Raw genomic sequence first — 72,089 nt, 5'->3', positions numbered from 1 at the left:
GTTCCATCTTCAAACCCTTCTACAACGTGTGATCTTAGCGATTAACTTTGATTTCCATATCGAGATAAAATATATGGGATGGCAATCTAAACAAAACTTTACATTATTTAAGTAAATATATTTATGGGTAAATTACTTTTTGAGTCCCTGTGTTTTAGTGGTTTTAATTAGTTGAGTCCAAAAGCAAAAAGTTTAACGACCTGAGTCCCTATAAACATTTTCATTAACCATTTGAGTCCTTTTGAGTCCAAATTTTAACCTTTTGAGTCCAATTTTTTGGACTCAAATCGTTATAAAATGAACAAAATTGGACTCAAAACGTTATAAAATAAATGGCTAGGGACTCAGGGCGTTAAACTTTTTGATTTTGGACTCAAGTGGTTAAAACCACTAAAACACAGGGACTCAAAAAGTAATTTACTCTATATTTATTTTCATTAAAAAAAAACATAACATTTGACTTTACATACAACTCTATTAAAAAAATAAAAAGGAATTAAATAAATTAAACATTGCATTATTGACATATTTTGACTTTGCTTTCTATAATTAATAAAGAATTAAATATATTAAACATTGCATTATTGACATATTTGACTTTGTTTTTTCTAAACATTAATAGAGGCATATGACACATTAAAACCTAGTGGCATTTTAGGGTGAGATAAAGTTTAGGATTATTAGGTTCTCGGTTCAATTCTAATAATGAAGTTTTTTTTTTCATATTTATTGGGTTTACTCCTAAATTGATCTATAAGCATTATTGTCTAGTAAATTTTGGAGGATTCAGTCAAATTTTGTACTAACAAAGGCATCCAATATTGTTACTTTTTTGTAGTTTGACAGATCAAAACAATATAAAAAACTTAGTGTAACGCTTCGAATTGAGAAGTTATAACTTTCATTACTACGAAACTTATAAAAACATTTTCTTAACAACTAAAAAGAAAGATGTTACATTTATTACGAGGAATGAGCATGTCATTTTAGAAAAATAGTTAAAAAAATTAAACATAAAAATAATAAGAGTAAAATGTCAAATGGTCCCTGAGTTTAGGCTTCTTTTATCACTTCAGTTCAAAAAATGAAACCATTTGTATCTAGGTCACTGAGGTTTCATTTTTTTTGTCATTTTTATACAATTGTCAAATTTGGTTAGAATTTTCTTTTAACTTCTCCCCTTTTTGTCGTTTTCTTCGTTTAATTATAATATATTATGGCATAAAATGATGATAATACCCTTCTTTTAAATGAGGAAAACGACAATAAGAGAGGATGTTAACAGAAAATTCTAACCCAGATTGTCAATTTGATTAAAATATCAACAAAAATGAAACTAAAGGGGCTAGATATAAAAAGTTTTGTTTTTGGACTAGAGTGACAAAAATGGTCTAAACTCAGGTACCATTTTAGCATCTTTTTCAAATAATCTTTGTATACTAATAAATGAAAATCTATTTTGGACACGTGTGCTTTATCACCTTATTTTTCTACTTATCTTTAATATATAATAATTTTAAACAAAATATTAGATAAGAATAAATATTTGGATAATGATAAACGTTCATTTTTATTATAATCATATTAAATAATAATAATAATAATAATAATAATAATAATAATAATAATAATTTGAAACAAAAAAATAGATAAGAATATTTAGATAAGGATTCAACCCCATGTAGTACATGTGTTTTTAACATAATAAATAAAAAACAAAGTAAAATGTTATAATAAGTAAATACTACATCAAAGTTTATTTTTAAAAGATAGATCTTAACGACTCTATATGTTAACATATGACATTATATTTTATTGAATACGTGCATTATACGAGTTTTTTTAAAGATGTATATTTTTTTATTATTTATTATATAAAATTAAATTTATGCAAAAAAAAACAAAGTAAAATATTATAATAAGTAAATAGTACATCAATATTCATTTTTAAAAGATAAAACTTGATGACCATTTGTGTTAACATATAACATTATATTTATTCAATACGTGTAATATACGAGATTTTTTAAAGATATATATTTTTATTATTTATTATATAAAATTATATTCATGCAGCCCGTGTAATACACGGATTTCTAACCTAATTATTACATTAAAACAAATAATTATTAATAACAACGTCAAGAAGCAACCTCCACTAGGATGGTTGAGTTGTTGGTTGTGACAAAGACCTATCAACATCCGTTCTAGTAGAATAACCCAAAAAAAAAGTCATAAATGATTAAAATAACAATAAAATAAAATGTTGAGAGCTGATTTATCTAAAACTGTATAAAAAAAATACAAAAAACAACCAAAAACACATATTAGTTTTTCGTTCCATCGTCAACATATTTTACAATTATCTTTTATATAATTATACTAATCATAAGAAATAATTTACAAAATAATAGTGAGACTCCTATGGGCAGTGGTGGACCCATGTTTTTTTTTTTGGGTGACGGGGAATTTAACTGAACTTTTAAGTGGGGCGATCATGATTTTTGTCTGAAACTACACTAACTTTTTTCGGGGCAGCCATTCCCCAATTGGATAGTGTAGGTCAGCCAATGACTACGGGCATGTCATGTTAATGTACCACGGGTCCACGATGGACAAATAAGAATTGTACTAGCTGAAAGATCTAAACAACATAGTTTGAAACATAATCCATACCACATAACTAAAAATCAAACAAAATTAAACAAAAACAATGATATATGAGGAAAATTTTTGTTTGAAAGGGATGAAATGATGCAATAGCCGAAGTCATACAAGATATTGATGAAGAGCGGAAGCTAGAATAATAAACAAAGATAATTTCACAAGAAAATTGATTGTTGACCGTATGCTTTGAACAATACATAAGATATTAATGAATTGTAACTTAAAAATATGACTTCGAGTTTCCTTATTTAATATGTTTTTTAGTTTCTTGCATAAATGCAAAGTAAGGATACATAACACACCCCGGCCCTATGCACGTCGGTAGAGATGCAAGAAAACCTGAGCCCAACCCAAACCCGTCGAGTATAGGATTAGATGATACCTTGTCTGATTCCCCGAAATATATGCCACCGAATCACATACCAGCTGCAATTTTTTAGTTTTGTTTTCTATTAACTCTTGTTTAGTAATGTTTCATTCTATCGCTTTATTATATATAATATAAAGTTTTATTTTGCAACATATATTTCAATGATACCATTTATATATCTAGGCTATGAAATACATAATTATCTTTTGAAATTTTATATTCTCAGGAAGTTTACATTTCAAAAATTTTATGAGGACGATGGTATCTATGTAGTTTTTAATATTTCAATTTAGCAACATTTATATAAAAATTAGAACCGGAAGAAAAAATATATCTTTGAAAATCCCGACGAGCATTTTTTTAAACTAATGGGTACACCCAAAAAAAATACCAGACGGATAATAGGCCAAGTATGAGACATGGTTTTACAATGGTTTTACAATTAGGTATGCGACTAGGATTTCCCATACCCAGCCCGTTGTCATGCGGAAGCCTCATACATCGGGTTTGCCATAAGTGGCTTCCTAGTTCTGTAAATATTGGGTTACTTTTGATATAAACAACATGAAAAAAAAATATATACAAAAATATATATACTCTAGGTTACATTGACCAAATAAGGGACAACTAATCCAACAAACTCTTTACATAATGTATAATTATAAATACAAAACTATCTAACATGATGTTCTGTTAATTCATATGATTAAGTTTCATGATTTGAAACAATCCACTTTGATTACTCATCCATATAAAAATGAAATACTTTTTTGAGTTAATTACTGTTTTCGTCCCTGTGGTTTGTCAAAAATCACTATTTCAGTCCATTAGTTTAGAAATTGCGATTTCAGTCCCTGTGGTTTCACTTTCGTAACCATTTCAATCCATTATTCTGTTAAGTACAGGGACTGAAATGGTTACGAGGTGGACTGAAATGGTTACGAAAGTGAAACCATAGGAACTGAAATCGCAATTTTTAAACTAATGGACTGAAATAGTGATTTTTGACAAACCACAGGGACGAAAACAGTAATTAACTCTACTTTTTTTATATGCAAGTAGAAGGGCTTATTATGGGTAGGTATTATATTTCAATCACTTGAAGCTGTTTAATCATGATTTAAGGACTGATGTCCTATGATCTTATGCTGCTTGAATTCGATTCAACGATATGGATGAACGTGATCCGATAGATGTGCAAAGAAACTCAGGGAGACAATCATCACGTCGAGTGTTAATATCGATATTATCAGGTCAACCGACACCTAGAGGCTCTCCTAGAAGATTAAATTCTAGGATAGTACTTTGGTTGCTATTGATCACTCTTTGGGCCTATGCTGGATTTTGTATCCAGTCAATGTGGGCCCATGGTGAAATTGAAAATAGTTTTGAGTTGAGTGTGAGTGAGATCAATATCAGTAATGTGTTGACAGATGATGATGTTAAGAAGATGGATATTAACATGGAAACGAATGGTGGTCGTGGTGTGTCGAATAGCGTTGTATCTATAAAGAAAAGGAGCAAAAGATCTAGACGCGGTTCTGGTTCTAGTTCTAGTTCTCGTTCCAAGCGTGGTAGTAAGAAAAAGATTTTGGAAACTGAAAACAGTACCGGAGTTGAAGTTCAAGAACAAGTTCCACAAACAAATGCTACTTATGGGATGCTAGTTGGCCCGTTTGGTTCGATCGAAGACCGAGTAGTGGGATTGAGTCCTGCGAAGCGATCAGGAACGTGCGATAGAAAAAGTCAGTTTGCTCGGCTTGTTTGGTCAAAAACATTTGTCTTGGTATTCCATGAGCTTTCGATGACTGGAGCGCCACTTTCGATGATGGAGCTGGCGTCGGAGATTTTGAGTTGTGGAGGCGCGGTTTCTGTAGTTGCGCTTAGCCGAAAGGGTGGATTGCTTCCGGAACTTTATAGAAAGAAGATCAAAGTTGTTGAGGATAAATATAAGCTTAGTTTTAAGGCTGCAATGAAGGCAGATCTTGTTATAGCAGGATCAGCTGTCTGTGCATCATGGATTGGTGAGATTTTTATTATTGTTATTATTATTTTTTTTTTAGGAAAATGCCAAAATCGTCCCTGAGGTTTGGTCACTTTTGCCACTTCAGTTCAAAAATGAAACTTTTTTGTAACTGGACCCCAGAGGTTTCATAGTTCTTGTCATTTCCATCCAAATCACTAACTCAGCTAAAATTTATCGTTAACTCCTATGGAAGATTTTGGAAATTCTCAAACCTCAGGGACGATTTGGAAGGTAACGCTACATTTTAACTGAGTTAGTGATTTGGATGGAAATGACAACAAAAATGAAATCACAATGGTCCGGTAACAAAATTTTTTCATTTTTGGACTGAAGTGGGAAAAGTGATCAAACCTCAGGGACGATTTTGGCATATAACTCTATTTTTTATATCATGAAGTTGTACAAACAGTTAAAAGAATTTATATGCATTGATAGTTAATAGCATTTTTACTCAAATGAATGTCCTATATATTTTGATCTAGCAATGTCTTCTAAAAAAGTCTTTAAATCTTTACATAAGAGGATTTAATTTGAGTAATATGCCATTTTTGTCCCTGAGGTTTGACCACTTTTGCGACTTTCGTCCAAAGGTTTGCTTTTCCGTATCTGGATCCAAAAGGTTTCAAATCTTGCGATTTTCATCCAACTGGTTAACTCCATCCAATTTGTAACATTAAGTCAGGGGTATTTTCGTCCTTTTACCTATTTGTTAATGTATGTAAGAAAAGTCATAACTAGAAAGTCAACAGAGGTGTATCTTTATTACTTAAAAGTGTTTTTTTATTTTAATAAAAATGTCTAACAAGACGGAAATACCCCTCATTTAACGGAGAAAAATGGATGGAGTTAACGAGTCAGATGAAAATTGCAAGATTTCAAACCTTTTGGATCCAGATGCGGAAAAACAAACAACTGGACAAAAGTCGCAAAAGTGGTCAAACCTCAAGGACGAAAATGACATTTTACTCTTAATTTTCAAAATGGAAAAATTTAAATATTTTCCTTTTGTATGCATTTTTGTGACATGGTAACATTAATGACAATTAGTTAAAATGATTACAGAACAGTATCTTGATCATTCAGCGTCAGGATCACGTCGACTTGTATGGTGGATAATGGAAAACCGGCGAGAGTATTTTGATCGATCTAAGCGTGTGCTTAACCGTGTAAAAACATTGGTATTTCTGTCCAAATCACAATCTAAACAATGGATGACTTGGTGTGAAGAAGAAAATATTAAACTCAAATCTGCACCCTCTCTAGTTCCACTCGCGGTCAATGACGAACTCGCTTTCGTAGCTGGCATTTCGTGTTCGCTAAACACCCCTGCGTTCACCGTCGAAAAAATGCTGGAAAAAAGACTTTTGTTAAGAAAATTAGTGAGAGAAGAAATGGGAGTAAAAGATAGTGATATGCTTGTTATGGCATTAAGCAGTATAAATCCCGGAAAGGGTCATTTATCGTTGGTCGAATCGGTACACCTGGCGACGACTAATAAAAAACCTGGTGGAATGATTGATGATGAACAAGTTTTCGAAAAAATGTTGAATGTGAGTGAAGAAAAGACGAGGAATGATATTAAGCTTCTGATCGGTTCGGTTGGATCCAAGAGTAATAAGGTTGTTTATGTCAGATCACTTCTCGGTTTCTTATCGAATCATTCGGGTTTACAAAATTCAGTTATGTGGACTCCTGCAACGACACGGGTCACCTCGCTTTATGCTGCAGCAGATGTTTATGTTATAAATTCCCAGGTATTATACTTCTTAAAAATACCACAAGTAGTTAACTACAGATTTCGTTTACTTATAAGTTGTGCTTTGTGTTTTATCTGAAACGCGTTAAATAAATTTAAAAAAAATAGCTAAAAGCGGTCAATTAGGTTGAAAGTTGTCTTAAAGCTATTTCTAACACACGAGTTCTTACAGTCACTTAAAAGTAAAATTTATATTGTATAATTTTAAAAAAATGGGAAAATGTGTTGTGGGTCAATCTGGCCCGACCCGTACTAAAAATGACCTGTTTTCATATGAACGATTTTGTCACCTCTAGTTTGTAGTTAGGCCGGAGGGTGTGGGGGCGCCACCCCCACCAGCTCACCCTCTATGGCGCCCCGGGGCGCTATACGACCACACCCACCGAATTAAGGAGGGGCGCTATAGAGTGTCCGCCATGGTGATAACGAGCAACCAGCGCGTGGATCGTGGAGAGTTATTGCATTTGACCACACCCACCGAATTAAGGAGGGGCGCTATAGGGCTCTATCCACACCCTGCAAATTAAAGGAGGGCGTGATAAAGCCCCCAGGCTGACATGGCTCCTACGTGGTGCTTAGGTAGACTGATAAAGCCCCTAGGGGGCTCCAACCACACCCTCCAGCTAGGAGATTCATTTTTATTGTTATGACATGACTCTTGTCAGCTTTTAGTAACGCGATTTGCAGATAAGTTGTTTAAATAACAATTCCGAAACGCCCCAAATGAAAAGTAAATTTTGACTGACTAAATGATCACAGGGGATTGGAGAAACGTTCGGAAGAGTGACAACCGAAGCGATGGCAAATGGTATTCCGGTACGAATGTTTTCTTACTTTTTGTTCATTTTTAGGTTATTTAAATCCAATATCCCTAATATACCGAGGTGTTTTGTTAATTAGGTGCTAGGAACAGATGCAGGAGGTACAAAAGAGATTGTTGAACACAATGTGAGTGGTCTTCTACATCCAACTGGGCATTCAGGAACCACTGTTCTATCCAAACACCTTCAATATTTGCTTAAAAACCCATCAGAACGACGACGTTTGGGACTTAAAGGAAGAGAAAAAGTGAAGAAAATGTACTTGAAAAAGCACATGTATAAGATGTTTTGGCAGGTTCTTTATGACACCATGAAATTAAAGTAAACTAAATTTGTTTATAAAAAAATATAGTTTGGGTTGGCCACGCCCCAAACCTCCGCCCCACCATACCGTCTTCAATGTGGGTCAGCCCAGCGAAGCCGACCCAAGCCACGTGTCAACCCATGCCCCAAACCCCACGGTCTAAACTGTGAAAAAATACAAGATATACTGCATACATACATACATATCCTAGCCTATTTTGAGCACAGGACATTGAGCAACACATGACACAACATCAAGTCGACAAAATATTGGTGACCGATCTCACCGTCTCGCCACTTCATCTTGGCTGGAGCTCTGCCGTAGTGCACCCCGTCGTTGCACCGATTATCATAGTGCCAAGGATAAGTCATATCGAAATGATCTATCACATGATCAATCAAACCCAACTGCCGCAACTTGTCTACAAACACACCGTTAAACGCTTCCATTTTGTTGGGATTAAACACCAATCTCCGCGCATACCCACCCGTCGCCACGGTGGTCCTGTAAATAACATTCGGGACGGCAACCTTTCTCCGCCTCACTCCATCAAGAACCTCCGCCCAAAATGCTGCAGCATCCTCGGCCCCCTTTATGAATCTTCTCAAATTCGGCCAGTAAACCCCGTCGTGCAACCCCGAGTTCATGATCAACGTGTCCGGAACAGTCTCCCCAGAAAAGTAGTTGTTCAAGTACTCTCGGTAACCATGGTTGTATAGCGAATTCAACCCCTGATAGTTTCCGGTATGGTTATAATGCCCGTTGAAAACACTTGTGATCCTGAACGACTGCCGAGGATTACTCGGGTTAGTAATGTTCATATCAAACAGCCGCGGAATAATCCCCGTTTCAAAATTCAAAACAATGTTAAGCAAGTTCCGAATGGTGTCACAGTGATTCGAATCGCCCCAGAAAAACAACCAACGATTACTCAAACAATTCCAAGCCGATTCGGAATCAAACAACTTGAACGAACAATGGGTCGAGTAAACCCACCCATTACTCTCCACGGATCCCAGAGGCCCATGACACCACGGGTGTTTACACGGGTAATCCGGTTTCAAACACCGGTAGCGTCCGTCATTGCTGATCCGGCAATGCTCATTCTTCCCGTGGCGGGTCCATCGACCCGCCCACACATCCCGATTGTAATCCGACTTCTTACATTGCTCGATTTCCGGCAACCGAGCAGACCCGTTCGAGTTGCTGAACCTTATCCGAACAACCCGAAGAAGTTTATCAAAGGCGAATCGCTCCGGGGAGAATTTTAACCCCTGGTAGTGTCGAAACAGTAGTATTATCGTTAGATTATAGTCTCCAGCAAAATCGGGATGAACTTGTAGGGAAAATGAGTAAGTCCCATTGCTCAAATCTTTAATCGGAGGACGAGATTTCCAAGTTTCACCGGATAAATCGATTTCAAAGTAATCACCGCCCAAACAACGCGGGTTACCCGATCCATCCACTGCTTGGATAACATATTCATGGATATCTCCCGTAGACAACTCGATAGTATCTATATCCCCCCGGTCCAAACCCCGGATAATAATATCCTCGGTGGAGGAATCCTTACAGGGCTCCCCGCCCGGAGTTAACCACTGTGCTAGTAGGTTCGCTGAGTAATCCGGGTCCAGCTCAGCTGAAACCCACTTCAGACTCACCGGATCTGGAGCTTTCAAGGGTTTTTGGATAGTTAAATTCAAGTTAAACTGAGGAGGAAGAACGGAAACTGAATCTGGATGGGTGAGGGTGAAGTTGTTTACAGCTGCTTTGCCATCAAACGTGGTAACAAAATCATTGTGGAAATCAGTAACACTGAAGCCATCAATACCCCAGAAAATCAGTAAACCAAGAGCAAAAGCAAATATTAGGATCCTGAAAGACCAGTGAATCGTCGACCGCAGGACCCACGGTGGTGGAGCAACTGGTTTTTCCGGCAACATGGTTCAAAACAGAGGTTTTGATCGGAGAAATTGTTGCAGGCAGTGTCAAAGAGATTGGGCAGTGCGAATGAATGTGAATGGGAGGGGTATGGTGGAAAGACAGAGAGAAAAGACAAGTGTATGGCCGGATGCTTTTTGTTTGGACCGCCATATACCATTCATATTTAATACATATAATATAATACATATAATAATGTATGTCGGTGCTCAAATAATACATGTAACATGTTTGGTTATATAACTTATATTTATACTTTAAAGAAACAAATGATCCCGACGTGAGGGCCAACGTAACAAGACTGAAATCGTGTGATGTTACTTTAACGCGTATTGGGTTTCAGTAGACCCTTGGTTCGCCGGAATTAGGATTGTGACGATTGACAACTTCACCACGAGTACCCCGGTTTCTGAAATCGTTACCATAAGAGCTTTAAGGAGGCTTTATAAATCCGAAATTGTTTCCTTATGATTTTAAGGTTCTTAGAATGTAGATTTTGAGGCTTTTGATCTTAGGTTGTGTTTTGATGAAAAAAAAATTATAGATTACTGATTGGAATCATGTTAGAACACGTTGTGTAACTTTCGGGATTTTTTTAGACATATTATGGAATAAATATTATTTTTTTATCATGATATATTATTTAGAATTTTTAAAAAATATGAAAAAATCATCAACATAAAAATTCTTGAATATGTTTCTTGATTTTCTGGAAAATATATATAACTTGGAATTTTTATGATAAGATCTATGTCTTTTAACATATTTACTAGTAATAAAAAGATTTATTGAATTAAAATAAATTATGGTCTCCTTTTAAATTTAATGAATAAAAAAAAGAAATAATAAAATTTTGATTTTAAAAGTCGTTCGATGAATAGTATTGGTTTATCTAAAAACATGTTTTGTGAAAAATATATTATAACTCAATAAAAGGTTTCTTTCATAATTAACCATTTCACTAACGGTGTTGAAAAGAGCTAGGAAGCCTACTTATTAGACCATGTGTAGTGGAAGGGGAAAATAATGCCCCCAAGTGTGGGCATTTTACGCCACGTGGCGGTCCAGTCAGCAAAGGGGCATTATTGGGCGTTTTAGAAAAATGGGTGTAGTGGGGATGGGGCATTATTGGGCATTATTGGGGCATTAAATAAAAAAAAGAAAAAAAAAAGAAAAAATCTTATTGGATAGGACAAGGGGGATGAAATCTGATTGGACAAAGGCAAAGGGTGTTGGGCGTGGTTTATAAAACGCTAAAGGGGCATTTTTTGATTTTTTGCTTAAAAAAACGCCCCATGTAATGGTACATGGGCGTTTTCAAGCGTTTTTTTTGAATTTTTTTTAAAAAAAACGCCCCATTACACAGGGTCTTATAACTCAATAAAAGGTTTCTTTCATAATTAACCATTTCATTAACGGTGTTGAAAAGAGCTAGGAAGCCTACTTGCAAATCCTCAGGCATATTTTCCATTGCATTAAGCCATAAATGTCCCACCTAAAATGATGATAGTCAAATAATGCACTTTATAAAACACAATTAAATTTCATTATTTAAAATTTCATTTTATTTAGTCCGTTCCAAATTCTTGTTTTAGGATAACCCGCATTGTTACAAGTTTCCCAATCTTGTCCGTACGTTCATTTTTACAAGGAATCGCAAACGCAAACTGTGAGTGAATCTTACAACTCCCTTTTTTTCCTTTTTATTTTTTATTTATACGTTTTTTGGGTGTATCATGTGTCGCGTATCTTTATTGCATTTTTCAAATTCAAATTCAAATATCTGCAATTACCATTATGTGAAGTATATGTGTTATGTGTTGTTTGGTTGTTTATCACTTGGTGCATGATAAAGGCTTGGAAATTTGATGTTAAAATCTCTTAATTTTAGAATAAAATTACGGTTAGGAAATGGGTCGAATGATTCGTTCCTTTTGTCCTATAAGCTTGAGGCGGGATTAGGCGGATCTGCGATTTTTAGTGTGAGACCCTAGGTAGATTGACCGCATTTGAACCTAAATTGCATGATAAGGGCTTGGAGTCGGGCTTGGGTTTAAGAGGACATATATACTTGCAATCGCAGTTAACACAAGTTTCGATTTTAATAAGTAATTTAAAAAGAGCAAGTGTAGGGATATTTGATATATTGCAAAATACATATAATTATCATGTAGAGTTTGTACATCTTTCGTTAGTCTTAGTTTCGGTTTTTGGTAGAATGTGCATACTTTTGATATAATCATGTTTGGCAGGTCTTGGCTGATAGAAACAGCTAAAAAGAGCGAAAAACGAGATAAAATGCGAAGAAACCAAGTACCGGGACGTAATTGGAAGGTTGTAGGATGAAACGGCAACAAAAACTGCATCTGATGCTTTCTGGCGGGCCACGATTTGTAAAAAGAGACTATCTCGCGGGGTGCGAGAGAGGTTAAATTGTTTCCGGAATTTATACTCGGTCGCGGGGCGCGATCGGTGAACCAATTCTTCTCGCCGGGCGCGAGAGACCCTCAGATACAGTGAGTTTCGTGAAGTGCACGGTTTAGGTCATGGAAAAACTATATATTCATCTTTGAACATCTCATGGACGGCTAGAGACGAATTTGGAGTTCAAGGTTGCATTCGGGAGCTGCTAGTGACGGTTTTGAAGTTCTAGACGCTTGGGAATCATTCGGTAGGAGTTAAAGCATCGGAAGTGAAGATTTACGAGTTTTTTCTTCCCGTTTTGCTCTCGTTTTCCTTGTTTTCATATTCTTGCCTATGAATTTTGTTTTAAACATGATTTTTATGACTTTATTCGATATGATTCTTGGCTAAACGCCTAAAACTACCTATGAACTCTTGTTAAAGATTGGATTTTTATTGGATATTGATGTTGATTTGGGTTTTCTAGTAAAGTAAAAGACTTTTGTTCCTTAATTTGGTGTATATGCATATTTATGCTTGATTTATGATTGTTTACTTGTTTTACATAAGTTTTGTTGAATGTCTTTCAAATAACAAACTTGTGTTGATTATTTGGGTCTTAGCGGGTTCGGGTGATCTTGTGGTGAATTGGCCAATAAACCATAAAAACGGTATTCAAGAATTAATTATGGGGTGATCTTGTGATGAATTGGCCAATAAACCATAAAAACGGTATTCAAGAATTAATTATGCATAATTATTCTACTAACTTTAGTGCTGAGAAGTGCTAGGTTGTTAATAGGTCTAGATTGGTAAATTGCTAGGATTAGTTTTGAGAAAGTCGGTTTTAGTTGCTTTGCCATTACTTTGTCTATTAAACCAAGTTGAGTCCATTAGTCGCTTTAGACTTTCCACTGAAAAGTAGTTAGTCAATTTAGGGCACTTTCCTAGAACTTTTGGCGACCGTAAAGGGAGTCTAGCTAGTCGGTGTTCGTAACAATCTGTAGAGGTCCATAGGTGTCTTCCTTAGAAGGGTCAGGGGTCCTGTTCGGTTTCTCTTAGGATTTAGCATCCAAAGATCCCGGTTCCAAATCACATTAGTATCCGATATAAAGCCTTTCAATAACAAGAGGGATTCTCAACCTAGGTAGTCTTCATCACTACTGAGTTAAAACTTTGTCCAAAGTTGCTTCTAGTTAATCTAGTTAATTAGTTTAATTTAATTGCACTTTTAGAAACCCCCCCCCCCCAATCAAATAAATAATTAGTCATGCCCGTGTCAGTCCTAGTCTAGATAGAGTCATTAGTGTAATTTAATCGAGTCTCGTGGGTTTGATATTCGGACTTACTTAGCTTTACCACAGTCGATCGGTTCACTTGTCGGTTAGTAGTTTAGTCGAGTCTTAGAAAGTCTAGAGTATAACTTTGAATCTAGATTTAGGTTAATTTTAGTTATTTTAGTTAAAGTAGTTTTAGCACATCATCAGGTGGAGTTCCTAGTGATCCGCACATGTAATTAAGTTGTATTTGATTTGGTTCATGGCACATGCATGGAATAATAATAATAATGAATATGTGGTCTGACTTTATATATATTGTTCTGGGAATGTTAATATTATTTGAAGTGGCCGTAATGCATGAATTTAAGTGGGCTGATGCATGTTACATTAAAAAAAAAAAAAGGTTCTGAATACTATTGAAAAGTTTGAATTTATAAACTGAAACAAGGGGGACGCATATATTAGGAATAGTGGCACATGTTTCACTATGAATAAATGGCTGCACATGTTGGCTATGATGGTCAGTACATCTAAAGATATTTTACAAGGATTAGAATTTACTTATTCTTCAAACATAATACATATATGTTATCACTTTTAACTGTCCAAATATAACTAGCACTATGGGCCGGTTACCTATTTTATAATATTATGTATTTACACAAGTGAGAATTCTAAATCTTTGATTGGGCCGATTTAATGATGGACTGACAAACTAAAATCATGCACATGGTCTTAATTTTTTGTGAGCATTTAAATGAATTCTAGTGGCATTGAATGTGTCTTCACATAAGAAATTATGTGTTACGAAGTGTACGGTATGCTAGACTTGATGTGTGTAAGCAATAAACATCGGTTATTTGGACACTAGGGTAAAGCAGAATCCTACTCGTATACTCAATTATATGACAATATATCTTAGGTAGCGTGTAACGGACCCAACAAATCATTACGCTTGAAACACGTTGTCATTTACCGAACAAACTAAGGTGAGTTCACTACTCTTTCACAAGCATGCGTCCCGGGGAGGGACAAACAAACTAATATTCCAGGGAGGAATACTTTTATTACTTTGGTTTAATTTCGATGTTAGTTAATAAACTCAATTCTATCACGAAAGTCCCTACTTACTACCGAACTAGTTGCCGGGGAGGCAACGGGGTATTAGTTGATAGCGCTATTAGGCTTGACAACCTCACACCGTACCGGGGAAGACGGGCGTGAACTAATGACCTTAAACACATGGCCAATATTGATAGGCATTGATGAGGGCAAACAAACATATATCATTTCGGTATCGAGTTTATTATTGACATGTCTTTAAACTAAACACTTACATGATTTTCGTAAACAAAACTGTGAACTCGCCAGCTTGATGCTGATACACTTTTTTGCATGCTTGCAGGTCGTTAGATGATTTCATGATGCGGGGCTTGCAATCAGAGGAGCTGAGGATATCATGGGTCGTGCCGTTTAATAACACGTTAATGTTATGCTATACTTAACAGACAGATTGTTTTCAAATTACTTAGAACGACTTTCAAATGCTTCCGCTGAACGTATATTGTTTTAAACAGATGTTTTGAATTATTTTTCCACGTTGAATTAAATTTCGAGTTTATTTATATTACTGTTAGTTCAATGTGATTAGTGGCTAGATCCTGGTACGTCACACGCCTTACGGTGGTTTCCGCATGTGGTCTTTTGGGGGTGTGACATTGAATATTTGAAAATAGAGTGAATTTCAAGTTTTGTCCTTTATCTTTAGGCCACTTTGTAAGTTTTGTCCTTTATGTTTAAATTTGACGAGTTTTGTCCTTTATGTTTAAAAATCAAGCACGTTTTGTCCTTTATGCTTGATTTTTAAGGACAAAACGTGCTTGATTTTTTAAACATAAAGGACAAAACGTGTTTGATTTTTAAACATAAAGGGTAAAACGTGCTTGATTTTTAAACATAAAGGACAAAACTCGTCAAATTTAAACATAAAGGACAAAACTTGCAAAGTGGCCTAAAGATAAAGGACAAAACTTGAAATTCACTCTTGAAAATAAAATTGAAAATTATGGACTATGGTTGAACATGATTGTTTGTTTTGTTTAAGTTTTTAGTGTTGTTTTATGAAGTTATCGAGCGATTTATATATGACATGAACCATGAGTAAAAATGTAATGAACTTATGAATTGTTTATTATCTCTAGATAATGTTTTGGATAGATTTCAAAAAAATGAAACTTTGTAGGGTAAAACTTTAAATACGTTTGTAATGACGTTTGATGTGTTTTTGATGATTATAATCTAAACTAGAACGTATTGACCGACAATAATCCATGCTAACATTTCAGTCGCTAATAATCCCAACTTATATTTTTCTACCAAGGGCAATCCCTGTAACATAATTTTTACATATTTACGCTTGATTTCACCAATAATGATGATAGTGAACAAAATGGGGAAACATACAAGCGAAATTAAGTAAACGTCAAGTGTAAATCTATAGCCCATGGCTTTATAGCCTAGTGGCATTTTAGGGATGGGATAAAGCTTTGAGACCAATTGGTCTTGGGTTCGACTCCTACAACGGGGGTTTTCCCAAATTTATTTGGTTTCCTCCTGAATTGGTGTATAGGCATTATGCCTAGTGGAAATGGATATGATCGGGTGGTTCCGTTGGTGGCACGACGATACTCCAGTAGTCCGTCAATGATCCAAATTTGCCGTTCAAAAAAAAGTGTAAATCTATAATGATTATGCTACTGATAACAAAAGTAAGGTTGACATTATTGACCAATATGTTAGTATGGATTATTACCGGCCAACGACATAGTTTGGATTATTAAAATCCAATTTTCCTAAAAGATAAGGTAAACATGTTCATTGTCTTTGTTATCACCTTTACAAACAAACCATTTGTTGATCAACTCTTTAAAATATACATCAATTTCTAAACATTGTCTTTAGCATTTCTAAGCTATTACAAGATACAAATACTAGATGCAAACATATTTTTTACAGGTTTTTTTAATAGTGATTATTTAGTCACAATTCTTAACAATGTGACATCATTGTGTTAGTTAAAAAAAAAATTAAATTGCCATTTTAGTCCATGAGGTTTGGTCCAAATTGCCATTTTAGTCCAAATAGTGTTTTTTTTTCTCCTCTGGGTCCCTGACGTTTCCATTTTCTTGCCATTTTGATCACATTGCCTAACTCAGTCTAAAAATCTGGTTATACCCAAGGGTATTTTTGGCATAACTATTGTGTAGTAATAACCAATGGTAGTTTACAACATAATTTATAAACCTCGTAATAATTTAATACCAAAAATACCCCTGATTATAACCTGGTTTTTAGACTAAGTTAGACAATGTGATAAAATGGCAAGAAAAAAGAAAAGTCAGGGACCCAGAGGAGAAAAAAAAAAACTATTTGGACTAAAATTGACAATTTGGACAAAAACTCAGGGACTAAAATGCCAATTTACTCTAAAAAAAATGTTAGATGCATTAGTATGACAGCAGTCTTTACATTTATGAACTGGTGTTATGTTTTTAGAAAATTAGTTTGCTGTCCTACAAAGACACATTAAAAGAAAACTATTATACAAATACAACAGTTAGTTAAAGTTAACTAACTCTCATCATCTAAGTCAAAAGACTGTCTTCTCCTTAACGACTCAAGCACAGCCGACGACCTCCCCTTGTGCTTAACCGCACCACCTGTTGATGACTTGAGCTTAGGCACGTTCATGGCACTAAGTGACGGGGTCCCTGCACCCTGGTTCACATCTCTCAACACTGACTTAGCCGTGGCTTCAGCCTTCACACCAGCCACCGCTGAACTCACCTTTGAAGACGTTTGCATGTTCACATTAACGCCCTTATCGACAGCCTCAGCCGCTGTAGATCTTGCCTTTTGTAACTCGTACTTTTGCATGTCGTAAATAAGCTCTTTTTGCAACTGTTTGTCGGCCACAAGCATCTCTTCAATCTCGTTTTTGTAATCTTTAAGGAGGATTCTTAAACATTCCATTAAGGATCCTGTGAGTCGGCTGTTTTTACTCTCGAGAAGACGTTTTAGTTCTATGAAAATTGGGATTGTGTTTTGGATTAAGCTTTTTTTGACGACTTGAGTTATAACTCGGCCTTTAATGGCGTTTTCTGTAACGTCTTCTTCCATTTCTGATGATTCTGTTGATGAGCCTTTGTTTGTTGGGATTTTAATTTCTTTACACGAAAGAACCCGAAATGCGTCCTGTTTTTTTGGAACAAAATTGAAATCATTATATGAAATAATTTCAGAATCATTGTACCAGATTTGCAACTTGTTCAACAAATAAAAACAAAAAATATTTAACATTTAAATAAGGTTAGCGTAAAACTATGCAGTTAATGCGGTAAAATATCGGATATCAGTCAAAGACCAATATTTAAAATATAGGTTATCTTGGTGAGATATCGGTAATTTTAATATAATGCAGAATTTATATATATAGCAATTTAACACCAATAATTCAGTGATATATCGGTAAATATCGGTGATATATCGGTCAATATCGCCGATAATATCGGTACCGATATTTTGACCGATATTTTACTAAGGGACCGATATATCACCGATATATCCCCGATATTAACTGCATAGGCGTAAAATGTCATTTTCGTCCCTGAGGTTTGGCCAGTTTTGCGACTTTCGACCAAAGGTTTGTTTTTCTGCATCTGGATTCAAAAGGTTTAAAATCTGGTCATTTTCATCTGGCTTAAAGACAAAAATACCCCTCACTTAAATAACAAAAATGGATTGAGTGAACACGCGCCGGATGAAAATGGCAAGATTTCAAACCTTTTGGATCCAGATGCGGAAAAACAAACCTTTGGACGAAAGTCGCAAAACTAGCCAAACCTCAGGGGGACGAAGTTGACATTTTACTCAAAAGATTATGTAAAAGTTTACCTGTAGAACAGACTGGCTGGTAACATCCTCAATTTTGAGCATGCCATCCGACGCAGAGGCTAAAATCTCGGCACATACTTTTGCAAATGTAGCCAAAAGATGCTCCGGAGCCATTTGTTTCAATAAAGAAACATATATATGCATTCTTTGACTTCTTGACTTTTCATCATTACCTCTAAAACACCAACAAAATCATAATAAGTATAAATATTTAAAAACGTTATTTGAAGATGACCCGAAAAGTTGTTACCGAATAGAAAAAAGTCGGCTTTCTTTTTGGGAACTCAAAGGATTGCTTTGTCCGGTATGGGCATTACAGTCATTTAGCACAAAGATCGCTTCAACAAAGCTATTATAAGCTAAAAGTGGCGCCTTAACTGTAAGAAGATACATATAAATCAAATGTGAATATAACTATATAAGCATTTGCAAGGGTAATAACGTAATATAGTCGACTATTTGTTAAAGCACTTTCACCTTTTAATATATTTCCAAAAAGAAAATCAGCAAGTTGTCGTATTTTCTCTGATTCGTCAACAAGCGATAACAGAAATCTAAGGAAAACCACACCTCTCCACTTTACATAGTCCCGCTAAACATAGAAATACGTCCAAAGTGTTAATTGAATAATCACCGCGTTAATGACTTCAAACGATAAAACAGTTAACGGTTAACACAAAAACGTTGATTTAAGTTTACCTGTAGTAATCTGCAGAGAAGTGTGAAAGTTTGCCTTCTAACTAGTTCACAGGGATCTCGAAGACATTTGGTGATGTTTGGTATATAACTATGAAATTAAAAAAAAAAAAAAAAACATGTATAAATGTTTTATTATAAAAGTTTTATAATAGAGTAAACTTCCGTTTTGCTCCCTGTGGTTTGATCACTTTAACGGTTTTGCCCCAAACCTTTCAAAATAGCCATTTTACTCCCTGATGTTTTGGTTTTGTTGCCAGTTTGCTCCCTGCGGGGAGCAAAATGGAAACACAAACAATTTGGATGGAGTTAGAGGCGGGGAGCAAACTGGCAAACAAACCGAAATATCAGGGAGCAAAATGGCTATTTTTAAAGGTTTGGAGCAAAACCGTTAAAGTGACCAAACCACAGGGAGCAAAACGGAAGTTTACTCTTTATAATATACATATGTAGAAGATAATGTATAAGAGTCTTACCAATCAACCAAAGCGGTATATCGTACACAAAGATCAGTCATCATTACAACGATATTGTTACGAAGTGATGCTATGTCGCTCTTTTCCATCTCCTACAATAAGAATGTTTATATTACATAAAAAATTTGAAAATGATGTATATGAAATAAATACTTAGCCATAAGTCTAAAATTCTTCCATTATTTTGACGAAAGAGAGTAATGTATAACGAAGGTGCTATAACTAACCTGCACAAACAGCGGAATATATTGTTTTGCGAGTTTACCATCGGCTAGACAAATTTTGCCCATTGCTACCCACGCTTGAATGTATAACGAAGGGGCCGTCTGCTTAAACGAAACTAATACCTCGGTTGACTTTTTATGTTTCGGGTCAGAAACTCCGGACGTGATGACATTATGCAAAATGGGAACGATTGTTTTCAAATCAGCAGCAGGGCAGACAAGAACAAGCGATCCAACGGTGTAAACAGCGGTAGTAGCTTGAGCTAATAATTTCGACATTGTTGTTGACGATCTGTTACCCTTTCGGGTCCCACTTGGAGGCGTAAATAAGCTATTGTTTTTGTTGTTTTCTAAGTTTTTTGTCATGTATGTTTGAAGAGCTTTGGAAGCTTTGGAAAGTAGCTGGTGGACCCACTTGATCACAAGTGCATCGGCTTCCTGCGCGTCCTTAGCCTTTCGTTTGCACAACGTTCTCAGTGCTTTCACATGAGCATCAACCTGTCCATCATGTAATATTATTATTCACATCGTAAATGCATTACAGATAAGCATTGTATTTAAAGCTGCAAACGAACCGATCATTCAAGGAACAGTTCGTGAACGGTTCGGCGGGAAGTTCGAGTGTGTTCATTCGTTTGATAAATGAACGAACACGAACAAGAAATTCCGTTCGTTTAGTTAAATGAACGAACATGAACAGAGGTCGCGTTCGTTCATTTATATCCATGAACGTTCATTATCGTGTTCGTTTATGTTCGTTTGTTTTCAATAGCTCATTAGTGTTTTTAAGTTTTATATTTTATTTGAATACTTCAAAATTCCGACAAATAAAATATTTAATAAGCATCAGCGTATTATATATTCTGTTCATGAACGCTTGTTTGTGTGTGTTTGTTTTCATTACCTAAAATTAACAAATGAACACAAACGAACATGTTCATTTCCCAACATGTTTGACCCGTGTTAAAAACCGACCCGTTAACCCAATCACGGAGCAACCCATTTTACCACCTCTAGACTTCACTTAACAAAAAATTAATCTTTCATTGACGTAAAAAGTACCTCCATAGAATGCATGCTAAAATCCTCAATTCGTTTAAGCAGATTATGAGCTAAATCTGCTGCAGCTTCAGCAGGCAGTTCAACGGATACATTAGAAATCGTCTGCAACAAAAACACGCGATCTCCAGCCCAATCAACAGAATTCGATTCTATATCTTCTTCTTCGATCGGCGTGTTCGATGACTCATGTTTATCAAGAAGCTGCCAATGGTGATACAAAAACTCCCAATCAACCGCTTTCAAGAGAAATCCCGAAACTTCCGATAACAGAAACCACGCACCCGGTGGTGCTAGCCACTTCTCTATCGGTTTTGAATCGGTTAACCACGTAGACTCGGACTTCTTGATTATATTTTGAAGAGAAACCGCAATTCTGGGCTTGAGTTTCTTCTTTTTTCCGAGATTAGTGCAGATCTTTTTGACCCATGGGCTCACTTCCCCGTTGCAGATTTCTTTTAGTAGACTTAAGACTCCATCGGAGAGTGACAGGTCATCGACATTAGATCCAGCTCGTGAAACACGATCCAACACTAGTTCTAGAAACAAATTTTCGCATTCTTCTTGGATGCTTGTTTCGTTGTCGGTTATTAAACGTGGAACCGAATGTAACCACTCCTTAGTCACATTCTCATCATCAAACTTCCTGAAAGTCTATCAAAAAAAAAAAAAATACGAACAAACAAAAAAAAATCATGTTCTTGTTCACGTAACTTTTAAAAAAATACGAACAAACAGTTAGCTAACGGATTCTGATTATTCCATATCATATAGTAACTTTCAAAACGCAATACCAAACACCCTTAAAAGCTAAGCAATTAATATCGGTGACCGATATATCGTTATCGGTCCCCATGTAAAATATCGGTCAGAATATCGGTACCGATATTATCGCCGATATTGACCGATATTGGACCGACATGTCACCGATTTTCTTGATATCAGTAGCTTTCTTCTTAGTTCTACCATTCGTCTTCCTTCTTATTGCTGCTATTAGTGTTTTAAGTCTTAATCAGTTCCTAGTGTTTCGCAAGTTGCAAAATGTTAATTTGTTAATGGTAGGAGAGTATACCGAATTGTTAGTGTTAAATTGCTGTTTAAAAAAATCCGCATAAAAAAAAATCGCATGTTAAAAAAAATCGCATGTTGACGACAGACCCGAGTAGAATAGTTGAAACACTCACTGTAGATGGAAGGAGTAGAGGCAGGCCGAAAATGACTTGGGATGAGCGGATTAGGCAAGATTTGCTAGATTTGCATCTCTCTGAGGACATGGTCGAGGACAGAACTTCGTGGAGACGTAGGATTAAGGTTAAGGACTTTTAGGATTGTGGCCTGGTTTTTGGTTTAGGTTCTTGTCTTATGAGTTTAATTTTTCAGTTTGTATAAGGTGTGATATAGCTTTTATAAGTTCTCACATAGTCCCGGTGTCGTATTTTTACTAACACGTACTTATTCATTTATGTGTTCATTTTTATTCCCCCCCCCCCTTTTTAGTAGTTGTGTGCTTATATAATGTCCCAGAAGCTTATGTCTTGATTATGGTTTATAGAGCCGGGGGTCTCACTGGAAGCAGCCTCTCTATTCCTGGGATAGAGGTAAGGCTTGCCTACATCCTACCCTCCCCAGACCCTATCAATAGCTCTGCTATAGGTGGGATTATACTGGGTATGGTTGTTGTTGCTGAAAAAAACAAAATCGCATGTTGATACTGCATCTCGTACGCAGCATACGTTAAAGCAATTTGTACAATAACCAGCCTAAATATATATAAACTTTGCATGATATTAAAATCACCGATATCCCACCGCAATAACCGATATCTCAAATACCGGTCCTTGACCAATATCCGATTTTTTACCGCATTAGCTGCTTAGCTTAAAAAGAAAATTTTTTCTTAGGATGTCATAAAGTAGCCATGAAAAACTAAAAAATATAAAGATTAAAACTAACCTCAGATAGTGCAGAAATTGCAGCCTTCCGTATGCTAACAAGTTGATCAGAACACGCAACGCCCATAATCTTTAACAACATATCATCAAACCCGCCACCGTCACCTTGAAGAGCGGTCAGTTTAGATATCAAAACAAGTGCTGATTTCCTAACAGCCGCTTTCTCGTCGACACACCGTTTTCTCAACAGATCATTAATCCCACCGTCTTCACCAAATCCCATTATTTTCATTAACTCCGTTTTATTCTCGTTATTCGCCGATAAAAACCCGACAAGCTGTGCCAGATTAGTAATAGCACGCGCTCGAATTCCTGCAGTTGAATCTGAACATCTTTCTAATAACACTTGTAAACACTTAACCCCCCAAGAACTTTCATGCCCTAACGGATTATTCAACGACATTATCAAATTATAAATAAGATCAACCGCTAGTAATCTAAACTGAGGTTTCCCTCGAGTCATTTTCACTACATAATCCGAAAACGCGATTTGATCTTCATACTCTAAACATCTAACTACTTCAAGTATCGACTCAACCGCCAACGCTCTAAGCTCAGCCCGTTCGGGCGCTTTACCGATCAAATACTTGGGAAAATTAACCATAGCTTTCCGAATCTCGTCCGAACCCTTCGCCATTACCGCCATCTTATTGACAACATACGACAACCCAAACGTCCTCGCCTGCGATTTCGACAAAAGAATCGAAGACGAAAGCGACTTCAACACCTCACCCGCGTTAACCCCTTTATCCCCATGCTCAGACTTCAACAACTCACTCAAAATCTCTGCACACAAGTTGCATAACTTGCTATAATTCGACAAACCCGAACCCGCACAAGATTCAAGCGCGGTGGCCGGAATCGCGGCCATCGTTTGAACCAAACCCTTCAAACAATCAGGAAACCTATCAAGATGAATCAAACCCAAAACAAGATGCAACCTTTCCAGCACAGGAAACAAAACCCTAATATCAAATTCTCTTGGTTGTTCTCTTTCATCTTCATCATCACCCAAAATGACATTTTTACCCCTGTTCTTTACCCTCCCCCCACCCTTTTTCTTCCTACCCACATTATTACTACTACCAGACACTTGAGAATTCTTGAAAGAAGAACGAATAGTTCTCAACAAGGAGTGAAAAGCTACAGGATTAAAGAGGGAAATAACAGGAAAGTTCTTGGTAAGAAGTAAAGAAAGATAAACCTTTGAAGCAAGTAGAGAATGGTGGGGGCCACCGGAGTCCATGGCGGCGGTGAGTGGGGGGAGGAGAGCGGTGGATAAAGATAGGTTTTTAGAAGAGAGTTCGTCGGAAAGATTCTCCATTTCAAGTGGGTCATCTTTGTTGATGGTGTAGTCTAAGAGGGTTTGAAGGGCTTGTAGAGTTGATTGTGTGATGGGTGTTTGTGATTGTGGGTTGTGGTGGTGGTTGTGGTGGTGTTCGAGCTCTGTGACTATCTGGTTTATGGCTTCTTCCATGTGGGTTTCTTGATCTGGGTTGATTTGAATGTAAAGATTCAAGCGGAAGATGAAGATGATGATGGTGAGATTTGGGTAATTTTGCAGGAGCGGGAATTGAATTTTTAAAACCCTATCGTTTGGTGGGAATGGAGAAGCCCCAAATTTTATGATAGCTTTGGTGATGCAACTTGAATTTTGTAAGGGTCATGCTATTCTCACACGCAGAAAATTATTTTCATATCTTAAAGCGTCGCGCTATGGCCATAGCGGGGCGCTTAGCTCGACAAAAGGTGATTTGACTGACATAAGTTGCAGAGACATAAAGGTGATACGAGGTTGCAGGTGTCTCGTGAACCCTAAGCGTTGCGCTATTGCCAAAGCGCGGCGCTTCGACCCCAAATTTTCACTTTAAAAACCTGCTCAGACACAACATTCAGTATTCGATGATTTTGTTGTTTGTCGATTTTCTTTGCTCTATTAGTTACATGTCTTGAAAAAACGATGTCGTGGTTAAGCAACTATCTTTTCGGTCAATATTCTAACGAGTCAGTTGTTCCTGATTCTTACGAGGGGACCGCTATTTCTGACTCGTATGAGAAACCGGTCTCGTCCAACTTGAGGGAGGCAGAGGTTGTATCTGGCATTCGTTATCGTGATAACACGGTGAAGCTGGATTTGAATACCCCTGTGGAGGACCCTTACGCACAACAAGGTTATTCGAATTTCGGTTATGGTGGCGAGTACAGCTTTGTACAGCAGGAGTGTTATCCAAACGACAGTTACGGTTGTCAACAGAGCTTACAAGGTTATTCGAATTTCGGTTACGGTGGCGAGCACAGCTTTGTACAGCAGGAGTGTTATCCAAACCACAGTTACGGTTGTCAACCGAGCTTTGAACATCAAGTATATTCGGACCTCGGTGACGATGGTGAGCCGGAGGATGTGTCTGTTGACGAGGAAGGCTGTTACCCGGTTACATTTTCGTTTGATACAACGCAGACTTTTTCGTCACGTAAAGAGTTGGTGCGTTGGGTACAAGACATGGCAAAAGACAATGGTTACCTCATTGTGATTAAGAGGTCGAATAAAAGATGAGAGAATTACAAGATTTGGTTTCAATGTACTTTTGGTGGGGAGCATAAGAGTATAGCTACACAGAGGAAAACGGGTAGCAAGAAAATAGGCTGCCCGTTCGAGATGATCGGGTTTTCGGAATCATCCGGAAGTGTTTGGAAGATCGAGGTGACGAAGGCGAAGCATAACCACACTCCTATTGAAAACTTAGAGGGTCACGCGTATGCGAGAAGGCTTTCTTCGGAGGATAAAAAACTGGTTAAGGAGCTGGCAGAGCAAGATATTCCCAACCAAAGTATCTGGCGAACGCTGACAAAAAACAATCCGGCTAGAAAGCTTATTCCGAAAGATATACACAACGCTGTTCAGAAGATCAACGCCGAAAAAAATGTCGGTAAGTCTCCGATGCAAAAACTTGAAAACATTCTTCTCGAAAAAAATTACACTTATTACATGCGCACGAATGAGATATCGAACGAAGTTGAAGATGTCTTCTTTGTTCACAAAAAATCATTCACTATGTGGTGTGCCTTCCCGCATGTGCTAATGATTGACGCCACCTACAAAACGAACATGTACAACCTGCCATTTGTTCAGGTCGTAGGCATGACATCGACAAACAAATCGTTTACGGCTGCTTGTGTGGTAATTTCCGTTGAGAAGTCAGAGAACTACCTATGGGTGTTGCAGAGGATCAAGTCTATGCTGGTAGGATGTATGAACCGCGCGTGATTTTAACAGACAGGGATTTTGCGCTAATGAACGCGTGTGAACAAGTTTTTCCAAAAGCGCATAAGTATCTTTGTTGGTTCCATATTCAACAAAATATTAATAAGAACAGCAAGAGGAAATTCTCTGACAAGGAGTGGAAAGAATTCGTACGTACATTTTGGATATTGTGCGAGTCTACGACCGAGGAAATATACAGGTATAACTTGGAAAACCTTGAAGCACAGCTGAAAGAAGATGGCCGTGAACGTGGGTATTTCTTACATAATTATGTTCAAATTTTATATAATAACAAAAACTGACTATTTACGTTTTTTTAATTTTAGAGGTTTTTGATTATTTGATGAAATCCTGGTTGGATCTGTACCGTGAAAAGTTTGTATCTTGCTGGATTAACAAAACTATCAACTTTCACCAAACTACGACCAACAGGGTTGAGGGCATGCATGCAACACTAAAAAGTCACTTTCCAAGTCATCGCAACACACTGGATAAACTTGTATTGTATGTTGATCATGTTGTTGATAGACAATACGCCTAGATTAGAAGTAGCTTTGAAACAAGCCTCTGAAAAGTGATGAAGCACCACAAGGATCAGCCCATGCTTGCATATATTCTCAGAAAGGTTTCAATATATGCGATTGAGCTTTTGAGTATGGAACTAAAACGTAAGGAAGACGGGTTGAGAGCCTACGGTGCAAGCTGTGGTTGCCAAATTTTTACCAGCTGTGGTTTGCCATGTGCCTGTCGCGGGGTACCAGCAGGGAGAAGGTCAACCTCAGTGACCTTTTCTTTCTATACTGCCTACTTTGCGGCCAGACCTGCGATCTAGCAGGCTGCCTGGCAGATTACTTTGCCACAGCATACCACCGGCAGCTCCGCGGGAAGCTGCACGGTGGCTCATACATCACCGCCATTGCACGCTCGCTAGGAATCGTGCCCGAGAGTGATCCGGAGCTGTCCGCGCCGATCTCGTCGACTATGTAACACCCCCAAAATTCCACCTGCGGAAACCCCGCGAGGCGTGTCACGCATCAGAGTTCGAGCCACCAATCACATTGAACCAATGATAAATATTTAAATAAGTCATGACATTAATTACTAAAATAAGATGTCAACATGATGTCAATTCTCAAAAGTTGTGTAGCGGAAGCATGTAATCGTTTAGCAATCGTTTCATAATAATAACCAAAATCAATGTATTGTTTATAAGTGAATCCAAGAGTCTCGATCCATGACCACTCCAGCACTCCCAGATAGCAAGTCCATGTTCCAAGGCTAATGACCTACAAGCATGCAAACGAGTGTGTCAGACTACGCTGGTGAGTTCAAGGTTTTGTTAACGTGTTGTGTTACCAGGTATAGGTTAATGCGATTCAATGTTGCGTTACGATGTTGCTCATGCTAGTTACCCTAGGGAGTACGCCCTTACGTAACCGAGGAGTGTGCCTCTTAGCAACCCACTATGTTGTTCACGCTAGTTACCCTAGGGAAAACGCCCTTACGTAACCGAGGAGTGTGCCTCTTAACAACCATAGTGAAACCCAGATAATTAGTTCACCCCCGTCCTTACGGCCCGGTGTGAGGTTTCCCACCTAATAGCGCTATCAACTAATTACCCCATTGCCCTCCAGACAATAACCAAAACCGATTAAGTTGTTTACCCAATGTTTCCCTTCCAAATGTTTACCAGTTGTCCCAAACCACCGGGACGCATGCTTGAGAAAATGCAATGAACTCACCTGGGGTTGCTCGGTATGATACACGAAAAGGTTCGGTTAAGCTACAATGTGACCAACCACGTCCTAGCACGTTTATCATTCAAGTCAGGTTTGTATTCAAGTATTGCACGTATGTTCTACACGTATCGTAACAGGTTGTACAAGTATCCGACATTGTATTCCACGTATAGGTATCAGCGTAAACAATCACGGAATCAAGCAGAGTCCAAGTGTTCAGCCCAATCAGTTGGGCTCGTAATAGTGTGCAGGCCCAACAGTGTGTACGTGTGTATGGTCTCGAGTCGAGACCAGAGATCTCGAGTCGAGACTAGATGGTCTCGGGTTGTACTGGTTTCTCAGTCTCGAGTCGCAACAAGGAGTTCTCGAGTTGTCATGGTCCGGTCGAGACTACATGGTCTCGAGTCGCAACGGGACTCGCAAATGTTGGTCTCGAGTTGTGCTGTATGTGTGCGAGTGTGTTGGTCTCGAGTCGAGACGGTGAGTTCTCGACTCGCAACCCGTGTCGAGACTAAGCATACGTAACAGCTTTTCCTGATTTCATGCAGATCGGTTACAATTATCCAAGTTTCCAAACTTATCATAGCAATCAATCAACAACTAACAGTTTCACAATATGCTAATTCTCGATCAAACAGGGCAACTTATTCTTAAATCCGTATAAACCCTAACATCATACATAAGAACAAGCTTGAACAACAATTTACCACAACACATATAATCGGATTTAAGCTCTATAACCTAACCATATTATCCGAGTTCAACAATATCCCAGCCGATTAATTCGAGCATCATATGATTAACAACTCTAAATCAATCTATAATGCAATACATGTGAGCCGATTTCATGTCAAGTAACCACATATCATTCAACAAGATCAATCATGCTAATCAAAAGTCCTATATCATCATACATGACTATTATAAACACACATCAATCAACACGAAATCATAAAACAAGACACTAACCAAAAGATAGAGGGTGATCCGATTACAAGAAAGCTTCGGTGAGGAGGGATGCTTGGCTGCCTTCGGTTCGCGAAAGAGAGAGAGAGGAGAGCTAGGGTTTTGTGTGATTTTGTAACAATGTGAGATAGGTGCAAGCACCCCAAGTGTTAATCGGCTAAGGGTATGGGCCGAACCCCAGACTTGGGCTGCCCTATGATTCGAGTACAAACAATACGGCCCAATGGCCTTGTGCGATCGGTTCGTGTTGTGCGGTTCAGTTCTTGTAACATAATCACATAATCATAATATATTATACGTAGCACATAACCACCTAGCATTCATGTAATCATTCACATATCGTTCACACACGTTACAACAAAGTACAAAGATCGGTTTGGAAATACGAGTTGTCACAGTATCCCCAACTAAAAAGAAATTTCGTCCCGAAATTTAGTACGCACTCACTGAGAAAGCTAGATAAGTTAAAGCTAGGTAAGTTATATCGTTTGCTGGTTTTCCTGGGGTGTCACATCCTCCCCAACTTGAATGGGAATTTCGTCCCGAAATTCACTAGTTGCATCAACATTAGGTTTGCTTGGTTTTGCCTGGTCCTTGGGGAATAAATGTGGATACTTAAGTTTCATCTGGTCTTCGCGTTCCCACGTGAACTCTGGACCACGTCTTGAGTTCCAACGAACTCTCACAATTGGTATACGGCTGTGTTTACGAACTTTAACTTCCCGATCCATAATCTCAATTGGTTCTTCGATAAACTGCAATTTGTCATCTATCTTTAGCTCTTGAAATGGTACCACTAGTGTTTCATCAACCAAACACTTCTTTAGCTGCGATACGTGAAATACATCATGGACATTACCCAACTCAGCTGGTAATTCCAACCTGTAGGCCACCTTTCCAATCCGTTCCACAATTTTAAACGGTCCCACATAACGAGGGTTTAGTTTGCCGCGTTTCCCAAAACGCACCACACCCTTCCAGGGTGAAACCTTTAACATAACGCAGTCATTAACTTCGAATTCCAGCGGTTTACTACGCTTGTCAGCGTAGCTTTTCTGACGATCGCGAGCTGCGGCCATACGGTTTCGGATTTGCACAATGCTTTCTGATGCCTCAAGCACAAACTCAGGGCCTGTGATTTGACTATCACCCACCTCAAGCCAGCAGAGAGGTGAACGACATTTCCGTCCGTACAATGCTTCGAATGGAGATGCCTTGATACTTGTATGGTAGCTGTTGTTGTAGGAGAATTCTATCAACGGTAAGTGCTTCTCCCATCCTTTCCCAAAGTCGATTACACATGCCCGTAGCATGTCTTCAAGTGTTTGGATGGTGCGCTCGCTTTGACCATCCGTCTGCGGGTGATAAGCGGTACTCATGTCGAGTTGGGAACCAAACGATTTATGCATTGACTGCCATAACTCTGAAGTGAAACGCGGATCCCGGTCTGAAATGATAGAAGTTGGCACCCCGTGCCTAGAAACCACCTCCTTAAGATACACTGCTGCCAGCTGAGAGAATTTGTCTTTTTCCTTGATTGCTAGAAAGTGTGCTGATTTCGTGAGGCGGTCAACAATCACCCAAATGGTATCATTCCCAGCCTGAGTTCGAGGTAGCCTCGTCACGAAATCCATGGCGATCTGTTCCCACTTCCATGTGGGTATCTCTGGTTGCTGCAGTAGACCTGAGGGCTTTTGATGTTCTGCTTTGACTTTAGCACAAGTCAAACATTTGCTGACGTAGGTTGCTATATGAGCCTTCATGCTGGGCCACCAGTAGGTAGTTTTCAAGTCGTGGTACATCTTATCTGATCCAGGATGTACAGAGTAGCGTGATTTATGTGCCTCTTCCATTACAAGTTCTCGTAAGTTGCCAAAGAATGGGACCCAAATGCGTCCAGTTACGTAGTAAGCACCGTCTCCCTTTCGTTCTAATCGTTGCCTCGAGCCACGTAAAGCTTCAGCTCGAACGTTCTCTGGTTTCAACGCTTCTAACTGAGCGTCTCGTATCTGGGAAGGCAGGTTGGACTGGATCGTGAGTTGCAATGCTCGCACACGTCTAGGTGCATTATCCTTTCTACTGAGGGCGTCAGCTACAACGTTCGCCTTGCTCGGATGATACTTGATGGCACATTCATAGTCGTTCAATAATTCCACCCATCGTCGTTGTCGCATATTCAATTCTTTCTGGTCGAAGATGTGCTGGAGACTCCTATGGTCGGTGTAGATGGTGCATTTGGTACCGTACAGATAGTGCCTCCAGATCTTCAACGCAAATACCACCGCTCCTAACTCCAAGTCGTGTGTCGTATAGTTCTTCTCGTGCACCTTCAGCTGACGAGAAGCATAAGCTATCACTTTCTCGCGTTGCATCAACATGCAACCAAGACCCTGGATCGAAGCGTCACAATAAACCACAAAATCTTCGTTTCCCTCTGGTAACGACAAGATCGGTGCACTGCAAAGTTTCTGTTTTAACAACTGGAAGGCCTCTTCCTGCTTCGTTCCCCAAGAGTACGCCGTGTTCTTCTGTGTCAGTGAGGTGAGGGGTTGCGCGATTTTCGAGAAGTCTTTAATGAACCTTCGATAATACCCTGCGAGACCAAGGAATTGTCGCACTTCAGACGGAGTCTTTGGTGCCGCCCAATTCTTAACTGCATCCACCTTCGCAGGATCCACATGTATCCCTTTCTCGTTAACAACGTGCCCAAGAAAATGCACTTCTCGAATCCAAAAGTCACACTTAGAAAATTTCGCATACAGCTGTTCCCTTCTCAAAAGTTCCAAGATGAGACGTAGGTGACGCTCGTGATCCTCCTTGTTCTTGGAATAGACTAAGATGTCGTCAATAAACACTATAACAAACTCGTCGAGATAAGGCTTGCATACGCGGTTCATGAGATCCATGAAAACTGCTGGTGCATTAGTCAATCCAAACGGCATGACTAAAAACTCATAGTGTCCGCAGCGCGTTCGGAAAGCAGTCTTGGGAACATCATCCTCCCTAACCCGCACCTAGGGCTGTAAACGAACCGAACGTTCAGCGAACAGTTCGTGAACCGTTCGGCGGGAAGTTCGTTTATGTTCGTTCGTTTAATAAACGAACGAACACGAACAAGAAATTTCGTTCGATTAGTTAAATGAACGAACATGAACAGAGGTCTCGTTCGTTCGATTGTGTTCGTGAACGTTCGGTAAGGTGTTCGTAAACATTCGTTGATTTGCGTTCGTTTATGTTCGTATGTTTGTGTTTTAATTGAAGATCTTTGTATTTTATTATATTTTATTTGTACTCTTTATATTATTAAACTTTTATTTATTTTATTTCCCTAACAATTAAACTAGGAAACCCACTTTCACCTTGTTTATGGATCATTTTCCTTTCATTTCTCATTATTTACCTCCAGAATACAATCGACCTCCGTTCCACAATAAGGGATTCAAGTTTGAGTGCTACTCTCTGGGCCATCTATCTTTATCATTTGCCGCGTTAGCCAAATTTATTTGTGTTCGTGAACCGTTCGCGAACACACTCATTTCCTTAATGAACGAACACGAACATAAAATCTCGTTCGGTAAGTGTTCATGAACCGTTCGTGAACACATTTATTTCCTTAACGAACGAACACGAACAAGGCCTTGTTCGTGTTCGTTCGGTTCGTTTACAGCCCTACCCGCACCTGATGATAACCCGATCTCAAATCAATCTTCGAATAGAAACTTGACCCTTGCAGCTGGTCAAACAAGTCGTCGATGCGTGGTAACGGGTAGCGGTTCTTAATGGTCACCTTGTTGAGCTCTCGATAGTCGATACACATACGGAATGACCCGTCTTTCTTCTTTACGAACAGAACTGGGGCTCCCCAAGGCGATGAACTGGGTCGAATAAAGCCCCTGTCCAACAATTCTTGCAGTTGGTTAGACAGTTCTTGCAATTCCCCTGGTGCTAAACGGTAAGGAGCACGCGCGATTGGAGCTGCTCCTGGTGCAAGATCAATCTGAAATTCTACCTGACGGTGAGGAGGTAACCCTGGTAGCTCCTCTGGAAACACATCGGCGAATTCTCGCACCACTGGTAGATCCTCGATCTTACTTTCTTCAGACTGAGCGTTGGTAACTAACGCTAACATTGCAGGATACCCCTTCTGCAGATATTGCTGTGCACGCATGGCCGAGATAATACCAACCATCATCCCACTACAATGCCCCTGAACTAATAATGTCTCCCCATCAGGGAGAGGGATACGCACGATCTTCTCTTTACACAAAATTTCTGCTTGGTGCTTAGACAACCAATCCATGCCTACTACTATATCAAAACTACCGAGCGTAACGGGAAGGAGGTCAATATCAAACACCTGACCCACGAGATCTAGTTTGCACCCGAAAAGGATATTCGAGGCTTCTATCGTTTTACCATCTGCTAGTTCTACTACTTGTTTAACTTCTAAAGGTGTTGGGGTTATCCCTAATCGTTGACTAAACTCTAGGGACACATAACTCCAATCGGCACCCGAATCAAATAATACAGAAGCAATACGATTGTTAACAGGAAACGTACCAGTTACAACGTTGTCGTCATTCCTGGCATCCCCTGCCCCAAGCTGGAACACTCTGCCGCGAGCACCATTTCCCCCATTATTGTCGTTGTTGTTGTTGTTTGCAGCATTGTCGTTATTCGGGCGGTTGTTGTCGTTAGCGTTCTGATTTAACTGAGGGCAATCCCGCTTAAAGTGACCCTCGTCACCACACTGATAGCACCCCTTCCTGAAACCCTGGTTCTGCTGGGGTGGTTGCCCCTGTTGTCTCTGGTTTTGCTGGTTCTGTTGCTGCTGGTATTTGGGTTGTGAGGTCCTACAATCCCTGGCCTCATGGCCCGGCTTACCACACTTGTTACACGTCCGACCACACGGCCCAAAATGATGATAGCCACACTTGTTACACCGTGGCTTTCTCCCTGCATACGAACCCTGGCTTTGGCCACTTCCCTGGCCTTGATTGACAGAAGACGACTGGCTGATGCTGCGGTTGTTGTTGTTGTCTGGCCTTTTCTGAGTCTGACCAGCACTGGGTGCTTTGTCGTAGTCGCTCCACTTCCGTTTGTTATCATTAGCAGATGTAGTAGCAGTGGGTGCCGCAGCAGCAGTGGCTGAAATGCGCGGGGGTAACGAATTGCTCTCTACCTCTTGGTCCACAATCTTATGAGTCAGTCGAACAATCTGTGTTAAATCATTGAGATGGGCTGCAGTGACCAAACTCTTCACACGCGGAGGCAACCCTTTGATGAATAACTCAATCCTCCGAGACATAGGCCGGGACAAGTTTGGGCACATGTCGGCCAGTTCATACGATCGCTTCACATACGCTTCGACTTCAGATCCAACCATCTTCAAGTCGTAGTACTCGTTTTCCAACTTCTGGACTTCATCCCGAGGACAGTACTCCTCCCTGATCAGTTCTTTAAAGTCTTCCCAGGTTGTGGCATTCGCTGCCTCGATGCCCAACAACTGTACCTGGGCGTTCCACCACGTTAGGGAACCATCTGCCAAGGTACCCGCAGCATATTTCACCCTGTCCCCAGCGGGACAGTTACAGATAGCAAACACGGACTCTACTTTCTCGAACCATCTCAGAAGTCCCACAGCCCCTTCAGTTCCGGTGAAGGTCTGTGGCTTACAGTCCATGAACATTTTGAATGTACAAGCAAGTTGGTTGGGTTGGGGTTGCGCTTGCTGACCTAAATGACGAAAGGGAACACATTATAGGAGTGAAAAGACATATACGCGATATGAGAGTAAAAGTACTTGGTACATTCCGTACCAGCTTAATAGGCTGCTAAGGCCTCAGCCACACGAGTATTGATTAGGTCAGTCAACTCAGCCTGAGTCATGTTGATGTTGCCACGTCCGTGTCCTCGTCCACTCATGATTCTATAGTTGGGAATAAACCGATTTAGAAATTCGAAACGAGATGGAAGTCAAGTATCATACTGATATCTATGTACTACCAAGTTTACACATAGTAAGGCAGAACCCCTCTCACGCTCGATAAGCCTCACTGGGACTTGCATGCACCCCACGTTATTATTAAGTGTGCACCCATAATAATAAGGCAATTTGCATGCTTATCTCAGTGCCTCTTAGCTTGCGCTCAAAGTTTCCCCCATTCAAACAACACAACAGATGGTATCACAGGTCTATGGTTCACACGAGTCGAAGAGTAGTGTCACACTATCAAGTCACTATGGTGTTAAATGTTTCGATTCATATATGTTGTGAGTGTGTGACTACTAAACAAGTAATGTATAAAGTGAGAGAGAGACGAACCTTGCAATCTGGAGCTGAGTGTCATGATCGATTTTCAAAGTTGTTCGGTTATAGTCTGGTTTTACAAAACGTTTTAAAACCTAGTTCACTATAACCAGTGGCTCTGATACCAACTGTAACACCCCCAAAATTCCACCTGCGGAAACCCCGCGAGGCGTGTTACGCATCAGAGTTCGAGCCACCAATCACATTGAACCAATGATAAATATTTAAATAAGTCATGACATTAATTACTAAAATAAGATGTCAACATGATGTCAATTCTCAAAAGTTGTGTAGCGGAAGCATGTAATCGTTTAGCAATCGTTTCATAATAATAACCAAAATCAATGTATTGTTTATAAGTGAATCCAAGAGTCTCGATCCATGACCACTCCAGCACTCCCAGATAGCAAGTCCATGTTCCAAGGCTAATGACCTATAAGCATGCAAACGAGTGTGTCAGACTACGCTGGTGAGTTCAAGGTTTTGTTAACGTGTTGTGTTACCAGGTATAGGTTAATGCGATTCAATGTTGCGTTACGATGTTGCTCATGCTAGTTACCCTAGGGAGTACGCCCTTACGTAACCGAGGAGTGTGCCTCTTAGCAACCCACTATGTTGTTCACGCTAGTTACCCTAGGGAAAACGCCCTTACGTAACCGAGGAGTGTGCCTCTTAACAACCATAGTGAAACCCAGATAATTAGTTCACCCCCATCCTTACGGCCCGGTGTGAGGTTTCCCACCTAATAGCGCTATCAACTAATTACCCCATTGCCCTCCAGGCAATAACCAAAACCGATTAAGTTGTTTACCCAATGTTTCCCTTCCAAATGTTTACCAGTTGTCCCAAACCACCGGGACGCATGCTTGAGAAAATAATGAACTCACCTGGGGTTGCTCGGTATGATACACGAAAAGGTTCGGTTAAGCTACAATGTGATCAACCACGTCCTAGCACGTTTATCATTCAAGTCAGGTTTGTATTCAAGTATTGCACGTATGTTCTACACGTATCGTAACAGGTTGTACAAGTATCCGACATTGTATTCCACGTATAGGTATCAGCGTAAACAATCACGGAATCAAGCAGAGTCCAAGTGTTCAGCCCAATCAGTTGGGCTCGTAATAGTGTGCAGGCCCAACAGTGTGTACGTGTGTATGGTCTCGAGTCGAGACCAGTGATCTTGAGTCGAGACTAGATGGTCTCGGGTTGTACTGGTTTCTCAGTCTCGAGTCGCAACAAGGAGTTCTCGAGTTGTCATGGTCCGGTCGAGACTACATGGTCTCGAGTCGCAACGGGACTCGCAAACGTTGGTCTCGAGTTGTGCTGTATGTGTGCGAGTGTGTTGGTCTCGAGTCGAGACGGTGAGTGTCACGGCCCCCGACCCGGTTTGACCCGTTTCGGGAGCCGCGGGACAGAAAATCCCGTGGTATTTATTTTTATAGCGGAAGTCTTAGCAGGATCGTTTTAAACTTAGAAAATTTGTCCGAGTATTATTTATTTACATTTCGGGATAATCCCGTAAATATCATAATTTCATTATTTTACAAACATGTTTATTTATTTTAGTTGAGCCACCACTTCAAGCTTGATAGTGCTCCGTAGCACGTGTACTTAATTCAGTAGGTCACCTGAAACATGTTGTAAAAAGGTTTTGTCAGCGGGGAAATACTGAGTGAATCATTCAGTTTGATAAAATGACACATAGCTATAAATTACAGCATAAGAGCGATTACTATGGCAGTATCTTAATTAATATCTGGTCTTGCCACCCGTGTGACGATGGTCATACCACTATTGGGTCCAGTCACCCAATTAGTGACGTTTTGTCACTGTTAGGTCTTATTAGCCTAACCCATATTAGGGCTTATTGCCTAACCGTGAGAAATTAGTAATGTGCACAATACCCCACTAACCAGCGGTTAAGATAACCACGACTTAATCCCTGTAATTATAACACTTTGAAAATAATTTGGAGTATTGTAAAACAGTTGGCTCACAAACTGTGAGAAAAGAGTTTATAAAAGAGGAATGACTCACATTGCAGATTTAACGGGCAAGGTATAAGCCTACTGATTAGCCTTGATTATTCTAATTCAAATAATAATGCATACACGCAAACGGGTTAGTGATCAATACAGCAGTTACGATAACTTCCGAGATCAATTTCTCACAATGAATGACCAAGTGCAATACTTCAACTCATTTATCAAAATGACAAACGACAAAGTATAGTACTTCAACTCATTTATCGAATTATCGACAAACGACAAAGTACAATGCTTCAACTCATTTATCGGATTACCGACAAACGACAAAGCATAGCCCAATGTGGGCGGCACTTAGACATTCTTTGAATGTATTGATTCCGGAAACTGAATCGTAATAGCGATCGAGTAATTACCCTGTTCCGCGGCAGCGATTCGATATTAGTGTGTGTTTTTGTAGTAAATAGTGTATAACTTCGTCTACGAAGTGAATTTCTTCGTCGAATTAACACCAGAATGCAAGTGCCAGACCCCTCTATTTATACCCAAAATTTAACCCTGTCGCGTAGCGCGAGGGGTACCCTTATAGGCGTCGCGCTACGCGAGTGGTAACCTATGTTCATAGGGTAGCTACGTGTGTAACTAGGCTTGCTGTGTCGACAGTTCGTTCAATTTCGAATTTGACAGATAGTTATGAGGATAATCGTAACTAGGGTTTTGCCCCCCCTGAGTTTTTAGGGGCCCTGATCCTGATTCTGAAAATTCTGAAAATTTTAGGGTTTGTGTAGAATCACTTGGGTGTCTTAATTAGGATTTCCTTAATAGCTAATTACCATCCTAATTATGGATTTTAGTGATAGTTGTTACATCCTCCCCACCTTAATAAAAATCTCGTCCTCGAGATTTACTGGTATAGATGAGGGTACCTCTGCTTCATTTCTGATTTTAGTTTTCAGATATATCCGGGTTCTTTCTTTGAGTCCTACTAATACTAGTTGTTTATGTGTAAGAATTTTGATTCTTCTATCCTTTATCCGTAGTGACTTCTCTATGAACTTTAACTTTTCGTTTACTTCTTCCTCTTGAAGAGGTACTACCAGGGTTTTGTCTGCTAACTATTTCTTAAGATTGGATACATGAAATATATCATGTACTTTAAATAATTCTTCTGGTATTTGTTGATGATAAGTTACTGGTCTTATTTGTTGGATCACTGGAAATAATCCTACGTACTTTAGCTTTCTTTTCTTAACAAGGTTAAGAGTGCATATAAATACTTACAATAATCCTCCTGACTTTTGGAGTAAATAAGTATATTGTTTGATGAAAACAATTACAAATTTATCCAAATATAGTTTACATATTCTGTTTATCATGTCCATAAATGCTATTAGGGCATTTGTTAATTCGAAGGGCATGATTGTGAATTTGTATCGCTCATACCTAATCCTGAGAGCGGTTTTAGGTATGTTTTGTTCTTTCAATTGATGATATCTAAAACACACAAATATATCGTAGACAATTACCTAGTGTTCTAAAGTTTGATCAAATAGATCCTTAATCCTAGAGAATGGGTATCGATTCCTAATTGTAACTTTAATTCCCCATAATCGATATACCTTTTCCCTTGATTCGTCCTTCCTATAATACTGAAGCTTTTATCCCAAAGAATTCGAACAAGGTTATTTAACCAATCTATTCCTATAACATCGAATCCGGCTACTAACAAGTTTACAGAAAATTTTATGTCCTATTAATTCTATTTTTGCTTCTTGCAAAAATATTATTTATTCTCGCGGAATTCTTAATTGTTATTTTAATTTATAAAAGTTTGCCTAAGATTGGCTAAAGATAAATTAGGATTTGACAGAATGAAGTATTTATAAAACTTTGGTTCGTACCAGAGTCAAATAATACTTTTGCATAACGTTGGGAACTAAAACGTACCAACTATGACGTCAGGAATTAGTTCAGCTTCCTGAGTAGTTAATTGAAAAGCTCTTGCGTTTCTCTTGGTAGTCCCTTCTACAGGTTTCGCCTTTTCGTTTGTCGGGTTGCCTAATTTCGGGCAGCTTGTTCTGAAGTGTCCGGGTTCTCCGCAATTGTAGCAAGTGATTGCCTTCTTTTTCCTGTAATCCTCTTCTCGATGTCCTGGAATTTTGCAAAAATTGCAGCATCCTTTGCATTTTCCAAAATGCTTTCCTTTGCAGGTATCGCAAAATGGAATAGTGGAAAATCGCCCGTTTTCTCTTTTCTTAAAATTGTTACTATTACCTATATGAAATTCTTGGGAAATTTTCTGGGCTAAATTCTTTCTCCTATTTTCTTCCCGTGTGCGTACCAATCCGTTAGTTAGAGTGTTAGCTAATTCTACCGCATCGTCAATCGTGCGGGGTCTCGCAGCTTTGACAATATCACGAATTTCGCTAATCAAACCCCAGATATAGCGAGAGATAAGTACCGGTTCCGGCGAAGCCAGAGTAGGTACAATTCTGGCATACTCAAAGAATTTTGAAGTATACCCTCGACAATCTACATCTACCATTCGGTGACTTAAAAACTTATTTGCCATTTGCTCTTCTTCATATTCGGGACAGAATTTCCTTTCTATTAATCGCTTAAATTCTTCCCACCCCATGGCATAGGCTACGTCACTTCCTTTGGCTTGTAACACTGTATTCCACCATTCTAATGCTTCTTCCTTGAAAAGGTGCGAAGCGTACATAACCTTATCTTCCTTAACACATTTACTTATTCTGATCACCGCCTCGGTTTTCTCCAACCAACGCAGTGCCGCGGTTGCCCCTTCATTGCCTGCGAATTCTACAGGTTTACAGGCAAGGAACTCCTTATAAGTGCAACCAGGCGTTGCAGCTTTCCTTTTCTTTGGGAGCGGAGCTCGTCGCGGTTCATTATCATGATTAACATGATCATTTCCTCCGTTTACGCTATTACTGAAATTATCTTCAGAAATACGTTTGCTAGGAATGATCTGCTGTGGTTCTACGGGATTTTTAACAGCAGTGACAATTGCTGGAATAGCGTTGGCTATCCCCTGAGCAATCATTGTTGGAATAGTATTGGCTATCCCTTGAGCAACGATATTTTCTATATCTTGCCTAGTCATATATTGACCCCCTGATTGATGTTCAGATTGATTTTCCTCGTTAACTGGTTCATTATTAGCGTTTTCCATTGGACAACTAATTTATAGATAAATAATTAGTATATAAGAAATAATCCTATGTTACTTAATTGCACATAATCACGTAAACGAACCCAAATTTGTAAATGTTCTAAGATTTTTATTAGATCATGCTTCTATATATAACTATTTTATTTTCTATTTTACACATGCCCATTTTACTATTACTATTACATAATCGCAATTCCCGATCCTTTTGTTAAATAATAATCTAGTAACGTTGTTTCCTTGGATCGTATTTCCAGGAGATTTGTTTTCCAATCTCTTGGATCCTATTCCCAATACTTATTAATTCTTGGTTGAACTGGCGGAGTCTAACTGTATTCTTGTTATTCTTAGGTGGATTTGGTAAAGGTTTCAGTTGGAACTGAGGAAAAAGTTTATAGGGATTGTTCTGTAACTGCATTTCATGAGTCAACCATTCGTCTATTTTGAAAGGTTGCGAGTGTACTGAAAGGTTTGGAATAGCTGGTTCTAAGTTCATTGATAGTTGTGTTTCATTAATAGTCTTGATAATACTATAGTCTGTTATTGTAAGATCTATTTCTTCTTGAGATGGTAACCCCTTAATTTGCCTAGACCTTTCTTCAATTTCCGGTTTCTTAGGCTCGAGAGGTAAAACATTAAATTCCATAGGTTCCTCCATATCTGGTATATACCTATTAAAATCTCTGGAAACTTCTACTCTTACTGGATAGAGATTTAAATTCTGAAGGGTATCAGACAAATCACTCATGCTGTTTTTGCATAATACACACAATTATTATGTCAGAATTTATAACAAATTTTGATAGAAATATGTGTTTAACTACCAGAACAATTAGAATTTTAAAGTACCCTAAGTTTTATTTATAAATTTATATATATACTGAATAAGTCTTCTAGACTTGTAAAGGCACTAAAATTTTAGTCTAATTTATTTATTAATTGCTAAACATATAAAATCTGTTCCATACTATATGCAATTAATCAGATAGTAAAGCACATAATCACAAAATAGCAATTTAATAAAATTAAGTATTTTCTAAATACTTAATAGGCTTAAATCAGTGGCTTGATCAGTGGCTCTGATACCACCTTTTTCTGTCACGACCCCCGACCCGGTTTGACCCGTTTCGGGAGCCGCGGGACAGAAAATCCCGTGGTATTTATTTTTATAGCGGAAATCTTAGCAGGATCGTTTTAAACTTAGAAAATTTGCCCGAGTATTATTTATTTACATTTCGGGATAATCCCGTAAATATCATAATTTCATTATTTTACAAACATGTTTATTTATTTTAGTTGAGCCACCACTTCAAGCTTGATAGTGCTCCATAGCACGTGTACTTAATTCAGTAGGTCACCTGAAACATGTTGTAAAAAGGTTTTGTCAGCGGGGAAATACTGAGTGAATCATTCAGTTTGATAAAATGATACATAGCTATAAATTACAGCATAAGAGCGATTACTATGGCAGTATCTTAATTAATATCTGGTCTTGCCACCCGTGTGACGATGGTCATACCACTATTGGGTCCAGTCACCCAATTAGTGACGTTTTGTCACTGTTAGGTCTTATTAGCCTAACCCATGTTAGGCTTATTGCCTAACCGTGAGAAATTAGTAATGTGCACAATACCCCACTAACCAGCGGTTAAGATAACCACGACTTAATCCCTGTAATTATAACACTTTGAAAATAATTTGGAGTATTGTAAAACAGTTGGCTCACAAACTGTGAGAAAAGAGTTTATAAAAGAGGAATGACTCACATTGCAGATTTAACGGGCAAGGTATAAGCCTACTGATTAGCCTTGATTATCCTAATTCAAATAATAATGCATACACGCAAACGGGTTAGTGATCAATACAGCAGTTACGATAACTTCCGAGATCAATTTCTCACAATGAATGACCAAGTGCAATACTTCAACTCATTTATCAAAATGACAAACGACAAAGTATAGTACTTCAACTCATTTATCGAATTATCGACAAACGACAAAGTACAATGCTTCAACTCATTTATCGGATTACCGACAAACGACAAAGCATAGCCCAATGTGGGCGGCACTTAGACATTCTTTGAATGTATTGATTCCGGAAACTGAACGGTAATAGCGATCGAGTAATTACCCTGTTCCGCGGCAGCGATTCGATATTAGTGTGTGTTTTTGTAGTAAATAGTGTATAACTTCGTCTACGAAGTGAATTTCTTCGTCGAATTAACACCAGAATGCAAGTGCCAGACCCCTCTATTTATACCCAAAATTTGACCCTGTCGCGTAGCGCGAGGGGTACCCTTATAGGCGTCGCGCTACGCGAGTGGTAACCTATGTTCATAGGGTAGCTACGTGTGTAACTAGGCTTGCTGTGTCGACAGTTCGTTCAATTTCGAATTTGACAGATAGTTATGAGGATAATCGTAACTAGGGTTTTGCCCCCCCTGAGTTTTTAGGGGCCCTGATCCTGATTCTGAAAATTCTGAAAATTTTAGGGTTTGTGTAGAATCACTTGGGTGTCTTAATTAGGATTTCCTTAATAGCTAATTACCATCCTAATTATGGATTTTAGTGATAGTTGTTACAGTGAGTTCTCGACTCGCAACCCGTGTCGAGACTAAGCATACGTAACAGCTTTTCCTGATTTCATGCAGATCGGTTACAATTATCCAAGTTTCCAAACTTATCATAGCAATCAATCAACAACTAACAGTTTCACAATATGCTAATTCTCGATCAAACAAGGCAACTTATTCTTAAATCCGTATAAACCCTAACATCATACATATGAACAAGCTTGAACAACAATTTACCACAACACATATAATCGGATTTAAGCTCTATAACCTAACCATATTATCCGAGTTCAACAATATCCCAGCCGATTAATTCGAGCATCATATGATTAACAACTCTAAATCAATCTATAATGCAATACATGTGAGCCGATTTCATGTAAAGTAACCACATATCATTCAACAAGATCAATCATGCTAATCAAAAGTCCTATATCATCATACATGACTATTATAAACACACATCAATCAACACGAAATCATAAAACAAGACACTAACCAAAAGATAGAGGGTGATCCGATTACAAGAAAGCTTCGGTGAGGAGGGATGCTTGGCTGCCTTCGGTTCGCGAAAGAGAGAGAGAGGAGAGCTAGGGTTTTGTGTGATTTTGTAACAATGTGAGATAGGTGCAAGCACCCCAAGTGTTAATCGGCTAAGGGTATGGGCCGAACCCCAGACTTGGGCTGCCCTATGATTCGAGTACAAACAATACGGCCCAATGGCCTTGTGCGATCGGTTCGTGTTGTGCGGTTCAGTTCTTGTAACATAATCACATAATCATAATATATTATACGTAGCACATAACCACCTAGCATTCATGTAATCATTCACATATCGTTCACACACGTTACAACAAAGTACAAAGATCGGTTTGGAAATACGAGTTGTCACAGACTACGTTGGGCCGCGCGTCAGTATCTAGCATGCAGATCACCCGTACCTTTGATGTTGGTCTGAGGTTTAAGGGTCGTGACGGGCTGATTTGGCAGCCGGAGGTGTTGCCGGAGGTCATCCCGGTTGTTATTGAGGTGAGGCCTGGAGTGTTAGCCCCTCCTCATGTTCAGGAGGCCGCTCGGCAGGCTCAGCTACAGGCTCTGGGCCTCGATCAGCCTCAGGGCGAGCCTCAGCCTCAGGCTCAGGCTCAGGCTCAGCCTGTATTCGAGGATCCGGCTCAGGAGGAGCATGTCGAGGAGATCCCGGTACCACCAGTTCAGCCAGCTCTTGAGCCGCCACAGTATCCGCAGCACGTTTACGCTGACCTGCCTCCGGCAGCGCGTGAGGTGGCTCGGGACTTCGTGTGACAACTGTGTTCTGTAAGCACCGTACAATGTAAAACAATGGTGATTATCAATAAAACAATGTGCTTTGGTGTTATTATATGTGTTTTTGTGCTATTATGTGTGTATTTGTGTTTGACAATTTTACAATTTGATTCGATTCCGATTTCAAGCTTTAGATCACCTTCTGGAAGGTTATACGCAAACTGGTGCTTAAACGCAATCAGTTTAACGCAACGTACACTCCGGAACTGTGACGTAAGCTAAACATACCCTAAATATCCTTTACATAACTTAGAAATAAGTTTTTAAGGATTCGGTATGGCAAAAACATGACTATTTGAATTAAAGAACTAATTACGACAAAACTGCGAAACGAACGTTGGTGACCGCCCGGATAATATTTAAATCCCAAAAATATTCTGTTATGATTAAAAATTTATTTTTAATCAGGTCCATGTTGAAAAATAAATCGAAATGCCTAAAAATGTTATTTTTCAAGTGTAAGCGCGTACCGTGTGTTTCTGCGCAACACAGTGCTTATACTGCAAAACGCAGACAACGCATCCAATCTTGACAACTGAAATTTATTTCAGTAATATTTTGGCAAGATTATTTTTATAGAAAAATAAAAATAATTTAGAACGTCATAAACCGGGATTTAAACGCTAGATAAAATACCCGGTACCCAGTTAAACACCTACTTCTATCCTATTTACCAACAAAATTACATTTAAACCCCCCCCCATATACAAACTTACGGATTCAATATATGGGGACCCCACCAAAAATATTTGCTAGATCCTCCATATCCTATCTTGATTTTCTTTTGGCTAAGTGTTAGTGCATGCTTCATTCCATATCTTGCAAATATCCTTATATATCTTCAAAGATCATAAGCAATCCTACAAGATCACACAAATCCCTCACTCTCTCTCTCCTCCCAACCGTACACCCCCTATTCTCTCTCTATCTTCATCTTTTTGCAACTTTGTTCTTATGAATCAAGTCCCTTTCCAAGCATATTTCAAGTGTTTGTGAAGAATCAAAGGTGATTCCAAGGTGCATTCAAGTGATTTCAAGCTTCTATCATTAAAATCTCATCCCATAACCTACTTGAATCTTGAAGGTATAACATTTTTTTTAGTCATACTTTCGATTCTTGGTTGTTCTTGATGATTTGAAGCTCTCTTGAATCTTGGAATTTTCACCAAACTTGAGAACTAAAATGAAATGGGTATTGATACTAATAAAAATGGTGGAGTGTATATATGTATGTGACCGTACATATATATATGTGTGTATGAGTCTTGAAGTTTGATTTTCTTGTTAAGTACTTGTTTATGTTGTTGCATGTTCTTGAATATAGTTAAAAATGCAAGTATTTGATGATTTGTGCAAGATATGATAAATGATCAATTAAATCAGCAAGTAAACATGAATAAATCACATGTTGGATGCATCTAAACTCATATGAAAAGATGATGATATGATAGTGTGCTTTAGACACTTGTACATGAAGGAATATGTGGATTTAAAGCTCAAGAAGTGATAAAAAAATGGTTGTATGACAAAAGTGATTTTGAACAGATTATAAACACTAAAAATAACATTATTTGGTGTAATAAAATGGCATGAAACTTTGACATAGGGTTGATAGCTTTGCATGTTGTACATATAGCTTAAAAAGTGGTAAAATATGCGAAATTTGCATGATTTATATGCTCTATTTAAGACCTGCACTATTGTGAGTATAACCATTGTTTTATTCAGTAATATAACATGGGTTGTGTCAAAATTTCAAGTCGTTTCGATTTGGGATGGTTCGGGTAACGTTTGATGCAAAACTATGCGGTAAAACGGTTAAAAAATCGCCTTTTCGGAGGATTTTTATTAAACTGTTTTTTATCAGTAACCAAACTGATATTTTTGATATAAAAACAAGTATTTTAACGTATACTAAGTTTACTTGGTGTTCGGTTAGTCATACGTGGCTTCCGACGCTCAAAAATGTTACCGAAACGCTAAAATAAGTGTTTTTCGACATAACTATAATGGGTTGTTCATGAGTAAATTTAATGTGTCACAATGTGCTATGTGTTTTACAATATGTGTATGATGATGTGTTAGTGTTGACAAGATTATGCGTGTTACGCTTGAGTATATGTATATATACAAATACACCAAAATAATCAAAAATAATAACTTTTCGAGAAAACTCAAAGTTATGTGAAAATTCTAAGTATCGGAGAAACTTCGGTATTTATGTGAATTTTGATTATTAAAAATCATCCTTACTTTATTTAGGACGCATAAACAATTTGAGGGATTGTGTTAACATTTAAAAACGCACCCAAGGTGAGTACATAGTTCCCCTATTTTACTATTTTCAATTGTTTTGGGGTGATTCATATGTACCAAACGAATTTCAAAGTTTAAACGATGATTTCAAAAAAACGATTAAGGGGGTTTATGCAAAACTAATAACGATTTCGATAAGGTGTACACGACTTGTTGGTTGTAATTACATAACGAATAACATTCATTAGCATTGATCAAGCCGACCAGTATTAGGTTATGGTACCATAGGATCTGACAAATCCCGTTATTGCACTGCACCCATGGTTATGTGTGGGGGTTGTGGGTAACGACTGAATCTGATGATTGTTAACTTACCCTTTGGTGGTTTGTTAATACGAAACGAGTTAAACAATAAACGAGTCACACAGGTTTGAATGTTGTTAACGAGACGACCAAAAGTAGTTTCACTATTAAAGCGAATACGATTTTGAGACGAGTTAAACGATTTGAAACGAGATACACGAGGTGAAACGAGTAAACGATTTGGGAACGACTTGGAAACGATGTTAAACGATTTCGATAAGCGATTGGTTTTTGGTTAAGTGTTTGGATAACGAGACGGGTGTAATGTGGTGAAAACATGGTAGATACGCCGATGGTACTTCTTATATATAAGTGTTTTCATCATATTACATATCGTGGCGTTATTTAGTTCACTTGGGTAAACGATTTTGAAACGATATCACACAACGATGTTTTTCTAAGAGATATAAACTATACGAGCTTTTTAACGAGTTATTGCAAGATGTTTTACAAGTTGGTGTTCTAAAGCAAAGGTTTTGGGTTAAGAATCATGGCTACGAGGTTTTATAAACTATAACCCGCTTGATTCGAGTTGGTTAATTAAGTTGCAATATTATACTCTTTTCAAAACAAAGTTTTTAATAAAGTATTGCAACACTTAAACTAGCCATGAATTCGACACTCCTATAAAACCTATGTACTCGCCAGCATTTCTTTGCTGACTAAGTTTTTACATATGTTTCAGGTGTTGATGCTTGAATGACTGCTAGGATGCATGCGTCACATAGGATCTGGACGAGGCCTTAGTGACATAATAACTATGATAGACAATATAAAACTTGTTTATTCTATGTTAAGACAATGCAATGCTTAATATTATCAATAAAACGAAACACTTTTTGTATCCATGGTTGTGAAACGATTGCTTCTGTTACAACACACCCCGATGTTTCCGCCACGGTTTGTTGTCCTACGTGGTCGGGGTGTGACACTTCGACTGACGCCTCAGACGCCAGGGCGCACGCATTGACTGGATCGTCGAGACGCTCGTTGCTCTACGAGAGCTCGCTGGGTTGCCTCCACTTCCCCTCCCACCGTCCCCACCGCACAAGGATTAGTACCTTAGTTTGTTTGTTTAGTGTTTTGTTATTTATTATGTACTCAGTTGTACCTTTTTGTTTTGTATGTACAAACTGATATATATATATATATATGTATATATATATATATGTATATATATATGTATTGCAGTTAATCTTCTATTTACATCACGTTGGTTTTGGATTGTTTACCTTTAATTCTTATGGCTTTCTGCTTTCTGTACATTTTATTTAACGTGTTCGTTTAATTTAACAAAATAAACTACGTTAAGAGTTTATAAAGACGCACTTATATTATATATGTTCTATAAAAATAATGACGTAAAAAAACGTAATTATACTAATATTTTATAATAATAATAATAATAATAATAAAACTCAAATACATTTTTTTCCTCCAAAAAAACACTACCAAACTAACCCACATCCCACCTATTTTCAAAAAAAAAAAAAAAAAAAACAACAACAACCCAAAGCGCCGCGCTATGGCCACAGCGGGGCGCTTAGGCTTGGTCAAACAGACAAGGACTGACTTCTGTCAGCCCTTGTCTATTGACCAAGCCCTAAGCGCCCCACTTTGGCCATAGCGCGACGCTTTGGGTGTGCAAAAAGACAAATGGCGTGTGCAAAAAGACCAGGCCTTTTGTAATTAGATCATAAGTAGGGTTACGTAGAGGGTGTTTGGGTTGAGTTTTAAAGGAGATTTTTAAATTATTGAGTTTTGAAATAGTAAATAATTAGTTTTAAGTGTTTGGGTAAAAAAATTAAAAAATTGATTATTTGCGTTTAGAAAGTTACAAAACGCAGTTTTCCAAAAGCAGCACCCCCTACTGCAACAAAACGCAGTTTTCCAAAAATTGATTATTTGCGTTTAGAAAAGGATTTTCACTTGTTTATTTTTTTAAATATATATTTGTCAAGCACTCAAATAGTTGATTATCTGATTATTGTAATATCAAGCAACACAATCAAATCCAAACACTATCTTTCAACATCACGTTTTGTCACAGTTAATTATCTGATTCTGATTATTCAAAACGCATAATCTATTTTCAAAACTCAACCCCAAACACCCCCTTATGCAACTTGAGTTTTGTAAGTAGATCATGAGTTGGGTTAATTATGTGAATGAGAAAAAAATGAGATATATCGTCCACGTCAGCATGGTTAAAATTACTTATTTGAATTAACCGACACCTCCACCATTTTAAAGTTTTTAAACTTTTCATTGTAGAAATAATAAAAAAAAAAACTTTTTAACTCGAGTAGTTAGTTGTCTCGTTTCCTATATAATAACCCATGCAAAAACTTAGAATTTTCTTGGCCTTCTATGCTCCATTTACACTTCACTTTTTGAACAATATTCTTGAAGTTCACTCTTCGAGTTGTATCAGATCAAAAACGGTTTGTCTTTTCTCAATCAAGATTTGATTCAAGAACAAACCATGCCAATCACTTGATCAAGATCATGAAGCTTCTCCCGAAATTAGACAACTTAGCCTTATCTTTATTTTATTTTTCTTTATTTTTTCACTCTTTAGTCACATACTTCAACTTCTAAAGTTTATCCTTGTATATGATGAATTTATTAGTAGCGCCTAAACATATGCCAAGTGATGTAGCGTGTGAAATGATAATAAAGAATTGATAACGTTGATTATGTCAATACCCGTGATAATCTTGCTACATCACCAAGGAGTTTCAAGAATTTGTAATAAGATTATGAAAACTATCAACCTTCAAGCCATGAGTTGTAAAATTCAAACGGGATTGACCCAATAATCATTATATTTTTGTCTAAAAAGGATCGGTCGGTGATCAGACACCGACCTATCAAGAGTAATAACCTCCACGGATGGGATAATGTCTATCAGTTCTTCTAAAATTAAAATACAATCAAGTTACTCAGTTTTGACCCATATTATATACATCATATATGTGGTATATCGTTTAATGCACATATGTAATACATACTGCAAGTCTTTCTTTTAATTTTCTTACGAAAAGGATTTTTCTCATGATCCTTACCCTTAGTATGTGTGTGTAGAAAGATAGCCGAGTTGCAAACTGCAAACAATATGAACTCTAAGATCTGATATTGTTCACTTATTCAGATTAAATAGCCAAAACAAATATACAAATATAGAGTAAGGTTATTGTACAAATGGGCTTAATATACTAAACGTGTTTTGACCCCCCCCCCCCCCAAATCTTGTCAAACACGTATTATAGTCGCAAAATTTAAAAAAAAAAGTTTTCATATTTTCAAACTAGTAGTGTAATTATAATCACACAAGAGTACTCACACATAACTACTTTACTAGAGTAAATACATGATCTTTTTATATATACTTTGCAACTGAACATCATGCGTAAGAAGATGGGGAAAAAACTTCCTTCATCTCTGATGTTAAGACACATTTGTATTTGATCTTTACATTACAAATATATTAGGTTTTGTATTTGATCTTTACACTACAAATAAATTAGGCTAATAATTTCCCACTTTTGATTACATCCGATTCCTAGGATTATATCTTTACATCTTAGACTCAAAACCTGTATAACTCTACCGCTTTAAACTATAATTGAGACCATACTTTAATATTCTGATATACAGAACTTTAAGCATTCTATATTGTTGAAATTCAAATAATCAAACAACAACCAGACTCAATATGACCAGAGTACTCGACAGGTACGTAGACTTTTGTCCATACACGCTTATTTAAGTCCATCTTATAAGCATTACTAGGCTCTCCGTATTTTGGTGTACCAATCAACAAAAGATGTCCAAAGAATGATACTAGGTACGCAATGTTTGCCACCTCAGCAGGTAGTCTTGCAATAGACCGCCACGTGTCATCTTCTAGCATGACCACGTCATTAGCACGACATGTGTATAGCTTTTTATCGGTACCTTCGATACAAAGTTGGGGAGTGTTCGTGGTCTCTGATAATACGCTATTGCTTTCTGACCACTTTCTAGCCAACGTGTCAAATACCTCGATGCTTTGGTGGAACTGACCATGCATGTTTGTTGGATACCCATTGATGACGTGGAACTTGCCATCGTGGAACAATCCTTCGCACTCATCACGCTCTTTTTCCATGTCAGGTAATTGGGTCCAATTGTCTTTCGCCACGTCATACACCCATACGGATTTAAGTGCATTTTTTTCTAGATCATGCCCACCGGCAACAAACACCGTCCGATCACCATCGCCAGCACAACCGAAAAACGACCTGGGCCCACCAGGCAGGTCAGCACCACGACGCCACTTGGACGATAGAAAATCAAAAATAAAAACCGAACTACGACAGTCCCTAGTCCGTGGGTCGTACCCGCCCATAACAACAAGATCCGACCCGACAGCAACCATTCCACAAAACAACGGCAACCCGTTTTCAAACTCCGGTAAACACGGCATCTCCGACCAGCTACCCGTCTCCGGCTCGAAAACAACCAACCGGTACACCGGAACATCCAAACACTTCCTATTTCCGGCCGGGTTCATCTTCGCCTGAGAGAGAACCACGAGAGATTGAGCTTTTCCGGTGGAATTCCGGAGGCGGAGAAGGTCAGGCAAGTGAACCTCAGCTTTCCAAGCCTTGCATACGGATCGGATAATATGAAACTGATTGAAAGGAACTCGAATAAAGCATTGAAGTGCAATATCATGAGGAAGATCTTGAAATCGATCCATGAATGATGAAACAAGTGATTTGTAGAAATTGTTAATTGAATGAATTGAACTTGTGATTGGACTACTTATTTATAGATGATATTAACGTTCAAGATGCTGCAACTGGATGATTCTATCGACTGTATCCACTTGGCCAATAATTTGATACAATATTTTGATGGCGGCGGTAGCATTTATTAAATTACACCTTCAGTTGACTTTTTTTTGTCATCCACATGTATCGACGTTAATTTGTGCCCCCAACTGCTGTTCAGTTACGCTTTTAGTTGACTTTTTTTTTGTGATCCACTGGATGATGACTTTATAAGATTGTGTATAAGATTAGTTGACAACTTGACTTAGGTAGTAGTGGAGTGGTTGGGGAAAAACTTTATGTTTTTTGTGATCCAGGTTCGACTCTCACTCTCTCCATTATTTTCTGCAACATCCAGGTGAAGGGCAAATACGGGTGGCGCCGGTTCGTCTTGGATGGGAGGCGAGGTTTTACCGATTATTCGTTTGGGTGGGTGGAGTTCGGGTTTCCACGCATCTGGGAGAGCCAAAGGCTGGCGGCGGTCGAGTAGTCGACCTTGGCCACAACGACTGGTGTCATGATGGTTGACACGTCGTTCTTTACTGTTAAAAAAAAAGTTAGGGGCTGTTTGGTAGCCTCTGAATGGTTATTAAGAGGCTACCTCTTAATGGAATCATTTAAGAATTTTATCAATGAGAAGGTAGAAGAATGTGACATGTGATGATTTACCATTCAGATGTTACCTCTTAGCCATTCAGACTTGAGGTTACCTCTTATTCATTAAAAGGTTTTAAACCATTAAGAGGTAGATCTGAATGATTATTAAGAGGCTACCAAACAGCCCCTTAGACAACTTTACGTCTTTTCCATCACTACTAACCCAAGGCAAATACTACAAGATAGTCTATCGTGTATGGTTTTGCATTTGTGAAATATCATCAAACGCCCATAATATGTAATAGAAAAGTCAATATATATATATACACGAGTGTATGTCACGTATCATGCGCTTCTACTGTATATTTTTTTTCAAATGTTTTAATTATTATATGCAATTACGACATACATAACATGTAAACATAATTTCATTAAAGTGATTACGTATGAAATCCTTTGTTTGAATTATGGTATTCTAATTAAAATATGCATATCTTTAAACAAAATAACGATCAGATGCAATATTAAAAATATTTAATATCGCTCGCCCTTATATGATATATACTTTAGTCTTGTTTTATTCATTGTGGTTATATCAAATTATCGATACAACATCAAGACTCCAATATGACCAGAGTACCCGACCGGTAAGTACGTTGCATATAACATGGTAAGTAGTCCATGAGGGTTAGACGGTGATAAGACTACAAGAACACTAAATTAGGCATGCCTTTCACTTTTCACAATCATGAGAATGTGTATAGGATGTACCGCGTATCCATCTTCAACCGGTTTATTTTACCAGCAAACCGGTTGTGTAACTAGACAACTAGTAGAATAAACAAATTTCTAATTCACAACCACTACTACATGACCTTGATGTATTGCAAAATACATATGTTTCCATTGTATAGTTTCTATAGTTTTTAAGTTATTTTGTGTCGTTTTAATTAGGATTTTGTAAGATACTTAGGCGTTTGTGTTTTGTAGGGGTCCATAAAAAGAAAGTTAGTAAAAATGGGCGAAAACAAAGAAAATCAAGCTTTCGGACGCGTTACGGTTAACTGGGAGATCGAACGGGAAAAAAATGTTGAAAAAGTCCCCTGTCGCGTCACGCGACAGGGTGGAGACAAGTCCCTCGTGAGACCCGACAAGGTTTGGAAGAGTCCCTCGCGTGACGCGAGGGGGCAAAACCGCAAAAGTCACTGCACGTTTAATTTATTGTCGCGTCACGCGACAAGGAGACCCATGCCCGTCGCGCGACGCGACACGGCCCATATTTCGGGAAAAGATGTTTGTTCTCCAAGTTTTGATATTTAAAACCTAAACACGACTTTTATTCATGATTATCATCACATTTGACAAATCAGAAGTTGCCGAGAACGATTTCAAGGATACAAGAAGGCCAAGGTTGAAGATTCAAGTATCGGGATCGAGATTTTTTTGCCATTCGGGTTTCACGCTTCCTTTCTTTCTTTGCTCTTGAAAGTTGAACTTGTTATGGATTACGTTTATGTTTTTAAGATGATACTCGGCTAAAACATTAGTAACTGCCTTGGTTGTTGATTGTTGAGTGGTTTGTTAGACGTAGTGACCCATAGGAGTGATATTCGTGAACAGGGGCGGACCTACCCAGGATGGTGGGTGGGCGGCCGCACCCATTGAAAAAAAAAGGTTTTTAGTGCTAATTTTCGTCGAAAATCCCGATCGCACCCCTTAGATTTTTTCAACCGTACCCCTTAAAAAATTTCAACCGCCATCCTTAGAAAAAAAATATTATGAATTTATAAAAAAAAATAAACACTAGTTATTATGAATATATAACTAGGGTAAGGTTATTGTAAAAAAGACCAAAAGTGTGAGAAAGGTAAGAAAGAATCTTAGACATTAGATCTAAATTAATTGAAAAGGGTAAACAAGTAATTTTATTATTAATTCAATTAATTAAAAACTTCCCATAACCGCCACCTTAATTATAGGAAGTATATAACACCATTCAGCAAGTATATAACACCATTCAGCAAGTATATAACACAATTCAACATTCAGCAAGTATATAACACCATTCGGCAAGTATATAACACTATTCAGCAACTATATAACACCATTCAGTAATAAGTATATAAACCATTCAGCAAGTATATAACACCATTCAGCAAGTATATAACACCATTCAGCATTCAACAAGTATATAACACCATTCAGTAAGTATATAACACCATTCAGCAAGTATATAACATCATTCATTGACTAAACATCTGATCGAAACATATTTTTTCTCTATATAAGTATAACAATATGGTACTCATATTAAAGATAAAAAAAACGCTCGTTATTATGGTGTAATTTTTTTTTTAAAAAGTTACGTATAAAAAGTTATTGACGTTTAAAAAAGACGGGGGGAAGTTACATGTGCATTACCTAATTTCTAGTAGGTTTAAAAGACTATATTGCCCCTAAATATTTCAAATTAGTCCAAATTAATGAAAATATTTTACAATTTGGTCCCTATTGATCTCAACCATTAGATCAAAAGATCTAATGGCTGAGATTCTTTTTTACCCTTCTCACACTTTAGGCCTTTTTTACAGGATCCTTTACCTATATAACTATATAAGTATATAACACAATTTGTATAATTATTCCTTAACCACTTATTCACTTTAGTTAACCCAATCTACAGTCTAATTTTATTAACCCAACTACCCAAGCCCAAACCCAAACCCAACCCAACCCAAAGATTAATCCTTTTTTATTGATTGTTTTTTTTTGTTGTTTTATGTGGTGATCATGTGTAATTGGGCGTGAGGCCGCGCCAAATCCAACCATGGCGCCCCCATAGCGCCGCCAACACAACTATGGCAGGCGCTATGGGGTGGGCAAATCCTTCTCCGTAATGATCTTCGCGCCGTCATCTTCTCCAGGATGTTCCCCCCATTCACACGTATATATATATATATACATACATATGTATGTATAATTGAAGGGGTTATATAACCCCCTTACTACTACACCCTCTTGTAATATAAAGCACCATAACGCCTCTCTTTTACGCATTTCGTCACTTGTCGCATAACGCCCACAAAGGGGCTTTATGACTACACATGGCCTAAGGGTTTGATCTTTTTATGTTTTTTTTATGTTTTTTTTAGTTGTTCTACACTTGTATTTAATGATTTTGTTGTTTTATTTTAAGCTTTGTTTGTTTTAATGATTACTAATCAACACTTAAAGCTAGTGCCTGAATGTTTGAAAATTAAAATTAAAATTATGGACTATAGTATTAGTTGAACATGATTGTTTATTTTGTTTAAGTGTTTAGTGTTATTTTATGAACTTACGGAGCAAATTTATATGTGATAAGAACCATGCGTAGAGAAGTTATGGTGCGATTTCTCAAGAGGAAAAGGGTTGGACTACTTTTTTTTGTCGGATTCTTCTAGTTAAAGACCAAGTTATGTCTTAGATAAGTTTTTTTGTTGTTTTATTTAATAATTAGGAGAAATAGAAGTAGGTAGCATTTGAACTTTGATGGTTTTTTGTTGTTAATTTACTTACTTATGAAGGTTTTTATGTTGTTTACTGTTTTACTTGAAACTTTGTTTGTTAATGTGATAGGAAGTTAGAAAATAGGGTTTGATTGTTTGAAAATTGAAATTGACCCAACCCGACCCGATCTGATCTGGCCCGCAAAACTTTGTTTGTTTATGTTTACTGGTTTTACATGACCCGACCCGATCCGACCCGGTATAAATCGAATTTTTTTTATATAACTAGGGGCCTAAAATCTTTAAATTTTTTTTCCGCACCCCCAGGAAAAAAATTATGGGTCCGCCACTGTTCGTGAATTGAGTAGGTCTAGGTATTCAACCAATCTTAATAGTCGTGAGGTGAGAGATTTTCAGTTTGTCTTGGTTGTTAGGTTTCTAGGTGTAAAGCCTTTGTGAGAAGATTTCCCTGGTTTGACTACCATTACTTGTCTATCAAGTCTGATTAGGATTTCAATACTTACCCCGTGCACTTTTAGTGTATTGAGATATTCGCGTTGTGAGATAGATTGTCTAGCGGGTACATCATTATTAGAGTTGGAAAGCCCGTGAAGGAATCCACATAACTAGTGTACTTAACAACTTTTAGGATCGTTCAGGCGACACCTTGAGAAGGGTCGAGGATCCCTAGATAATCCTTTAAGTTTAGTTTATTTAGACCCTGGTTCCACAATAGTTTCAATTCCGGGAGAAAGCTTGTCATTCATGTGTAGGATTCTAACCTAGGTAGTGCTTTTACCATCATCTGATCTCGTCTACAATCATAGTTCGTGTCTTAATCAACTTTAGTTAATCTTTTAATTAATTGCATTAGGATTGTTAGAAAACCCCCCTCAAACATAAAAACAATTAAAATCAAGTCAGCGTATATAATAAGTACATGTATTTATAATACTTGACAAACATAATGTAAGAACCTCCCGTCCAAAAAAATATAATTAGTATTTATAAGTTTGTAACTATCCAATTAACATCAGATGACCAAAACTTTTAAACCATCTCATTAAGAAAACCTAATATGTCAAGTTGTATAATAACAATACATTAATTTAACCAAGTTAAACAAGCCGAAACCAAGAAACAATAAGTCCAAAATAGTCCGAAAAAGGACTATGTGATGGCCGCAGCTGGGTTGGATGGTGTCTGATAAGTAGGAGGATGTATAAGAGACTATGATTGTTGAAAAGCATCACTTCTTGAATGGAAATCAACAACATATGGGTAGACGTGTTCCAAGGAGGCAACGAAACATGAATCAAGGGACTGATAGCAGGGAGACTACGCTTGTTGGTGGTTGGAAGGGTACTACCATGTTTAATCCTAAATCCGGACTTCTGTGGCATAGATCTTTCACGTTTGAACTGAAAATTTGAATGTTATAAGAACTGCAATACATGAAAACAACCACCATGGGATTATGTGGTTTATAAACAAATATAAAATTTCGGTACGGGCTTAAACGGCAGCAAAATTGATTTTTTTTACAGACTACTAAAAATTTAAATTATTATTCAACAGTTCACCCCATTCACTTACAGATGGAATGATTTAGGTCATGTTAAAAGGGTCAAAATTTTGTTTGATTAAAGTATACCAAAACCCAAATAGAAAACTGCAACAAATTCTTTCCATCTTAATGTCCGACACTTACCTTTAGTAAAGCTTTGATGTATCTCCAAGTCTCAAACAATGAGCGTCTATAAACTAACACAAAAGCCCTTGCAGGTCAAGTGAATCTAATAAATTACCCATTTATTCATACATTAGAGATTTTAGATTAAAGAAAACCCGACTATACTACTTACATTTATATAAAAAAACTCCAATACCAAATGAAACCTGTCTATACTACTTAAAATTCTTTAACCATATATAAGAATTGTTAGCCCGCTATGTAACTGGAAGCCAATTGAACGTAGGTGATTAAATATGTAAGAGTCGGCTTCTTTTCATCTACAGATATGTAAAAAAACGTTAACTAAAATGATTTCTTTTTCTAGGAACATTAATCAAAATATATAACAAATCTGTTTGTTTCAAGAACTACATACCTGGATTCGAAGTTAAAGTTGCTTGAGATGCAATGATGTTATCCAGCATGGGATAAAAAAAACCGCAACAATAGAGTTTATCTTTAATAATTGCCAATGCCTTGGCTCCATCACAACTTTACAAACATGCCAAAATTCTACCAAAACTTCCTATAATCATTTTCTCTTTATTAACTTAATTCAAAAATAATGTAAGCACTTACACTTGCCGGAATCTTAGATTGATGATGTAGAAACCCAATACCTTGTGTCGCCTCCAAAACCGAACATTTAAGAACCCCAATCTGAACTCGAACCCCGGAGCCGTAAGTCGCTGTCATCGGAGGTCCAAATGACCTCCTATATAGATGTCGTTGCTGATGTTGTTTCGTCGGAAAGACGGCACGCCGCCACGAAACCACTGCCGCGCGCACACCATGCCCCGTCTTTCTCTTCCTCCGCTCGATCACAGTCCAAACAACGTCAACAACCGACAGCACCATCCACCGGAGCTCCACCGCCCATGGTGGCAGCCGGCCGTCCCCCTCTCTCACACTCTCCTGACTCTCTTTCTCTAGAAAGTTGCAGTGGGTGTGTTTGTCGAGTAACAATCTGAAGTTTGTGTTTGTCGAGAAAGCTATAATATTTGGGGCTAGGGTTTGGTGCAAATGAGGGGAGGAAAGAAAGATAAAATGGATTATATAGTGGGTTGGGCTTACACTGTGTATACCAACCGAGTTTAATGAAAACTTTAAATACAATATAATGCACACCGTTTATATTCAGTTATTCACCTATTAAATGAAAAAACCAAGTCATTTACATGAAGTGCGTAACTGTTTCATATTACCTTTTAAATGCATAAAATTAAATCTATTTACTTTAATTAATATAGTATAGATAAGTTACAAATCAATATAACTTTTGAGTTTCTTTGGATTAAATAGGTTGGTTTTTAGACAAATTTACCCTTACAAAATAGTTAATAGATGCATTGTGTGTTATACATTAAGCATTTCTATATGTACCTCTTAAATTTTAAGAAGTCCCTAAGGAAATGCTTTATACATTAAGCATTTCTACCTACTTCTATTTCTCATAATCTATACTATATTATCTGACTCTCTTTACCCAAAAAAAAGTAGGTAGCATTTGAACTTTGATGGTTTTTTGTTGTTAATTTACTTACTTATGAAGGTTTTTATGTTGTTTACTGTTTTACTTGAAACTTTGTTTGTTAATGTGATAGGAAGTTAGAAAATAGGGTTTGATTGTTTGAAAATTGAAATTGACCCGACCCGACCCGACCCGATCTGGCCCGCAAAACTTTGTTTGTTTATGTTTACTGGTTTTACATGACCCGACCCGATCCGACCCGGTATAAATCGAATTTTTTTTTATATAACTAGGGGCCTAAAATCTTTAAATTTTTTTCCGCACCCCCAGGAAAAAAATTATGGGTCCGCCACTGTTCGTGAATTGAGTAGGTCTAGGTATTCAACCAATCTTAATAGTCGCGAGGTGAGAGATTTTCAGTTTGTCTTGGTTGTTAGGTTTCTAGGTGTAAAGCCTTTGTGAGAAGATTTCCCTAGTTTGACTACCATTACTTGTCTATCAAGTCTGATTAGGATTTCAATACTTACCCCGTGCACTTTTAGTGTATTGAGATATTCGCGTTGTGAGGTAGATTGTCTAGCGGGTACATCATTATTAGAGTTGGAAAGCCCGTGAAGGAATCCACATAACTAGTGTACTTAACAACTTTTAGGATCGTTCAGGCGACACCTTGAGAAGGGTCGAGGATCCCTAGATAATCCTTTAAGTTTAGTTTATTTAGACCCTGGTTCCACAATAGTTTCAATTCCGGGAGAAAGCTTGTCATTCATGTGTAGGATTCTAACCTAGGTAGTGCTTTTACCATCATCTGATCTCGTCTACAATCATAGTTCGTGTCTTAATCAACTTTAGTTAATCTTTTAATTAATTGCATTAGGATTGTTAGAAAACCCCCCTCAAACATAAAAACAATTAAAATCAAGTCAGCGTAGATAAGTAATCGAGTCTAGTTCACATTTTCAATAGGAGTCTCGTGGGTTCGATATCCGGTCTTACTTTAGCTTTACTAGTGTCTATAGGTTCACTTGTTTGTAAGTAGTTTGCTTTAGGAAAGTCTAGAGTATTACTTAGTGTTTAGTTTAGGGTTAATTTAGTTTTTTTTTTTTTTTTGAACAACAACAAAACAACTTTATTCCATCAAAAAACAAAAGAAAAACAACATACAGCAAGGTGCTATATATTGCCTCTTATCAATCCAGTTTACAACCCAGTATATAAAAGAAAATACTTGCACCCAGAAAACTAACAACCAAAAACTAGACTAAAATTACTCCATAAAGATGAAGTTCTTCCAATCACTCCATGTTATCTCCGAGAGCTTTGCCCTAGTTCTTACCCAGTCATACGTCTCTTCTTTGATTTCTTCCACAATCTTGAATGGGTCCGTAAACTTATTGTTATAAATTTTATTGTTCCTGTTTTTCCAGAGCTGCCAAACAGTTGCCAGATGTATCGCGTATATTATTTTCATCTTTTTCTTGGGCCATTCTGCTTTTTCGGAAAGTCTTGTTGTTATCTTTTCTCGGTGATCCCGAAGAGGTATTTTAATCCATAGCCATATCTGCAACCACACTTCTTTCGCAGCTGGACAATGGATACCAATGTGATCGGCCGTTTCCGGCTCTATACCACACACCTTGCACAGATCCGATCCAAGCTGTACACCCCTTTTTCTTAATGATACCATCGTCGGTATCCTCTCCTCCACAGCCCGTAGCACAAATAAGTTTACTTTGGAAGTAGCGATTTTGCTCCATTCGTAATCGGTTGGGACCATGTTTACGTCGATGATTCCTGACAAATCCTTTCTTACATCCTTTACCGAGAAACCCAGCACGTTATTTTCCTTCCACCTCCACACGTCTTCATTACGGCCCACTGGTTGATTCACGAGTAAATCTTTTAGAGCTATCCACTCATTCTTCTCACTGTCATTGTTCGGCAACCTACACCACTGCCAATCCCAAAAAACCCCATTCTGATTCTTCTTATAATTATGGCTTACCTTGTTCATCTTGTTTTTTGCCAGACCAAATATCAACGGAAATTCCTCCTTCAAAGGCCTGTCAGTCGCCCATGAATCCAGCCAAAAAAATGTTTTTTCGCCGGTTCCAACTCTGCATCTAAGAGCCCTGTTCACTTCAATTCCTTCCTTCCTGAACTCATCTTCTATCCCCACGATTGCTTTCCAGACCCCTGCTGAAGACTTTTTAAATGGCATGCTATTTGCGACCCTTTTATTACGATGTAATGATTCTATGACTTTGACCCAAAACTGCTCCGGATCTTCTTTGAGCCTCCACCTCCATTTTATTAGAAGTGCCATATTCATTTCCTTAATTCCACCGACCCCGAGTCCACCTGTTTTTTTCGTCATCACTATTCTTTCCCATTTTAACCAGCGTATTTTATTTCCACTCCCACACCCACCCCAAAGGAACCGACTCCTTATCCCTTCTAGTATCTTTATCACCTTCTTTGGAGCTTTAAAAACGGACAAGAAGTAGTTCGGTATTGATCCCAAGACCGATTTAACTAGCGTGAGTCTCCCCGCAAAAGATAATAGCCTTGCCTTCCAATTTGATAATCTTTTGTTTAAATTGTCAACTACCTCCTTCCAGTTTCCAACCTTGTTCATATTCGCTCCAACTTTCAATCCAAGATACGTAAATGGTAGGTGACCTGTCTTGCAATTGAGCACACTAGCCATACTCGTGATCTCACCCTCATTAATACCAATCCCGTATAAAAAACTCTTGTTATGGTTTACCTTAAGGCCTGACATCACAAAGAATATCCTCAAAATTCTACGTAACGTCTTCAGATTTTCTTCATCCCATGAACCCAAAAAGATCGAATCATCTGCATATAATAAATGAGATAGACATGGACCGTTGTTTGGTAATTTTAGCCCCTTGAATACTCCCGCACTTACTGCTTTTATCATAAGGACATGCAAAGCTTCCATTGCAATCGTGAATAAAAATGGGGATAACGGGTCACCTTGTCTTAAACCCCTCTTGTATTGAAACTCTCCAGTTGGGGTTCCATTAACTAGCACCGAAGCTTTACCAGAAAACAGAATACCCATAACCCAGGTTTTCCATCTGGAGGGAAAACCCATATTTGTGAGAACCGAGATCAAGAATTTCCAGCTTAAGGTGTCGTATGCCTTCTCTATATCCGCTTTGAACAAAAATATTTTTTTCTTTTGTTTTTTTGCCCATGACACTACCTCGTTTAAAATCAAGGGCCCATCTACAATATTCCGATTAGCCACAAATGCAGATTGTTCAGGTGAAATAATACTATTCAGAACCTTTTTCAGCCGGTTTGCTAGAACCTTAGATATAATTTTATTGATGACACCAATAAGCGAGATGGGTCTAAAATCCGATAATGTAACAGGATCTTTTACCTTCGGAATCAACGAGATAAAGGAAGCGCTGCACGATTTCTGAATTGATCCATGAATAAAGAACTGCTCCATCATATCCATCACATTTCCTTCAAGCTCGGGCCAGAATTTTTTGACAACTGCAAAGGTGATCCCGTCCGGACCCGGTGCTTTATCCGATCCACAATCCCATACTGCAATCTTTACTTCCTCCCGTGTAAATTTTCCTACCAACTGATTTGCCTCTTCTTCTGAAATTTTCGAGAATCCGTCGGGTGACATTCTGGGCCTCAATTCAACCGGTTCCAAGAATTTTTTCCTCATGTTATCTTGAATGTGTTTTAAAATAACTAATGGATCGGTGATCCAAATCCCATCAATCCACAACCCGTTTAATTTGTTTCTCGCCAAATTACAGTTTACAATCGTATGAAAGTACCTGGAATTCTCGTCTCCATCCATTATCCATCTTGTTCTTGCCTTTTGTTGGTAGTCTTTGGCTTTCCTTCTGAACCATTCTCTTACCTTACCCTTACAATCTCTCCATAAATCGATCTCAAACTCCTCCAGACCTCGTTCTTCAGCCAAAGCGTCCAGTCTTTTTACTTGATTGATTGCTTCAATGAATTCTTTTTCTTCGACCTCTTTGCAAGCTCTTCTCCATTTTTTTACTTCATCTTTAACCCCCTTTAATTTGCAAGCAAGCAACTGATCCTTGAACCTTTCATTACCGTGACATTCTAATCCCTTTTTCACCACCTCTTCTACACCAGGAATGTTCAGCCAACTGTTAAAAAATCTGAATGGGGTAGGCCCAAAGTCTGTATTTTCGATAACTAATATAAGTGGGCTGTGATCCGAAATTGTTCTTTCAAGAGCTCTTAGTGAAGCGTTTGGCCATTTTGACATAAAGTCGCTGTTAACCAAGGCCCTATCTATTTTACTCATTTTCTTTCCATCCCCAGACAGAAACGTGAACCTCCTCCCTGACATAGGATACTCTAGAAGACCCGCTGATCCGATAAAATTATTAAAATGGAGAGCATTGTTACTATCGAAGTTTGAGTTCCATCTATCCTCCGGGACTCGAACCTCATTGAAGTCTCCAATAAGTAAAACTAATCCTTGTAAACCATCAAGGATAGACAATAAATTATTCCACAGTCGTCTCCTTTCCGTACCACTACTCGGTGCATAGACATTAATCACAGAAATCTCTATCCCAGCCCCAGTTAGTTCACCCTTAATCATGATAAAATTCCGGTCCACCAATTCCGTATGTTTTCTGAACAAACCTGGGTTCCAAATCGAGACTATGCCACCTGATCTTCCCGTTGCATCAACTTTTATGTACTCCATATTCGATCCATCCCAGAACTTCCGAATTCTTGCTTCCGACAAATTGCACATCTGGGTTTCTTGAAGTGCTAAGAAACCAATCTTATTTTCTTTTATAAGACTCCTAACTAGTGTTGCCTTTCCTGGACCACCTGCCCCTTTGACGTTAAGTGACGCCCAATTCATTTGAAACCGGCATCCACCTGTTCATCATTGATAACTTTCTCAACTTGGTTGATGCTTCTAGCTAAATCCACTCCTAGTATTGCCCCGATTTCTTCCGTACTCTTTATTTCTTTTGCTGCTTCAACGTCATTTTCTGGTGTTGTGTTGCTCTCTGGGTTTGTATCAGGCACCAGAATCGAATCGGTGCTTACATCTTCTTCCCAATCTGATTCGAATTCATCTTCCAAAGAATAACCTCTACCGTCCCACCCTTCTTCAAACTCTTGAACCTTTTTTCCCCTCGTCTTATTTCTTCTTAACTTGAGTTTTACTCTGGTGGCTTTTTTTCTAGGGTTCAATCTTGATTCGTCTGATAGCTCTACATTTAGATCGATACCTTTATTTTTTCTAACTTGGTTATTGGGTTTTAGTGCATTACTTTTTAAATCCCCTAGTAAACTTCTTTTTCTCTTCTTATGGGCTTTGCCTTCTTTTTTATTACTTCCCTGGGTCGGCCCAATTGTAGGCCCTTCCAATTGGCTGGATTGCATAACCGATTCTAACACGTGCGCCCCCATGTTTTCTCTTGTTTCGTTGCAGTTCGTGTTGGGATCTTCCCCATTATTTGAATTCTTGGTCAACTCTTCCTCAGAGCTAATAATTACTACATCTTCGTTATTTCCCTCTTTCTCCTCCACCGTTTCCTTTTCCCCATGCGACTCTTTGGATTTCTCCCTGTTTTCCATCGGTTCCGGTTCCCTATGCGACCCTTGTGCTGCCCCTCTGTCCCTCGCCGGAGACTTTACCGGTATGTTCTGAACTGCCGGATCAACAGGTTTCTCCGGTGGCCCCATATCGTGATTTGCCGATGTTTCAGGTGGTTGGTTTGCAATATTCCTGGTGATATAGCTTGGAGCCCATTCCTCATCCATCTCAGAGATCCATACATCGAAAGCGATTTGTTTCCACGTAACACAAATCTTTTCTTCAACTCTATTACCATGGTTTACCTCAATGCCGACCCTATCCATTGCTAAATTAAGATCCCAGGCATCGGCCGTAGAACCGCTGACCACCTTCCCAAACCTTCCCGCAATTTCGTTCATGACTGAGCTACACCATAGCTGCAACGGTACACCTTTGATAGACAACCAAGCCAACCTATGGTACGGTATTTTTTGACCCTCCCACACATGCATGTCCTCCAGGTCCTTTTCCCATACCATTCTTGCACCCTTCAAAAAATCTAGCATGATGCTCTCTTCTTCAAACGTGGCAATAAAACCCAGCCCTCCTGTAAACCTTAAGAATCCGCCCTGATTTCTCACCTGAGTTCTTAGGGTATGAGCTTTCTTCATCCCTAAAAAATTTTTAAATCTACCCACAAACGATTTCCGTTTCCATGACTTCATCGTGTCCGCTTCATGTTGAAAATTTAACATCAAACCATTCCCCAGATTGTTATTCTTCTTGTTGCCCAATAAAATGTCTTTCCAGCTTCCTTGTCCTCCCCTATAGTTGCCCTGTCCACCCCCATATCCGTACGTTCCTTGTATTTGACCGGCCTCTGTGTGTTGCTGTTGTTTCCTATATTCCCCAGCATACTCTGTGCCCTTGTTCCTCCATGTCTTGCCTTTCTCGCTTTTCGTTGTTCTGGTGTCTTTAATGTATTTTGCCACATTTGCTTTTAATCTAGCATTTCTTAGTTCAACCATGTTAATTGCTTTCACCAGTTTGTCTGCGTCTTTGACGTAGGCATATCTCAGGAAACCGAATCTTCTACCGAGTGTATCTTTCTTTTTGGCGATGTAAGCATCAACCAGCCATCCAAGGTTTCTGCATTCGTTCCATAAATCCGCATCCGTCATCCATGTTGGTATATTTGTCACGTAGAAGGTAGTAGCATCTTCCTTCCTTGGTTTTTCGTCCCCCGAGTTCTTTATTTCCTCCGTTTGTGGTAATTCACCTTCTTCTAATCCCTCCGTTGCCATCTTGTGAGATAAACGGTATAGCTGTACACTATCCCCCTAAACCCTCAGGAAAAAAAAAACAAACGTTAATTTAGTTAATATTAGTTAAACTACTTTCAGCACATCAACCATCAATAAAGTGCCATGTGTCTCTATTCGTACACTTCATAAAATCTGAAATGCGTGCAACCCGTCTGTCGTTGTTGTCAAGTTTCTTTCTTTGAAAATATCATACAAGTACTACAAGACTTATGTTTAAGGAATTGATGTGTTTTGCCTTAAAAGCATATAAATAGGCAGGGGCGGATATAGCTAGAGAGAAAGGTCTTCGATGATAGTGTAAGGTTTGGAAATTTTTAACGTTTTTTATTTTTATTTTGCTACCCTTATAAAAAAGAAAAGTTTAAATGTTACCCCTTAAAGCTTATTTCTAAATCCGTCATTGCAAACAGGTTTAATAACATGAAATAACATATCTTATGTCTACATGTTTAGATCAAATGAGCCAAAAACAAATACAAAATCATTTAAATTATTATTCCCCACTTTTAATCTTATCCGATTCCTATGACTATATATGTACATGTGAGATACAAACTTGTATTTTATTGTTTGAAGCTCTATCTAAGGCCATACTCTAATCTTTTGATATATACACATTTTTAGCATTTTATAAATTTATATAATCAAACAACAACCGGACTCAATATGACCAGAGGATCGGTACGTGGACTTTCGTCCATACACGCTTATTTAAGTCCATCTTATAAGCATTACTAGGCTCTCCGTATTTTGGTGTACCAATCAACAAGAGATGTCCAAGGAACGATACTAGGCACTGCATGTTTGTCACCTCAGCAGGTAGTCTTGTAACAGACTGCCACGTGTCATCTTCTAGCATGGCCACATCATTAGCACGACATGTGTATAGTTTTTTATCAGTACCTTTAACACAAATTTCAGGAGTATCCGTGCTCTCTGATAACACACCGTTACTTTCTGACCACTTTCTAGCTAACATGTCAAATACCTCGATGCTTTGGTGGAACTCACCTTGCATGTTTGTTGGATACCCATTGATGACGTGGAACTTGCCACGGTAGAACAAACATTCACACTCGTCACGCTCTTTTGTCATGTCAGGTAATTGGGTCTAATTATCGTTCATCACGTCATACGCCCATACGGATTTCAGCGCGTTTTTTTCGAGATCATGCCCGCCGGCAACAAACACCGTCCGCTCACCGTCGGCAGCACAACCAAAAAACGATCTGGGCCCACCGGGCATGTCAGCACCACGACGCCACTTGAACGACAGAAAATCAAAAATAAAAACCGAACTAAGACAGTTCCAAGTCCGTGGGTCGTACCCGCCCATAACAACAAGATCCGACCCGACAGCAACCATCCCACAAAACAACGGCAACCCGTTTTCAAACTCCGGTAAACACGGCATCTCCGACCAGCTACCCGTCTCCGGCTCGAAAACAACCAACCGGAACATCCAAACACTTCCTTTTTCCGGCCGGGTTTATCTTCGCCTGAGAGAGAACTACGAGAGATTGAGCTTTTCCAGTGGAATTCCGGAGCCGGAGAAGCTCAGGCAAGTGAACCTCAGCTTTCCAAGCCTTACATACTGATCGGATAGTATGAAACTGATTGAAAGGAACTCGAATAAAGCATTGAAGTGCAATATCATGAGGAAGATCTTGAAACCGATCCATGAATGAAGAAACAAGTGATTTGTAGAAATTGTTAATTGAATGAATTGAACTTGTGATTGGACTACTTATAGATGAATGCAAACGGATGATCATTCCTATCTGTTAGCCACTTGGGCACCAATTTGATATTGAAAATATCTGTTGGCGGCTGTTGCATTTATAAAGCTTGACATGTTTTGTGATCCACTGGATGGTGTCTTTGTCGGATTGTCAAAACGTTGTATGTGCCCAGTTGACATTATTTTATGATCCCCCCAAGGCAGGAATGAAACCGATAGATACGCCGTTAGATTAGTAACATAGAATTGTGAGCCAATCCGAAGCGCAGGATTCTGTTTTAAATGAAAATCTCTTATATTAGTAACTAGGTTAGTTCCCCGTGTGTTACACGGATTGAACAATTTAAACTATTTAATAAATATTTATCGTAAATACAAACTAAACAGGGAGACATTTATTACCAATTGACATAAATAAGTTAATATAAAGATGATGTATGTTAGTATTATAAAATTTATCAGAGAAGAATGTAATCAAACTGTCGCTAAAAATAATACAAAAATAAATATATTATATAATACGTATTATTGTATTTACGTGTTACATTACATTTAAATTTAATGATAAATAAAAAGATAGAATGGATGTAAATTACAAAGACACTCAATGTTTAAAAAAAAAAGATGTAACATGAATAATGATAATTTACGAATATTTTCATTAAATGTATTATTTGAAGATTTGGAAAGTTGTTACTAAGATTTCAGGATTTTTTTTTTTTTTTTTTTGAAATTAGGATTAACTATTACCAAGATTTTAGGGTTATTTTTTTTTAATTTAGGATTATCTATGAAACTAAAGAGATAAGTAAACCAATGTGTGACACATGTCATTTATTGGAACCATCTAATTTTCTGTTTTCCCGCCTCTTTTGTATAGTTATCTTATATTAATTAAATACTAGATTAATATTAAATCGTATCCTACTTTGAATTTGAAATATAATCCTTCTATTTTTCTAACAAAGTATTATCTTCGAATTTAAAATTGTTAATTTAAGATAAGATGTTTTTAATTTTCTTTAGAAAAATAAAAAATAGATGACTCCAATGAATGATACGTGTCACATATTAGTTTATTTATAGTATGAATTTGGTATATAAAATTACATTTATTCAACCCGTACAATACACGGGGTTCCTTAAACTTTTTCTTTTATTTAATATGTCAAATTATAAAATAAAATAAAATAAAATAAAATAAAATAAAATAAAGAATTTCAAATAATGTCACGTGACAACCTCTCCTTTCATCTTACAATATTAATTTATATAGTATTTTATTTTAATATAATTTTTAATTACTAATACGTGTTTTATATTCATAAATCTATTGTTTTTCATCAATTGGTTGTTCGATAAATGAATATGTTTTTTTTTTGTTCTGATGCTAATATTTTTGTTATAATAATCTAAATATATTAGTAGTTGATTACGTTTGAAGTTGATAAGGTATTAACCATTTGAAGTTGATTATGTTTTTAAAGTAATTTTTCTACTTTGAAATTATAAACTTATCTTTACTATAAAATATATATAATTTATAAACATTTGCTTTTATATGTTTTTTAAACGGATAAATAATAATAAAATTAAATTGATACGTGAGATGATTATTATTGTTGTTGAATTTAGGGTTAACTATGAAACTAAAGGGATAATATTTTAGGAGGGAAAATAGATTTCTAGATAGTCTCATTGATTGACATGTGTCTCAAAATTGGTTTACTTTATTATATGTATAGATTAGGACCCGCACTTTGCAGCGGGACCATTAAATATAAAAAGGTAGACGTAACAATACTAAATCATGTGGGCACATTGTGGCGTGTTAACTCGCACAAATTAAATCAAAATGTAAAACATATAAAAGAATAACTAATTTGACTTAGGACATGCGCATTGCGACGGGATCGTGAAACCGTAATAAATAAACGTAACAATGTTGAACCACACACGCTCGTAACATGTTAACTTGTAAAATTTAGATCGAAACATAAAATACAATTATCGTAAAAATAATAACTAAGTCGAAACGATAAAAAACAACGTGAAAAAAAGTAAAAAGTGTAAGGTTTAAATAATAAGCTTAATAAAAGTAGAGGGGCCATATTGTATTTTGTTAGGGATATGATTTGTAAAAAAAAATGAAAATTATGAGTCAAGAAAAATGAAAAGTGAAAAGGCTCGCACAAATTACAAATAGGAAATTATAGATAGGAATTATTTTTTTAATACTAGCCAGAAAGGAAGGGGATGTACCATGTAGGGGATGTACCATGTATACTATGATAGAATCATAAATTTGGCTCGGTTTACTTGGTAAAGATGTGGGTTAACATGTCGCTCCTTTTAAAGTTAAGAGTTTGAACCTGTTAAAGATATATTTGGTGTAATTTGAGTCGTTAAAAAAAAGAACTAAACAAAAATAATATAATTAATAACTTTAATGAAATTAGCATGAAATTCATAAATTTTAATTATTTTGAATACGAGTAATTTTGCCTTTTATGCTTGAATATAAAATTAGCATGAAATTCATAAACTTTAATTATTTCGAATACAAGTAATTTTGTCTTTTATGCTTGAAAAGTACTTGTATTCTTTTATGTACAGAACTTTAAAGGTCTGCTCGGTTTAATTTGTAAACAAGCAAGCACGAACAAATGTTTGTTTGGTTCGGCTAAGCTTGTGAACAACCCTAGTCGTAATAGCCAGTTAGGTGTATACAAATAGGTTTGATAACATGAGATATTATGATGTCTTCTGTTTAGATTACATGAGACAAAACAAATACAAACTCATTAGGTTAATTTTTTCCCACTTATGATCGTATCCGATTCCTACGACTATAACTTTACATGTCGGATTCAAAGTTTTATATCTTTATTGTTTGAAGCTCTACCTAATACCATAACGTAATCTTTTGATATATACAGTTTTTTAGCATTTTACATCATTTGGAATTCAAATAATCAAACAACAAGCAGACTCAACATGACCAGAATACTCAACTGGTACGTGGACTTTCGTCCATACACGCTCATTTAAATCCATCTTATAAGCATTGCTAGGCTCTCCGTATTTTGGCGTACCGATCAACAAGAGATGTCCAGGGAATGATACTAGGTACGACATGTTTGTCACCTCATCAGGTAGTCTTGCAACAGACCGCCAAGTGTCATCTTCTACCACGACTATGTCATTAGCATGACACGTGTATAGCTTTTTATCGGTACCTTCAACATAAATTTTTGGAGGGTGTGTGGTATCTGATAACACGCCATTGCTTTCTAACCACTTTCTAGCAGACGTCTCAAATACCTCAATGCTCTGATGGAACTGACCTTGCATGTTTGTTGAATACCCATTGATGACATGGAACTTGCCACGGTAGAACAAGCATTCACACTCGTCACGCTCTTTTGCCATGTCAGGTAATTGGGTCCAATTATCGTTTGTCACGTCGTACGCCCATACGGATTTAAGCGCGTTTTTTTCGAGATCATGCCCACCGGCAACAAACACCGTCCGATCACCATCACTCGCACAACCGAAAAACGATCTGGGCCCACCAGGCATGTCAGCACCAGGACGCCACTTGGACGACAGAAAATCAAAAATAAAAACCGAATTAAGACAGTCCCAAGTCCGTGGGTCGTACCCGCCCATAACAACAAGATCCGACCCGACAGCAACCATCCGACAAAACAACGGCAACCCGTTTTCAAACTCCGGTAAACACGGCATCTCCGACCAGTTACCCGTCTCCGGCTCCAAAACAACCAACCGGTACACCGGAACATCCGAACACTTCCTTTTTCCGGCCGGATTCGCCTTCTTCTGAGAGAGAACCACGAGAGATTGAGCATTTCCAGTGGAATTCCGGAGCCGGAGCAGCTCAGGCAAGTGAACCTCAGCTTTCCAAGCCTTACATACTGATCGGATAGTATGAAACTGATTGAAAGGAACTCGAATAAAGCATTGAAGTGCAATATCATGAGGAAGATCTTGAAACCGATCCATGAATGATGAAACAAGTGATTTGTAGAAACTGTTAATTGAATGAATTGAACTTGTGATTGGACTACTTAGGGGACTAGGGGTGGTTCACTAGTGATAGAATTTATCACTCACAAGCACCAATCAAGTTTCGCCATGTCATTGACCATTTTTCCATCACTCACAACCATTTTTAGTAGGGGTGGTCATCACTCACCACCACACCCAACAATTTCCCCCCAACCAACAAATACCCTCACAAACCAAAATGATAACGCGTGAAGGAAATAACGGAAAATGGTTTGCGTTAATGTATAACGCGTTATGTAAATGAGGCGGGGTGGAAAAAATGAACTTCCACGCGTTATACTTTTGCCCATCACGCGTTAAAGATGACCGCCCCGGGTCCTCTAATAGATGAAT

At 37.9% G+C, this 72,089-nt stretch overlaps 5 protein-coding genes across 5 annotated transcripts; 1 reads left to right on the top strand and 4 right to left on the bottom strand.

Moving 5' to 3' along the window:
• The first annotated feature begins 4,136 nt into the window (after window positions 1-4,136).
• On the top strand, window positions 4,137-7,979 carry LOC110917703. The gene is made up of 4 exons (XM_022162166.2): window positions 4,137-5,061; window positions 6,126-6,817; window positions 7,579-7,635; window positions 7,720-7,979. The coding sequence occupies exons 1-4, from the start codon at window positions 4,209-4,211 to the stop codon at window positions 7,963-7,965; spliced, it is 1,848 nt and encodes a 615-aa protein (XP_022017858.1). The 5' UTR covers window positions 4,137-4,208; the 3' UTR covers window positions 7,966-7,979.
• LOC110917704 lies at window positions 7,900-10,095 on the bottom strand. Its single transcript, XM_022162167.2, has one exon. The coding sequence runs from the start codon at window positions 9,885-9,887 to the stop codon at window positions 8,157-8,159; it is 1,731 nt and encodes a 576-aa protein (XP_022017859.1). The 5' UTR covers window positions 9,888-10,095; the 3' UTR covers window positions 7,900-8,156.
• Window positions 10,096-17,074: 6,979 nt separating this feature from the next.
• LOC110915238 (condensin-2 complex subunit D3) lies at window positions 17,075-24,562 on the bottom strand. The gene is made up of 9 exons (XM_022159899.2): window positions 22,930-24,562; window positions 20,980-21,630; window positions 19,921-20,415; window positions 19,694-19,785; window positions 19,221-19,308; window positions 18,999-19,113; window positions 18,772-18,898; window positions 18,522-18,696; window positions 17,075-17,822 (listed from the first exon to the last, which is right to left on the bottom strand). The coding sequence occupies exons 1-9, from the start codon at window positions 24,403-24,405 to the stop codon at window positions 17,199-17,201; spliced, it is 3,843 nt and encodes a 1,280-aa protein (XP_022015591.1). The 5' UTR covers window positions 24,406-24,562; the 3' UTR covers window positions 17,075-17,198.
• A 26,026-nt stretch (window positions 24,563-50,588) lies between these two features.
• Window positions 50,589-51,647, bottom strand: LOC110918908 (F-box/kelch-repeat protein At1g15670-like). The gene has a single exon (XM_022163186.1). The coding sequence runs from the start codon at window positions 51,645-51,647 to the stop codon at window positions 50,589-50,591; it is 1,059 nt and encodes a 352-aa protein (XP_022018878.1).
• An 18,984-nt stretch (window positions 51,648-70,631) lies between these two features.
• Window positions 70,632-71,751, bottom strand: LOC110916539 (F-box/kelch-repeat protein At1g15670-like). Its single transcript, XM_022161246.2, has one exon. The coding sequence runs from the start codon at window positions 71,688-71,690 to the stop codon at window positions 70,632-70,634; it is 1,059 nt and encodes a 352-aa protein (XP_022016938.1). The 5' UTR covers window positions 71,691-71,751.
• Window positions 71,752-72,089: the final 338 nt, after the last annotated feature.

This window comes from Helianthus annuus, chromosome 16 (genome assembly GCF_002127325.2).
Source record: "Helianthus annuus cultivar XRQ/B chromosome 16, HanXRQr2.0-SUNRISE, whole genome shotgun sequence".
NCBI lineage: Eukaryota > Viridiplantae > Streptophyta > Magnoliopsida > Asterales > Asteraceae > Helianthus > Helianthus annuus.
This window is presented reverse-complemented; position numbering and strand designations above follow the sequence as displayed.

Bases quoted from the DNA above. Each gene is read 5' to 3' on its own strand.
- LOC110917703 (XM_022162166.2), top strand. From the start codon at position 4,209: ATGGATGAACGTGATCCGATAGATGTGCAAAGAAACTCAGGGAGACAA. The intron at 5,062-6,125 runs GTGAGATTTTTA...AAATGATTACAG, and splicing joins TGTCTGTGCATCATGGATTG to AACAGTATCTTGATCATTCA. The intron at 6,818-7,578 runs GTATTATACTTC...AAATGATCACAG, and splicing joins TTTATGTTATAAATTCCCAG to GGGATTGGAGAAACGTTCGG.
- LOC110917704 (XM_022162167.2), bottom strand. From the start codon at position 9,887: ATGTTGCCGGAAAAACCAGTTGCTCCACCACCGTGGGTCCTGCGGTCG.
- LOC110918908 (XM_022163186.1), bottom strand. From the start codon at position 51,647: ATGGATCGATTTCAAGATCTTCCTCATGATATTGCACTTCAATGCTTT.
- LOC110915238 (XM_022159899.2), bottom strand. From the start codon at position 24,405: ATGGAAGAAGCCATAAACCAGATAGTCACAGAGCTCGAACACCACCAC. The intron at 20,416-20,979 runs GTACTTTTTACG...CATGATGGACAG, and splicing joins TTAGCATGCATTCTATGGAG to GTTGATGCTCATGTGAAAGC. The intron at 18,697-18,771 runs GTAACAACTTTT...TTGGTGTTTTAG, and splicing joins AGCCGACTTTTTTCTATTCG to AGGTAATGATGAAAAGTCAA.
- LOC110916539 (XM_022161246.2), bottom strand. From the start codon at position 71,690: ATGGATCGGTTTCAAGATCTTCCTCATGATATTGCACTTCAATGCTTT.